Source organism: Xenopus laevis, chromosome 6L, assembly GCF_017654675.1.
Source record: "Xenopus laevis strain J_2021 chromosome 6L, Xenopus_laevis_v10.1, whole genome shotgun sequence".
Taxonomy (NCBI): Eukaryota; Metazoa; Chordata; class Amphibia; order Anura; family Pipidae; genus Xenopus; species Xenopus laevis.
In genome coordinates this window covers 151,409,577-151,474,558 of record NC_054381.1, presented here as the reverse complement: position 1 = coordinate 151,474,558, position 64,982 = coordinate 151,409,577, and the positions used below count along the sequence as shown (strand labels likewise).

Sequence of the window (64,982 nt, the reverse complement as noted above, 5' to 3'; positions counted from 1 at the left end):
TATATACACCTGGATATGTCCAAAATGTATTTTCCTTTAACTTCTGTTATAAATACATCTCTTTTCAGTTATAAAATAAGCACTTGTTAATCTGACGGCTGATTCTGTGATTATGTAACTTAAAAACACAATTGAAACAGAGACTTGGAGTTAGTATAGGTATGGGTATATAGAATTTAATTAAAAGTAGGGAGGGGTGTGTGTATGGGGCTGGGTTTTCATTTGGAAGGGGTTGAACTTGATGGACTTTGTCTTTTTTTTTTATGTCAACCCAATTTAACTATGTAACTATGTATGTAGAGGAAAATAAAGAATTTAAAGGGTTTATCTATTTTCAGGTACCTTTAAGAAAAGTCGTTTTTAGTAGCCAGATTAGGGTTAGTCCCGCTCCCCTCTCTAGACTTTGAATGGGCAGAAGGTGGCAGCCATACATGGGACCAAAGCAGCCCCCATGGACTTGACAAGCATTCAGGCCACCACTTTACAGGCATTAATAAGCAGGAATAACAGTAGCCCAGCATTGGATCTACACAGGGCTGATGTAACTGAAGGGCAATAAACAAGACCAGAGACGTTACATATAAAGGTAATTGGATTGTGCCACATCACTGCCCAACCATAGTGAAGGGGAGCCCCTAAATGACCTTCTTATGTACCCCCAATTCAGTAGGATCTGGAACAGAAAGCCTTCTTGAGACATGAGCTTTTTTGTGTAGGACTTTCTCCAAATCTTTCTGCATTTCTATAGAGAAGCTCTTCCCCATCTAACCCAAATACCCATCTATCGCAGAGTTATATGAAAATGCCGCCTGCCATGCACAATCTCTGTCTCTGATGTTGCCGCTGGCTGATCTTGCCCATCCCAACACCATGTCACATATTTGTATGTAATCTGTATTTTAAGTGTATACACCCCCCTATATATTGTACAGAGCTGCAAATATGTTGGTGCTTTATAAATATCTTTTAATCGGGGGTGTCGGGGCTGCTGACTCAGGGCCCCCACCCTTTTGTAGACACAGGCAGCCCCTCTGCTCCACTTGCTGCATTCAGGGGGTGGGGCTGGAGCAGCTAAGGGTCCAACTGGGGAGCTGAAGTGGGTCTGGGTCATCGGCCCACTGGGTTTTCTTCCTGCTGTCCCTTCGGCCCAGTCTGACCCTGGTGTTATATATATTATATATCAATTACAACTGAGCCCATTAGGACCCATGCACATACCTGCAACTGGGGCAGTGGTTCATACAGTCTGCACCTTTCTCTGGACTCTCTTGTACCTGTGCTCGGTGCAACTATTAATAACTATAACAAACAAGGGAAAGTTGTGCTCACAACTAATTTTTAAAACCAAGAGTCCTCTGCACGCAACCCATTATCAATATATTTAAGACAGAGACATTTTGTGCATACTGCTACTGAAAAATGCCTTACCCTTTAAACAAAACAGGGATTGTTTGTCCATATATTGCAATATATTTAAGCTGAACAACTACGTCACAGTCATCACATATCTGGCCAGTCCTACGCTTAATTTTATCTGATTCATTAAGAATTCTATTGCTTCATTATACATTTTACAAAGGGACTAAGTTTTACCTGCAACTTACTTGCTGCTATTTACCATGTTCATTTTACAAAATTTGGCAGGTTATGAAAGTTTGAACATATTTCTGTGTCTTTTTTCAGTTATTACAGTTTTGCTAATGAAGATGAATTGCCCTTAAAGCTGTGAGTCTAACTTCTCCCAAGGGACCTGTTATCTTATATTGTTACAATTACTCATTTGCTTATCTCAAAATTGTTACAAAAGTATCTAATCTGGTGCTGTGGCTGTTCTGAGCTCTCTGCCAAAAGCCAAGTCTGAAACTCTTTTTCTGGCTGTTCAGTGCCAGGATTCGACCTTTTTCAGCAGGATTCAGATTCAGCCGAATCCTTCTGCCTGGCAGAACCGAATCCTAATTTACATATGCAAATTAGGGGTGGGGAGGGAAATTGCGTGACTTTTTGTCACAAAACAAGGAAGTAAAAAATGTTTTCCACTTCCCACCCCTAATTTATATGCAAATGATTTGGTTCAGTATTCTGTGAATCTTTCTCAAAGGATTCAGGGGTTCGGCTGAATCAAAAATAGTGGATTTGGTGCATCCCTAATTTCCAGTATAGACTGGGACAAGTCAGACATTCGTTTTTGTTAAACAGTGACAGGGTCGGAGTGGACCAGAGGGACAACAGGAAAAAAAACCAGTGGGCCCAGACCCGCTTCCTGAGCCGCTCCCTGCACTCTCCTTGCCTCTCTCTCTGTCCCTGGTCGCTCTGAAGTGCAGGAAAAAGGTACGCGCAGTGGGGTGGGGGGGGGTTGTGGCCTTAGAGAGAACTTTGCAGCTTGGGGCGCCTGGGGGATGTTTAGGGGTCCCTGAGCCCCCCAGTCTGTCTCTGCACAGTGGCAGGGCAACAGCCCAATTGTACCAGTAGTCACTGAGCTCCTCTATGGCCAATAACCTGGCAAACTGGGCAGGCAATGCTGTTACCTGAGCCAGGACCAGTTGATTGACTCCTGTAACCCAGAAACTGTCTCAGTGGCTGATTGATTCCCTATGTGTCAGGAGTCGGATACTAAATGGGACAAGTCTGTGGTGTTTGTACATGACCCTACCCATTAGAGACCTATAATGACCCCTGATTAAGTAGTGGTCAGACAAGGCTCAGGTACAATGCAGCATATAACCCATGTGTTGTGATGCTCAAGGGCATAATTGTGGAAACCACTTTTGGCTTCATTGTCTTTAGAAGAAATGAGTGGCCTTACCTATAAACAGAGAACTCTATGGAGAACCTTTGTTTATGCATTCGTTGCTAGGGAGAAAAAAAGGAAAACATATACTGTATAATTTACACCGGTGGTTTCCACAGTCTGCTATTACTGCTTTACAGAATCTGATGGTTTGTCTTCTGTACCTTTGTAAAAATAAATAAACAAAAGGAGTCCTATGCTGAAAAATAGTGTTTTACCCACAATGCAGTGGGATTTATTACCCAGAATTCTGCGGTGTCACCCAGCAAGTAGCATGAGCTGTGGCTTGTGGGTAATTCACCAACAGAGGTGCAACTTTTCCTCTGCATCAGTACTTTGTGTTCCAGGGTAATTGTGCCCAACCAAAGCAGCTGCCTGGCTAAAGGTATAGCACAACATGGGCCCCTGTCTGTAAATCTTGCAAAAGTTGCAAACTCCAACACTCTTGGCATCACAAGAGGGACATGGGCATAAATTCTGGGCAGGACAGTGGCATACGGTTAGATTCTGGGCATCACGTGGGCAGGACAATTGTGTATACTTACATCCCCCACAATGGATTGTTTGTGTTTATTATTGTAATTATGCTTACAGGTGTGGTTCACCTTTAAGTGAATTAGTATCTAATAGAATGGCCAATTTTATAATTATTGAATTATTTGCCGCCTGCTTGCTCTTTCAAATGGGGGTCACTGACCCCATTAAAAATAAAGAATTCTGTAAGGCTACACATTACTGTCTTTGCTACTTTTTATACATTTTATATCTTTCTATTCAGGCCTCTTCTATTCATATTCCAGTTTCGTATTCCAATCAGTGCACGGTTGCTAGGGGAATTTGGACCCCAGCAACCAGATTGCTGAAATGGCAAACTGGTTGCTTGAGGAATAAAAAGCTAAATAACTCAAAAGCCAGCAATCATAGAAAAAATAAAGACCAATTGCAAAATGTCTCAGAATATCACTCTCTACAGTTTAAAGTTGAGCAACCCCTCTAAAGGGGATGTAAAAGTCACCCTAAAGTGTAGGGGCTCTAACACATGTGCACAGGGACAGTGATTTTAAGGTCATTGTGCAAATAGCCCTAAGGGAGGTGGAAAGGACAGGGCTCCCACATTTTTGATCCAGCATGCAGAGAGCAGCACGCCCTTAAGTCCAGTTAGAGGTGAGTGCAACTATAGGGTAGGAAAGGGGTAAACTCCTAAACACCGATGCCAGATTTTGCTGAAAGTGCCCAGGGATGGCTGGGAGAAATTATTTTAAAATAAAAATGTAAAAATTTATTTTTCAAGTAAGTAAATGTGTGTGTGGATGTATATAGTAATTAAAGTACCCCCTATTGGAAATTATAAGGATATTATAAGTCACAGAGGAGTTCCATGACCATATAAAAACACGAGGCCGAAGGCCGAGTGCTTTTAAACAGGTCATGGAACTCCGAGGTAACTTCTAATATTCTCATATTTTCCAACAGGGGGTACTTTATTTATTATAATACACAAGTTTCCGTGAGTCGTGTGACAGAAATGACATCACTACTCACCGTTTCTAACTGATGATGTCACCGTTTATATATATATATATATATATATATATATATATATATATATATACACACAAAATTATCCTTATATATCCTTATGTAAAAATTATATCCTTATAAACGGTGAGTACTGATGACATCGGCCTCGTGTTTTTATATGTTCATGAAACTCCTCGGTAACTTATAATATCCTTATAATTTACTTTATTCACTATATAATTTACAAGATAGTCATGGCTTTTGTATATTATATATATATATATATATATATACATACATACAGTATATACAAATATATACAGGTATTGCATCCGTTATCCGGAAACCCATTATCAAGAAAGCTCCGAATTACGGAAGGTCCGTCTCCCATAGACTCCATTATAATCAAATAATCCAAATTTTTTAAATGATTTCCTTTTTCTCTGTAATAATAAAACAGTAGCTTGTACTCAATCCCAACTCAAATATAATTAATCCTTATTGGAAGCAAAACCAGCCTATTGGGTTTATTTAATGTTTATATGACTTTCTAGTAGACTTAAGGTGTGAAGATCCAAATTACCGAAGGATCCATTATCCAGAAATCCCCAGGTTCCGAGCATTCTTGATAATGGGTCCCATACCTGTGTATATATATATATAAAGAGAGAGAGAGAGAACAATGGGAGGCAGGAGTGGCCCGTGTGTAAGTGAATGTAGTTGGGGAATGATGATGATGAATGCAGTCCTGCTGGAGTTTGGCCGCCCCTCATCCAGTTTAAATGCAGGGAAGCGACACTATATAATTAAGAGTCAGAAAACAATAGGACAGAGAATAACAGCAGCAGCAGTAAAGCTACTATGGATACGGGCGCCTTGGGAGCCAGATCATATCCACACACTGATTGAGATCCAGTGTCACGCATGCTGCCAGTTGTTTCTATCAGAGCAGTGAGTCACCTGGATGCCACCAGCAACTGCCAGGCGCAACTATACCTCCCTGGCACACGGAGAGTCAGCCCACGGTGAGTGCAGTTTGCCTGTGAACTATTGTTATTTGTGTTTGGAAATTGAGTGTCACTATGACTGTGGGACGCGAGGATCCAGCAAATAAATCTTTGCTACAATCTCATATATTAGTCGACTTTTTGGCAGCCCCTACTGAGTGCACCCATTTACTGGCACATTTCTAATTCACTTTAATAGGGCGGTTCACCTTTAAGTTAACTTTTACATTGTTATAGAAGGGCTAATTCTAAGCAACTTTTCAGTTGGTCTTCATTTTTTCTTTTGAATAGTATTTGAATTATTTGCCTTTTTCTTCTGACTCTTTCCCATCTAAAAACAAATGCTCTTATTGCTACTTTTAATTACTCATCTTTCTATTCAGGCCTCTCCTATTCATATTCCAGTCCAACCAATACATACTTAAGTGGGCTGTTTTCTGGCAGGTTTATAACTCACTCTATAGAGTGGTTCACCTTTAAATCCACTTTTAGTAGCCACTTCAATTGGCCCTCAGTTTTTATAGTTTTCTATTAAATTATTTGCTTTCTTCTTTTAACTCTTTTCAGTATTCAAACGGGGGTCACTGACCCCATCTAAAAAAACAAATGCTCTGTAATCCTACACATTAATTGTTATTGGTACTTTTTACTACAAATTTTTCTATTCCTCTCCTATTCATATTCCAGTCTCTTATTCAAATCAATGCATGGTTGCTAGGGTAATTTGGACCCTAGCAACTAGACTGCTGAAATTGCAAACTGGAGAGCTGCTGAATAAAAAGCTAAATAACTCAAAAACCACAAATAATAAAATATGAAAATCAAATCTAAATTGTCTCCGAATATCACTCTCTACATCATACAAAAAGTTATCTCAAACTCCTTTAACTACATTTCAGAAATCCACATTTTGGGTGACAATTGCCCAGCTTTTCTACCTATAATGCAACATTTCCCCCCTGCATCATAGTAGTGTCCATTACATCATTTGCCCCAATGCCCCAATTTGAACCCACTGTGTTCATTCTTCTCTCAAATTTGGTTTGCTCTTCCAATTACATCACTTCCAATCAATTGTTTTTTTTATGTTTTGAGTTATTTAGCTTTTTATTCAGCAGTTGGTAATTTCAGCAATCTGGCTGCTAGGGTACAAATTACCCTAGCAACCATGCCTTGATTTTTTCCGAATATGAACAGAAGAGGTTTCATCTTGAGGTGTGAAAAGGGTTTTTACAGCAATTGCTTTAACATTGTATGTTTTTAAGAAATGGTTGGATGCCTTTTTATTTAGCAAGTGAGAAAATCATAAAAAATACCCGAAACTAAAGGGATTGTATTCTGAGACAAGTTACAATTGGTTTCAATTTTTTATTATTTATGGTTTTTGAGTTATTAAGCTTTTTATTCAGCAGCTCTCCAGTTTACAATTTGTGCAATCTGGTTGCTAGGGTCTGAATTACCCTAACAACCATGCAGACCAGAAGAAGGCAAATAATTCAAAAACTATAAAAAAAAGGCCAAGTGAAAAGTTGCTTAGAATTACCCATTCTATAACATTTATTTAAAGGTGAACCCCCTCGTTTTGTTTCAGAGCGATTTATGTTTTATTTTGAATGAATTGTATAACGAGTGCCACCTGCTGGTCATTTAAAAAAGCCCCCTGAGAATTTTTTCATGTATTTTTCTTATAAGATTACTTATCCTTTACACACTATTTTTTATTGGCATAAGCCAAGGATATTTAGTGTCTTGCAAATTACATATAATAGACTACAGACTGGTGTTTTTAGGGAAAAAAGAGGTGCTGCAGTTGCCTCTGCATTAGTGCAACATACTGTATGTCTTTAAATCACCTCCCCAAATACAAAATTCAGCTTCCCCCTATGGATATGGGCCTCAGAGACATGGTACCATTGCCCCCCCATACCTAAACACTAGATACTGTAGCACCCACATAATTAAAACTGACTCCCACAGGATCTTTATCTAGTGAAAGTATGGGACCTGTTATCCAGAATGCTCAGGACCTTATTAGGGATCTTTTCGTAATTTGAATCTTCATACCCTAAGTCTACTAGAAAATCATATAAACATCAAATAAACCCATTTGGCTGGTTTTGCCTCCAATGAGGATTAATTATATCTTAGTTGGGATCAAGTACAAGCTACTGTTTTATTATTACTGAGAAAAAGGAAATAATTTAAAAAAAAATTGAATTATTTTATTATAATAAAGTCTATGGGAGAACGCCTTTCCGTATTTCGGAACTTTCTGGATAAAGGGTTTTCAGATAACAGATCCCATACCTTTTCCATAGTCTCTGGGGTTTCCTTGGTTTGGCCCACATGCCCAGGTGCAGATATTGCACTCACTGTTCCATGAGCTTTAAAGGGGAACGATCATGAAAAAAAAGACAAAAACTTCTCTTAAAAATAAATTCAAATCTAAATAAAATCAATTAAACTGATATATATGAAATGAGGTTCCTTGCTCTGCAATGGGCTGTTCCATCAGCTGATGTACATTGCCTAGGTAATGGCTGCAACAGCCACTAATGCATTGGACCCAACTGCCCTTTTTTAACAGCTGAGCCTCCTGGGTATGATCGGACCTCTAAAGTGAGGGGCAATGGTACCGAATTTTTGTTATTTTGGGTTTCATGAGATGAAGCGTATGGGGGCAGCTTGGCATGGCAGGGGCAGGACAACCACTACACAACTTACTTATGCCATTTAATTGCTGCTTGACAGTTACCCCCCAAACTATGAGGCTGAAAATTCAGGATCCATTATCTGTAAACCCATTATCCAGAAAGCTCAGAATAACGAAAAGGTCATCTCCCAAATTGATTAAAAATTATTTACTTTTTCTCTGTAGTCAGGCCCGGATTTGCGGCAAGGCCGCATAGGCCCGGGCCTAGGGCGGCAAAAAATAGGGGCGGCATGCCACCCAGCCGCATTATGGGGAGGTGCAGCACGTGCAACGGTTGTGGGGCCCCTTGCCTGGAGGTTCGGTATGAGACACAGCCACTTATGCTGATAACAGACGGAGCTGCCTTGGAGACGCCTACTGCACTCACATGGGAGCGTCTATTGGACTTTAATAGTCGGGAATCATGTCGCCACGCTGAGGCGGTCTATCATGGGGGTTGTGAGTATTTCACAGAGATATCCTTTTGGGCGACGGCATTTCCTCCCCTCCCGCTGATTCACATCGCATTTCGACTAACTCCACTTTACATGGGTGGGCCCCCCGTGCATTCTCTGGACTGTGTCGGGTGTATTCCCGTTTGTTCATCAACAGCCCTGTCACGACATCATATACCCTTGCAGTGAGTGGCCCTAAGGGCGTATGGCCCATACGGCAATCCGTCTGTTTATTCTGACCCCTGGATACATTTTCATTATTGTGCACTTGTAGCAATTTGTTTTGGATACCAATATCTGATACTTGAAGGCTACATATTCTACCTGAACATTGGCTCCTTCACTCTACCTTTGCACTGCGGTGTTCAGTGCATTGATGCACGTCCCATTGGGCAGCAATTCATTATACACATATTTACATATGTATCTTGCACTAGTGCATAAATCATATTTGTACTAAGGGGATCCCCTTCCATATGCAGCGCTGCTTATTATTTTAATTGGTTTTAGCTGAAGTGTTTTGGCTTAGTGTTTAAGAAATATTGCCTTTTATTATAATAACATGCCTTATCTTCATTGAGTGTATTTGAACCTTTTGGGCAGGGGGTTAAGTCCCATGGGGTTGTGTACATAGATTTACTTGGTTGTGGACACCCCGGCCCATTGGTCCTCATACATAATTGCATTTCTCGCTTATCAGCACTCCTCTCTCACTTTTATTCTATAGTTGTAATTATTATGCGTCCCCATTTAATTACACCAGCTGCGCCGGCGTTTTTTCACCGGTGCGCTGGGAAGTGGATGTGTAGGCGGGTGCTAGGAACGCGCGGCCGCCTGGTCGGACCGCGCGGCCTAGGGGCGGCCCACAAAGAAATCCGGCGCTGTCTGTAGTGATAAAACAGTAACTTGTATTTGATCCCAACTAAGATATAATTAATCCTTATTGGAAGCAAAACCAGCCTATTGGGTTTATTTAATGTTTATATGATTTTCTAGTAGATGAAAGTTATAAAGATCCAAATTATGGAAAGATCCGTTATCCGGAAAAGCTCAGGTCCCGAACATTCTGGATAACATGTCCCATACCTGTACACTACTAGCAAGTTTAATAGTCATTTCCCTACAGACTTTGGTATATTAATTTTCTACTGAAAATTCTGGCAGGCTGCTAACTCCATACATTAAAGAGTTTACCGGAAACTGTGTTTACTTGCAGCTCTCACACCAGGTAGAATTAATATCCCCCTCGAGACACCCGAGAGTCTGGCAAACACCTGCATCCGAGCACCCACTACTTGTTATACTAGTGCCCCCGGCAGTGTCAGATTGTTAATGACAAGAATTACACGTTTGACATATAGGCCACAATTACACTGGAGTTATGGGAATAAAAACTGCATTATGTGTAAAAAAACACAACTGTGTCTGAAATTGCACTTGTAAATGAGTAAGTAAGTACATTAACTACACAAACATATTTTCCTGCAAGCAATAGGGGATCAATGGGTATAGTTTGAGAAGCAAAGACATACACTGATTCACTTCTACTAATTTAACTTCTACTACTCCTTATGTCTCTCACTCACTGGTACTATAGGCACCATCTCTCCCTACTATACCTCCTATCCCACAGTCACACTCCCTTCCCAGAGACTATTATCCACTGTTACTATAGGCACCATCTCTCCCTACTATACCTGCTATCCCACAGTCACACTCCCTTCCCAGAGACTATTATCCACGTTACTATAGGCACCATCTCTCCCTACTATACCTGCTATCCCACAGTCACACTCCCTTCCCAGAGGCTATTATCCACTGTTACTATAGACACCATCTCTCCCTACTATACCTGCTATCCCACAGCCACACTCCCTTCCCAGAGACTATTATCCACTGTTACTATAGGCACCATCTCTCCCTACTATACCTGCTATCCCACAGTCACACTCCCTTCCCAGAGACTATTATCCCACTATTACTATAGGCACCATCTCTCCCTACTATACCTGCTATCCCACAGTCACACTCCCTTCCCAGAGACTATTATCCACTGTTACTATAGACACCATCTCTCCCTACTATACCTGCTATCCCACAGTCACACTCCCTTCCCAGAGACTATTATCCACTGTTACTATAGACACCATCTCTCCCTACTATACCTGCTATCCCACAGTCACACTCCCTTCCCAGAGACTATTATCCACTGTTACTATAGGCACCATCTCTCCCTACTATACCTGCTATCCCACAGTCACACTCCCTTCCCAGAGACTATTATCCACTGTTACTATAGACACCATCTCTCCCTACTATACCTGTTATCCCACAGTCACACTCCCTTCCCAGAGACTATTATCCACTGTTACTATAGACACCATCTCTCCCTACTATACCTGCTATCCCACAGTCACACTCCCTTCCCAGAGACTATTATCCACTGTTACTATAGACACCATCTCTCCCTACTATACCTGCTATCCCACAGTCACACTCCCTTCCCAGAGACTATTATCCACTGTTACTATAGGCACCATCTCTCCCTACTATACCTGCTATCCCACAGTCACACTCCCTTCCCAGAGACTATTATCCCACTGTTACTATAGACACCATCTCTCCCTACTATACCTGCTATCACACAGTCACACTCCCTTCCCAGAGACTATTATCCACTATTACTATAGGCACCATCTCTCCCTACTATACCTGCTATCCCACAGTCACACTCCCTTCCCAGAGACTATTACCCAATTGCTACTATTGGCACCTTTTTACTTCTACAAATTGATTAGTAGTATAATTAAACAATATTTAATTTTCTTTTGAATACCTTGCCCTGTGAGACCAAAGCAGAGGGCAGATATTCCTTTCTCTACAGTTATGTACAGACGAGGCTGAAAGGGGGAAACCTGGCCATTAGTACAAATACATGTTGTCAGCTGTCCTGGGCCTCCATTCGCTCAATTACTCAGCTGCCCTTGGCTATTGAACTGCAGAGAACTAGTCACGGGGGCCTATTTAATATCCCCCATGGAATTCCCTAGCTGTGCTTTCAAATATTTATGCATTAATGTTATTGATTGGACACATTTTCTAAACCTGCATTGTGATTGTTTATGAGGAAGGATTCTTGTAATCTTAAACCTTTACATTTCATTCAGTATTAATGGAAAGCAGTCTGCTGGTTGTTACGGGCTTCAGATAAATACGTTAGGGAATAAGTAAGAACGGTAAATTGTTTTCTGTGATGTTAGAAGACTGCATTATGTAAATTAATCTTACATTAATTACATTAGATCAATGTGTATAAATTATCTATATTTTCCTGCTGATTTGTGCTTAGTATGGGGGAATACCTATGCTGCCTTTGGGGCTGTACCCAGGGCAGCCATCAGGGGGGGGGACAGGGGGGAGAGTTGTAGGGGGCCCCGAGGGTAAGGGGGGCCCCGGCCACGCACGCTTCATTAGCCGGGCCCCCCATCTTTCTGAGAGCTGCTGACTTTAGGAAATGGACGTTTAAGGGGCCCTGGCCACCAATTTTCTTATAATGTGGGGGAGGGGCCTGGCCACCAATTTTTTTTTCTCATGTGGGGTCCTAGCCACCAATATTTTTTAATGGGGGGGGGGCCTGGCCACAAATGTTATATTTATGGGGGGCCCTGACCACCAATATCTTTTTATTTTTTATTAACATGTGGGAACCCTAGCCAGCAATATTTTTTTTGTTTTTTTACTGTGTGGTAGGGAGGGCGGACCTGTAGGTGGGGCTTGCGGTGGGTGCAGCCAAGGGGGCCCAGGAAATTTTGTCATATGGGGTCCTGCGATTTCTGATGGCGGTCCTTGCTGTACCTACTTAAAGGAGAATTAAACCCTAAAAATAAATGTGACTAAAAATACCATATTTTATATACTGAACTTATTGCATGAGGCTAAAGTTTCAGCTTGTCAATAGCAGCAATGATCCAGGACTTCAAACTTGTCACAGGGGGTCACTATCTTGGAAAGTGTCTGTGACACTCACATGCTCAGTGGGCTCTGATTGGCTGTTGAGAAGCTAAGCTTAGGGCTCGTCACTAATTATCCAGCAGAAAATGAGCTTCCCCTGTAATATAAGCTGATGCTACAGGTTTGCTGATTATTAAATTCTGAGGCTAATTGCACTGGTTTCTGTGCTGCCATGTAGTAATTATGTGTATTAATTACTAATCAGCCTTATATTGTGACATTTCTATTCTATGTGTACTGTATATTGTGAGTGGGTCCCTAAGCTCAGTAAGTGACAGCAGCACAGAGCGTGTGCAGTGAATCAGCAGAAAAGAAGACGGGGAGCTACTGGGGCATCTTTGGAGACACAGATCTTTACTGCTAAAGGGCTGTGGTTGCCTTGTGCTGATATAGAAGCCCAAAACATAATGTACAACATTTCTAGCTACTTCATTAGTTAAGGTTTAGTTCTCCTTTAAAGCATACTTGAAGTTGTAGTCTGCCTTTCATTAAACAGTATACTAACACTGTACAGGGCAAATTAACTGCTCATTGCAACTCTGCACACCCCTCAGTTGCAGTTAGCAAGAGGGAGCCATGATAATGGAAGATGAGTCCAGTAGGTATTGCTTTAGGCTTGTGAAGGTCACTGCTGTTGCTCTTTCAGCATAGTTGCACTTTGCCATTTTCTATTTTAAGTAGCAGTTTGCCCTGTATACCACAATATTGCGATTAGTGATGGGCAAGTCTGACCTGTTTCGCTTTGCTAAAAATTTGCCAAACAGCGAGAAATTTGGTTGTGGGTTGCCTTGGGCTGGTACAGAAGCACAAAACATAATGTACAACAGGCTTTAGTTCTCCTTTAAACCCTGAGCATATTTCCTCAAGTGCTATGCTTCTCAGTGCCAGCAGATGGCAGTATTTCTCTGATTAGCATTTATGCTGGTGGGTAACTACTCGGTTTCTACACAGGGTTTAATGGGGGACTGGAGACGCAGTGCAGTGTTTGCAGTTCCTTTATGCATTCCTGTTTCCTATGTATATTAGAAACATGCATTAAATGTCTCTAAAACCCATTTGCTGAATGTCCTGCAGCATCAGAAAGGTCCCGACACACTGGTTTGACTCTCCGCAGAAATGAAGGTTGATTTTCTATAGATTATCAATAAAGTCTCAGCCAATAAGGAGGCTTCTTCTGAAGGATCCCGGGGCATTTGTGGTCACCAGCCTTACAGGTCTGAATGTTAATTTCCCACTATAGTGTGTGTTCTTATTTGTGTCTGATAGGGGCTGTTTGAGGCCTGGTAAAAGATATTTTGAGGTTGGAATTCCTCTAATTCAAAACATAATATTTATTGTGGATTCATTAAAAAAGGAACAGTATCTCCATTGGTCTAAAGCATCTTGTGCCCCCCAGGGCACTTAGTCATGGGCACAATGACTAAGTCCCCCAGGGGCACGAAACGCATAGGGCCAATGGAGATACTGTTCCTTTTTTAATGAATCCACAATAAATATAATGTTTTTTAACCTAATTTTTGGCGAACCTTATGGAGTCTTTTCTGAGTGCCCGATCAGGGCCGTCATCAGGGGGGCACAGGGGGTACTCCTTTACCGGGCCCAGGCCTAAAGAGGATTGTGCTGAACTTTTCGAAATAGTCGGGCTCTCCTTGACAGCGCCGAAGTCGTGCCGTCTCTTCCAATGTCCCGAACCGTCAAAGTCCCAAACAGCCGAAAAGCCGAAGTCCAGAAGCCGCAAAAAGACCCAAAATTATGAAAAGAGCCGAACTTGAAGTCCTGAAGCCACGGGTTCAGTTCTACTGAACACCAATGTGTGTTTTTGTTTTTTAAACCCCTGGCCACCAATTTATTATTTTAACACTCTATAAGCCCCTGCCTGCGTCCAATGATTTTTTTTTATATATATTCTCTGGGGCCCCAATGTTTTTTTTTAGTTTGTAAGGGGGGCCCTGGTGCCAACGGTTTTTTTTTAAGTTATAGGGGGGCCATGACAATCAATGGCTTTTTATAACTTGTGTGTGTGTGGGGGTTTAGTGTTGATGTCTGTGTGGTCTTTTAACTGTGGTGTGGAGGGGATCTGCGGTGGGGGGCGGTGGGCGTGGCCCAGGGGGCCCTAAAAACTTGTTGTACAGCGTCCCATGATTTCTAATGGCGGCCCTGTGCTCTATACCCCTCTTTTTGTACTTTGCTGGTTTATCCACTCCCTAAACTGAGGGTCTGGGGCTGGACCACCTGTTCCAGTGGTGAGTGATCAACATATATTGAGTCCTGCACCCCCCTTTTTTCGGTGGTTTAAAATGATTCCCCTAGTTCAACCAACAGGGAGTGGGAGTGATTGGGGGGAGGGTCCTTGGAGACCTCTAATGGCTCACAGTTGGGTGATAGGCCTGACTCTGACCATGGCTCTCCCCAACCACCATGTTACTATACCCCAATCGCACCAAAATTAGTAATGACCAAGTCTGAGGTGCAGGTATATAAGTGATGGGAGCACATACAGGGCCACTGCCGTTTGTCGTCCCTGTCCCCTCCCCCAATATTTCTAACTTAATAGGCTTTTGGCAAAACCTAAATGTGCCCTGGAAAATCCTTCTCTGAACTGTATCAATATTTCTCAATTGGGAAAAAAAAAAATGCTAGAAAAAATGATTTCAGAAAAATACATTGAATTATTTAAAGCTACAATCCCTTGAACTTCATATTAACGTTTCACCCTTTGTACATTTTGTGTCTTACAGTAACATCCCGCAGCCATGGAGGACAAGGTTTCCTGGTTACAGAATCAGTGTGACAAGTATCTAGCCGCCCTAACCAGATCAAATTTTGACAAGGCGACGTCAGGTAAGGGGACGTGTCAGAAACACAGTGACTTGGGGCTCCTGACCTTTTCCTCAGCTTATTGAAAGGAAACAAATGCTGTTCATTTCGACTGGGCAAGCTGGTTGAAAATTATGTTTGTGAGATAAGGGAAGTTTTGTGATGTTGCTCCTCTTATAACAGACCAGGGAAAGATCAGGTGACTCTTCTCACTAACGTCATGTTCTGAGCAGAACATCACAAGACTTTCCCTTTCTCGATAACTTAATTTTAGGGATGCACCGAATTCAGGATTCGGTTCGGGATTTGGCCAGGATTCGGCCTTTTTCAGCAGGATTCGGATTCCTTCAGGAAAGATTCGGCCGAATATCGAACCAAATCCGAATCCTAATTTGCTTATGCAAATTAGGGGCGGAGAGGGAAATTGCATGACTTTTTGTCACAAAACGAGGAAGTAAAAAACATTTTCCTCTTCCATATGCATATTTGCATATGCAAATTAGGATTCGGATTCGGTTCCGTATTCGGACGAATCTTTCCTGAAGGATTCCGGGGTTCGGCCAAATCCAAAATAGTGGATTCGGTGCATCCCTAATTAATTTTCTGCCAACCATGCCCAAAATGGTTTCTGCTGTTGTTTTATATTTATTATTAGCCATGTAAAAGCTGCTAATATCTTTAAAAGCAGAAACAATTATCAATGAGCCATTTTACATTCTTTGATTTTAAGGGTTTACATTTCCTTTAAAGCAGAGTTGCCCAACTGGAGGCTTATGGGAAAGATATGGTGGAATTTTATGGCCCACCAGGAGGCTGCTCCATTGACTTCTTTGGAACGCTATTTTAGTAGAACATACAGTACAATGAATAACTAGCCTACTATATGGATACAGTTGAACACCACCGAATTAAAGGCAAACTAAAGTACCTCACTAGTGATAACCCATGATGTTTCTATCTTTTTGTAGTCTTTGCTGTACAGTTTCCCATTTACACGTTAGCATAGTTTGGTAGCAAGTGAGGCAAAAGCAGTTAATCCAATTGACCTCAGTGCTGCAGAGAATAATCAATATGAATGAGACAGTTTCTGTAACCCCTAAAACCACATGGTTGGATTTTCCATTCCATTCCCTATACTGTGAAGTAGTAGAGAGTAAATGAATGGAGATTGAGCTCATGTAATCAGGCCCGGATTTGTGGAAAGGCCACCTAGGCCCGGGCCTAGGGCGGCAGGATTTTAGGGGGGCGGCATGATGCCCAACCACACCCACATTGGTTCAAAAACACTGGGGATGCGCTGGAGAAACAATAGTTTTTTTTAATTTCCCCATTGATGATGAACATTTGCACGAATAAAGGGAAGGGGACAGGGGCGACAAACAGCAGTGGGCCTAGGGTCGCCCTCTATGTAAATCCGGCCCTGCATGTAATGCAGATTTCAGGTGCCAACCAAGTTGGGGGTGTCAAAATCCAAGGGTCAAGCATTGAACCCCTACTACCTCCTTGTCCCTCTTATCATCAAGTCTATTGTTTGTGATTCACCTAATATTTCATGCTCTCGTGTATAATAATAGTGAGGGTCAGCGACTCACTGGATGGTACCATATATATTATATTTCTTTTAACTTAATTAAGGTCGCAGTTCTTCCGAAATCTACATTGGCCTGAGCATTAAGCAGGAGGAGGATGACCCAAACAAGGTTCAACTTCCGGAGGAAGTATCGTCTCCTGGGCCTCCGACATCCATCCTAAAATATTTCATTCATCTCACAAAGAATGTTGATGAGCAGGTAATCATGGTGCCCTTATGGGTTTAGAACATAGAGGCCGTGTGCCACCCTCAGAGCTGTTGTAATTCCCATTTATGGCCTTCACATGTCCAATATTTGTTAAAACGAAGGGCTAAATTGGGTTGGTTGTCCACCTTTAAATGCACTTTTAGTATGATGTAGAGAGTGATATTCTGAGACAATTTGCAATTGGTTTTCATTTTTTATTATTTGTGGTTTTTGAGTTATTTAGCTTTTTATTCAGCAGCTCTACAGTTTGCAATTTCAGCCATCTGGTTGCTAGAGTCCAAATTCCCCTAGCAACCATGCATTGATTTGAATAAGAGACTGGAATATGAATAGGAGAAGCCTGGCTAGAAAGAAGAGCAATAAAAAGTAGCAATAACAATAAATTTGTAGCCTTACAGAGCATTTGTTTTTAGATGGGGTCAGTGATCCCCATTTGAACGCTGGAAAGAGTCAGAAGAAAATCATTTTTTTTTAAAAAACCTTTAAAATGGTCTTGTAAGACTCTAGTAGGTCATGGCCAAATGGGTTGGGGTAAGGTGGTATAGCCAGAAGAATTAGACTTTATTGAGATCTTCTGCAGCTGAAACCATATTATTAATGCAATAAAAAATCTATATTCTATGTTATTTTTTTTATAGCAGAACATAATGGAAATGTGCCTTTGTTGCATTACAGATTGACCTACGTTTAATTGATCAGATGATCAGCAAAGGTGCAGATATCAATGAAACTGACAGATACGGGCAAATAGTATTGCACCAGGTATGTTATGTCTCCCTGTCGTCCCTATTCTGGAAATGATCAACTTTTTACTTCTAGTAACCCCTAGCAACCAATCAGCAATTAGCAGTTTATTTGAAAGCAAGTACCTGATTGGTTGCTAGAGTTTTCTAGGCAAGGGGCAAACATTTCGGTATCACGTAATCCAGATGCAGAACATCATTGACTCCCTTTTTTTCCACATGTAGGTGGCTAAAAGCTGGCAGATAGACGTGGCACAGTTTTTGATCGAGAGAAAGGCCGATGTGAACAAGGCCGATGATTTCGGGAAAACGCCCCTGCACGTGGCCGCTGCCGTGGATTACGCAGAGATGGTGACTTTCTTAATAAAAGAAGGAGGAGGTGAGTGCATATATATATAATACAGGTATGGGGCTGTTATCCAGAATGTTCAGGCCCTGGGGGTTTCTGTATAACGGATCTTTCCATAATTTGGATCTTCATACCTTAAGTCTACTAGAAAATCATGTATCATTAACCCAATAGGCTGGTTTTGCTTCCAATAAGGATTAATTATATTTTAGTTGGGATCAAGTACAGGTATATAATCCATTATCTGGAAACCTGTTATCCAAAAAGCTCTGAATTATGGATAGACCAACTCCCATAGACTCCATTTTATCCAAATTATCAAAAATGATTTCCTTTTCCTCTGTAATAATAAAACAGTAGCTTGTACTTTATCCGAACTAAGATATAATTAATCCTTAATGGAAGCAAAACCAATTTATTGGGTTTATTAAATGTTTATATGATTTTCTAGTAGACTTAGGGGGTTATTTATTAAACTTCAAATTTTGAAGAAAGGAAGTTACTATTACTATTGTTATAATATTTGAGTTTTTTTTACTATAAAATTAACATTTTTAGTGCAATAAAAATATTTCAATTTTTCGAGATTTATTATACCCAGAGGCTGCAAAAAGTCCAAAACCAAACATGCTCCATCTTTAACCTGTCGAGGTCCTATTTGCAATTTGAAGATATTATTGTCTGCGTTATTCGGTAATCCGCACATTTCAGGCTATTCTGTTGAATTTACAAAAAATTCTGACTTTTCGGGCATCAAATATGAAAAATTCAGATTTTTCATGCGAAAAATAAAAAAAATCAATATTTTTGTGCGACAATCCGATAAAGGCGCGGTTTTTGTCGATCAGATTTTTTAGTGCTTTCTGACTTTTCGGGCATCAAATCTGAAAAATTCAGATTTTTCATGTGAAAAATAAAAAAAAAGTCAATATTTTTGTGCGACAATACGATAAAGGTGTGTTTTTTGTCGATCAGATTTTTTAGTGTTTTTTTTAATGATAAATAAGGGTAAGTTGTGGATTCTAGTTTGGTGAGAAATTTTTTTATTAATTAATCAGAAAAAAACGGATTTTATTAAATAACCCCCTTAATGTATGAAGATACAAATTATGGAAAGATCTGTTATTTGGAAAACCCCAGGTTCCGAGCATTCTGGATAACAGATCCTATACCTGTACAAGGTACTGTTTTATTTTTACAGAGAAAAACTAAATAATTGAAAAAAAATTTGGATTATTTGGATATAAAATAGTCTATGGGAGATGGCCTATTTGCAATTTGAAGATATTATTGTCTGCGTTGTGTTTGTACGATAATCTGAACATTTCAGACTTTTCTGTCGAATTCACAAAAAATTTCATTTTTTCACGCAAAAAATCAAAAAAAGTTTTCTATGCAACAATCCGAAAAAGGAGCAGTTTTTGACGATCCGATTTTCCGTGGTTTTTTAAATGATAAATAAGGGCAAATCGTGGATTATAGTTTGGATGCACCGAATCCAAGATTCGATTCGGGATTTGGCCAGGATTCTGCCATTTTCAGCAGGATTCAGCCAAATCCTTGTGTCTGGCCGAACCGAATCTGAATCCTAATTTGTATATGTAAATTATGGACAGGGAGCGAAAAAAAGGAAGTGAAAAAAATGTTCACGCGTTTTAGTTTCCTGCACCTAATTTGCATATGCAAATTAGGATTCGGTTCGGTATTCGACCAAATCTTTCACAAAGGATTCAGGGATTCAGCCAAATCCCAAATAGTGGATTCAGTGCATCCCTAGTTTGGTGAGATTTTTTTTTATTAATTAATCAGAAAAAATCGGATTTTATTAAATAACCCCCTTAATGTATGAAGATCCAAATTATGGAAAGATCTGTTGTTCGGTAAAGCTCAGGTCCCGAGCATTCTGGATAACAGGTCCCATACCTGTAAAAGGTACTGTTTTATTTTTACAGTGAAAAACAAAATCATTTTGTCTTTTACATTCTGCAGCCAATATCAACGCCGTCACAAAGGGGAAGCAAACCCCATTACATTACGCAGCTAAACATGACGCGGTGAATTCGGTGAAGGTCCTTATTGCGCACAACGCCGAGGCTTATAGTCGGGATCACAAGCAGCGGACCCCCCTGCAACTCGCCGCTGAGCTAGGTAACACACAGCCGCCTGGGAATATAGAAAGTAAAGGTGCCGGAGAAACATATTTACTGTAACCTCCATTTATTTCTCAGGAGAAGTTGCTCCTGGCTCAGTATTGTAAGGCTGCTGTTCAGGATTCTCAAGTTTTATAAAATAATCAGGACAGAGACCATTGTTCCCTATTGCCTTCCTCTTCTTCTCCCAAACCCTTCCTACCATTTCTAATGATTTCTAATAATCCCTTTCCCATAGAATGCATTGGGGGTGTGGTTTATAGAGTGGGTGTGGTCTGGTATAATTGTTTATTCCCTGAATTGACCAATGCATCCGAGATGACCAGGAGCTGGTTATTTTCATCAAGAGCTAAATGAAAAACATACATTTTTTGAGTAATGCTTTAAATTAACTTTAGGGGGCACATTTACTAAGGGTCGAATATCGAGGGTTAATAAACCCTCGAATTCGACCCTCGAAGTAAAATCCTACGAATCTGAATATCGAATTCGAAGGATTTTAATCGATCGATCGAAGGATTTTCCGTTGATCAAAAAAACCTTAGAAAAGTGATGGGGAATAGGCTAACATTGTACCTCGGTAGGTTTAAATACCGAAGTATGTATTCAAAGTTTTTTTTAAAGAGACTTCGACATCGAATGGTCAAATAGTCGAACCATTTTTAGTTTGAATCGTTCGAATCGAAGGCGAAGTCGTAGTCGAAGGTCGTAGTAGCCTATTCGATGGTCGAAGTACCCAAAAAAATACTTCGAAATTCGAAGTTTTTTTACTTCGAAACCTTCACTCCAGCTTAGTAAATGTGCCCCATAGGTATGATGTAGATATTCCGAGACAATTTGCAATTGGTTTTCATTTTTTATTATTTGTGGTTTTTGAGTTATTTAGCTTTTTATTCAGCAGCTCTTCGGTTTGCAATTTTAGCAATCTGGTTGCTAGGGTCCAAATAATTAGCAACCATGCACTGATTGGAATAAGAGACTGGAATATGAATAGGAGAGGCCTGAATAGAAAGATGAGGAATAAAAAGTAGCAATAACAATACAGTTGTAGCCTTACAGAGCATTTGTTTTAGATGGGGTCAGTGAAAGCTGGAAAACATAATTCAAAAACTATAGAAGATGAATCATGAAAACAAATTGAAAAGTTGCTTAGAATTAGTCATTTTATAACATGCTAAAAGTTAACCTAAAAGTGAACCACCCTTTAATTAAGAAATATCAATGTTTTTTGTTATTTCTGACACTAAAAAGAACAGTGAATTGTTTCAGTGTAGCACTGGTTCAGCTGAGACACAGTTTACATTGGGGCAGTTAGTAGAACAAGTTATTCATGTTACCAGCCCTTTAGTTTTAAAGCCTAAAAAAGGCTGCAGTTTAGGGTTTGTTTATACAGAGCTCACAGTCTCCCTTTGAACGAATTACTGACGCAGATATTTATGTTTTATTTACATACATGAAATAAAACAATGAGTGCAGGGTATCTTTGTGTATTGCTATTTATTTTTAATAACTCCTGCTATTTTTTATTTCCTACAAATCAGATCGCAGCGAGGCTGCCCGGCTTCTGATTAACCTTAAAAGTGATGCGGGTGTTCTGGACAATACGGGACAATCTTGCATGACCCTTCTGGTAATGAATATGCCTCCTGTGGTAAGTGTCACATACTCATAGTAATAATGTTATGACTTTAGGGTAACTCCCCTGTAGGGTTCCACAATTCCCTTTGGCATTGCAATTGCTGCAAACTCTAGCACCACTGAGACCCTGACATACACTCATGTGTTCTGCTATTAAAAGGGTTGTTCACCTTTAAATGAGCTTTTAGTATGATTTAGAGAGTGATATTCTGAGACAATTTGCAATTGGTTTTTATTTTTTACTATTTGTGGTTATTTTGTTTTTTATTCAGCAGCTCTCCAGTTTGCAATTTCAGCCATCTGGTTGCTAGGGTCCAAGTTACCCTAGCAACCATACACTGATTTGAATCAGAGACTGGAAAAGTGGCATAACTAAAGTGCGCCAACCCCCCCCCGCAAGAAAATCTTCAGAGGGTCCCAGTTCACTCCAATCCCCATCCTCCCGCCCACTTCCTTTTCTGTCCATGTCCCTCCCATGTCCCATCTATGCCCCACCCATGTCACGCCCACACCCCACCCCAACTCTTCCCATACCCACCCTACTTGCTTTCCCCTTCCTCGCCAGTAAAGGTGGCCATACACGGCCAAATAATCGGATCTCTCCCCGATATGCCCACCTTGAGGTGGGCAATGTCGGGCTGATCCGATCGTGGGCCCTAAGGCCTAACGATCGGATCCTAACGGTGGCTTTACGGGCGGTCGGATCGCGGGACCGCATCAATGAACAGATGCGGCCGCGATCCGACGGGATTTTTAGTCCCATCCGATCGAGATCTGGCCGACTTTCGGCCAGATCTTGATCGGGGAAGCCCATTAGGGGGCCCCATACACGGGCCAATAAGCTGCCGACTCAGTCTGTCGGCAGCTTTTATCGGCCCGTGTATGGCCACCTTAAAAAAGAGAGGTTGAGGGTTTTTTTTTGAGTTATAAAGGAAGCAGATCCCAGCCCCCCCTGCGACTGTGGGGTCTACTTCCTCTATAGTTACACCACTGGACTGGAATATGAATAGGAGAGGCCCGAATATAAGATGAGTAATAAAAAGTAGCAATAACAATACATTCGTAGCCTTACAGGGCATTTGTTTTATAGATGGGGTCAGCGACCCCATTTGAAAGCTGGAAAGAGTCAGAAAAAGGCAAATCATTCAAAAACTATAAATAAGAAGAAATGAAGACCAATTGAAAAGTTGCTTGCAATTAGCCATTCTATAACATACTAAAAGTGAATTTAAAGGTGAACTTTTAATTTAGGGGTTTGAGTGGGTAACAGGTGGATAAATATGGATCTGGGCAGGGAAGCAACAAGTACAAGGGATCTTTCATCCCTGAAATCATATGTTTAGATATAGTCAGTCTTGTTCTGACCTCAGGCACTTCCTGCTAATAATGATCATACTGCTGATTCTATACATTATGTACGTATTCCCTCCTGCATCATTTATTAATCAGATTAATCCTAATCTGTTTGTGTTTGTTGCGTGATTATAGTTGTTCCCTTTATCTATTTTAAACTGCATGTGAGCACATCATTTATCTGCCCACATTTCCAGGATTTAACGCTAATCTAAATCTAAATATGATTAAGCAAAAACTTCCTCTTCTAATGGGCATCCTTGTTCCACTTAGTAACGTCCATAGATACATTGTATATCTACTGTATATGCTTAACCTTTATATGGTCACAGAACCCCTCAGTGACTTCTAATATCCTTATCATTTACAGTAGGGGGTACATTATCCCTTATTATACATGAGTGATACTTGGTTCCCTGTATAACTCAGCCTGCAGCCTTGTGCCTTTATATGGTCATAGAACCCCTCAGTGACTTCTAATATCCTTATAATTTACAGTAGGGGGTACATTATCCCTTATAATACATGAGTGATACTCAGAGTTCCCGGTATAACTTAGCCTGCAGCCTTGTGCCTTTATATGGTCACAGAACAACCCCTCAGTGACTTCTTATATCCTTATCATTTACAGTAGGGGGTACATTATCCCTTATAATACATGAGTGATACTCAGAGTTCCCGGTATAACTTAGCCTGCAGCCTTGTGCCTTTATATGGTCACAGAACAACCCCTCAGTGACTTCTTATATCCTTATCATTTACAGTAGGGGGTACATTATCCCTTATAATACATGAGTGATACTCAGAGTTCCCGGTATAACTTAGCCTGCAGCCTTGTGCCTTTATATGGTCACAGAACAACCCCTCAGTGACTTCTTATATCCTTATCATTTACAGTAGGGGGAACATTATCCCTTATAATACATGAGTGATACTCAGAGTTCCCTGTATAACCCAGCTGGTGTGTATTTGCTTTGACTCTAGGCCCTTCTTGCTCTGGACCAGTTCTTCATTAAAGATCGAGCCAACAGGAGGCAGCATTTTTACCTGAATTTGGTACAACCACGAACTACAGGTGATGATTCAGAAGGGGAGCAATATTAGCAGGACATTTTCTGTTAGATTGTGTGGCCTGTGAGAAACTCGGGTGGCGTGGGACCAGGAGGATGGAATGGGCAAGGCAAATATTATATCATAGAAACATGGCATGTACCAGTGACACTGAACAGATAGCAGCAATTTCTGGGAGATTTTCTTTTTTTTTTTTTTTGAAGGGGTGGTTCACCTTCAAGTTAACTTTTAACATGTTAAAGAATAAGCAATTCTAAGCAACTTTTCAATTGGTCGTCATTATTTATTTTTTTGTAGTTTTTGAATTATCTGCCTTTTTCTTTTGACTCTTTCCAGCTTTCAAATGGGGGTCACTGACCCCATCTAAAAAATGTTCTGTAAGGCTACGCGTTTATTGCTATTGCTAATTTTTATTAGTCATCTTTCTATTCAGGCCTCTCCTATTCACATTCCAGTCTCTTATTCAAATCAGTGCATGGTTGCTATGGGAATTTGGACACTAGCAACCAGATGGCTGAAACTGCAAACTGAAGAGCTGCTGAATAAAAAAGAATAATAACTTAAGAAACCTCAACTAATAAAAAATGAAAACCAATTGCAAGTTGTCTCAGGATATCACTGTCTACATCATAATGAACATTCATTTAAAGGGGTGGTTCACCTTTAAGTTAACTTTTATTATATTATAGAATGGACAATTCTAAGCAACTTTTCAAATGGCCTTCATTATTTATGTATTATAGTGTTTTTAATTATTTTCCTTCTTCTTCTGGCTGTTTCCAGCTCTGCAAGGCTACAAATGTATTGTTATTACTACTTTTTATTAATCATCTTTCTATTCAGGCCTCTCCTATTCATATCCCAGGCTCTTATTCAAATTAGTGCATGGTTGCTAGGGGAATTTGGACCCTAGTAACCAGATGAATAAAAATTGCAAACTGGAGAGCCGCTGAATAAAAAGCTAAATAGCTAAAAAAACACAAATAATAAAATATGAAAACTAATTGCAAATTATCTCAGAATATCACTCTCTACATCATACTAACAGTTAATTTAAAGGTGAACAACCCCTTTAAATGTAAAGAACCCCTTAAAACAGAAGATAGACATAATCCAGTAGGTCCAGGAGAAGGCTTTGTGTGCAGTTTCCAGGTAATTCCCCAGAGATTAAAAAAATTGCATTCCAAGGAGGCTGAGCTGGAAACAGGAGCAACTGCTGCAGTTTCTGGGAAGTTGAAATCTGTAATGTAAACAGACACATAGCGATGCATGCAACAAATCATTTACTGCCCAGGCAGTGCCAGGAAGCAACGCCAGCTCTTATACTAATGTTTGTACAGAAGGGAAGCAACACACTATCTGTCATCTGCCCCCAGTGTTCCAAGTGTCACAAGCCAATGATAGAAAATCCTATTTTAACTCTTTAAAGACATGCAAGCCTTAAAATTAAAGGGGAAGTGAACCCATAAATAAGCATTCATAATGCCTATGTATAATATGTATGCAGCATAAGTAGGGAATTGGTTTGCAGAATGGGTGGGATTCGTGGGATTATAGGGAGCAGGGATGTTGTTGGTGTTTCATTCCCAGTGTTACAAATCCAAGGCTCATCCAGTGCCAATGATGCATGAAATTATTCCCTAAACTTGGGTAAAATGGCTTTTAGAGGCAGATTTATCAAAGGTCGAGGTGAATTTTCAATTGAAAAAAATTAGAATTTCAAGCAATTTTTTGTGTATTTCGATTAGGGTATAGTCCAAATTCGATTCAATTTGAAAAAAATTTAAAAATTAGAAATTTATCATGTATAAATTCAACTTCGATCATTCGCCGTCTAAAACCTGACGAATTGCTGTTTTATCCTATGGGGGGCCTCCTACAACCTATTTGGAGTCAATTGGTGGACTTTGAAAAATCTAAGTTTTTTGGGGGAAAAACTTCAAATCTAATTCGATCAAATGCGCTATTCCTTCTATTCATATTACGAACCTATTCGACAAAAAAAACTTTGACTTAATTTCGGTTGGCCTTTTTGAATTCGAATTTCGAAGTTTTTTCAATTCTAAATTCGACCCTAGATAAATATGCCCCTTAGAGATCGGCATAATGAGACATGTTTGGGGTATTAAACAGTTACATAGTTAACATAATGAGACTTAAAGTGGTTGTTCAACTTTGAGTTAACTTTTAGTAGGATGTAGAGAGTGATATTTTGAGACAATTTGCAATTGGTTTTCATTTTTTATTAGTTGAGGTTTCTTAAGTTATTTTGCTTTTTTATTCAGCAGCTCTCCAGTTTGCAATTTCACCAATCTGGTTGCTAGTGTCCAGATTCCCTTAGCAACCATGCATTGATTTGTATAAGATCCTGGGACATGAATAGGAGAGACCTGAATAGAAAGATGAGCCCTACAGAGCATTTGTATTTTTTTTTTTAGATTGGGCCATTGACCCCCATTGGAACTGGTAAGTGTCAGAAAAAGAAGGCAAATAATTCAAAAACTATTAAAAAAGAAAAAATTAAGGCCAACTGAAGAGTTACTTAGAATTAGCCATTTTATAACATAGTAAAAGTTAACTTAAATATGAACTGCTACTTTGACTATATGCCGCCTACCTTGAATAGTCCTTTGTGTGGTGATACTGTACAGTATATCCCTTTGGAGATGTACTACAGCCTTACAACAGTACATAACATGTTAGTAGGGAATGCACGAGCAACCAAGGGCATGTGGAAAATTGCAGTTGGGCTACAGTTGAAAAGCGCAAGAAGCCACCTCCAAATAATATTATTTTGCTGAAAATACTCCTATACCAGAAATGGATGGGAGCTGTAGGATTGTGGTTTATGTTGGTTTTCAGCCATACAAAATGTGCCGGGTTGGGGGGCACCAGCAATGCCATCAAATCCTCTCCAAGGTACTGAAGTTTATCTACAGGGGTGGCTTTTGAATTTGTTTTAAGCCCCCAACTTTCATCAGAACAGTTCATGCTCCTAGAGATTTAGTCTGAAGTAGGAAAGAACATAATAATTACTTCTTATTCATTCTGATCAGTGCCTTTTTTCTTCAATCTAGATTTCAGCGGATCACAAGCCAAGTCTCCAGTAAGTGCCGGTGAAAGATTAATATCAGTGTTTATGCCAACGTTCTCTCTAATTCTGTGTAGGCTGCAAACTCTTTAAACTCTGCTGAACTCATTTTGCAGTGGGTCGGCTGGTTCTGAGCAAGCGGTTTGTGCAGAGACGAGGTGCCCAAACTCACGTCTGTATATTATCTGACTCTGAAGCCAAGGATTTTGGACTTTTTCAGCTCCAAACTTCCCCCATTAGCTCATAATGTGATCACAGATCCAAAGATTCAGGGTTATCTGAAGCAGTTAGTATTCAACCATGGCTTTCAGGGTGTCTCTCCATAATCACTCCATTTGGGAATTCACGGGAGTAATAATGCAGAGAAGGAGCTTCTGTTATTTCAGTCCCTTATAGATATGGCCAAAGTGCCCTTTCTTTGTTTAGTCAAGTAGTTCAGCTCTCCAATTAATGATTGCTCAGATACTCTACCTTGGATTCTCAGCCCTTGCTTTACTCACATAGCAGATATTGCATACCTCCCAACTGTCCCGTTTTTCTCGGGACAGTCTCGATTTTGACAGCTCCCACAGTCCCGGATTGTGGTCCCGAATTTGATCTCCTGCACTCAACAGCCAGAAAAAGATACAAAGTTTCTAAAACTTAATTGGCTTTTTGACAAAGAGGCCAGAATAAGTGGCAGGTGCACTTAGATACTTTTGTAAAAATGTAAGATAAGCAAAGAAACAATTGTAACAATTTAAGACAAGCAGGTCTCTTGGGGGAAACAGTGACTTGCAACTTAAAGGGCAATTCACCTACATTAGCAAAACTGTAACACATTGAAATCACAGAAATGTGTTCCAAACCTGTCAAATTTTGTAAAATGAAAATGGTAATTAGGGGGTGTGGCCAGAAAAATGGGCGTGGTCAAAATTTTTGCTGTGCTCCCTGCAGAAAATCTTTTTGTCCATCTTTCTATTTGCAAAATGTTGGGAGGTGTGATATTGTACAGGTTTCGTATTGGCGGAGGTCAATGATGGACTTGGCCTACTAGGACCCACCAGAAAACCTGACTATCAGGCCCACTTTCACAAAATTATTCAAAACATTAGGGTCATGGTCCACTGGGAGTTCCTCAGGCTCTTCTGGTCGTGGAGATCAGTTAGAGCCCGGCTGATTTATATATATATATATATATATACACAACTAGAATTTGTGGCCTTTCATGCCAAGGTCCTTTGCAGATGCAGCTACTACCACTTTAATGCAATTCTTATCTCTATATTAAGTAACACAGAAAGAATGGGCCCTACCGCTGCCAACGCTGGATGTGAAACCTTTTCCATTACTAACTCTGTTTTTCCTTTTATAGCTGGAAATGATCGTTCAGAACCGTCAGCTGGACATCATCATGCACCCTGTTATCCAGAAACTCATTGAAGTCAAATGGAAGTTATTTGGCAGGTACAGTTGGATGTCTCATTCATCTTCCTGATAAAGTTCATTTTTCAAATACATCAGGTTCTAACGTCTCATTCCTTTTGCAGAACGAGTGTAGCATTCATGCTGACGTTAAACCTTGTTTTGATCCTCTCTTGGACGGCCCTGGGAATTGCCTCCTCCCTGCCAAGAACAGAGGAAGCCCCATACAAGTTTCCAGAGGTGGGTGCAGCTCGTTGTGATAGGATTTGTGCAACAGGATCTGATCCGATTGGGAGACACTTCTACATTGCTGAACACCTTTGGAAAGTCCAGAAAAAATATCTTCTTTTATAATGGTTTCCTATTGCTCAAGGGGATCTTGCTTTTTGCAAATAAGATGTCCTATTCTGATTCCAAATATAATATACGTGAATGTGAATGTCTTTGCCAAGCAAACAACTGAACCAGTCAATAAGTTTGCAGGTCACAGTGGTATTAACCTTTTGAATCCATTCCCTAAACCAGTGGCTTGTGAGTAACATATTGCTCCTCAAACCTTTGGATGTTGCTCCCAGTGGCCTCAAAGCAGGTGATTATTTTTGAATTCCAGGCTTGGAGGCAAGTTTTGGTTGTATAAAAACCACATGTACTGTAGAGTCTCCTGTAGGCTGCCAGTCCATATAGGGGTTACACACAAGAACATTTTTACCCTTGTATTGCTCCTCAACTCTTTTTACATCTGAATGTAGCTCACAGTAAAAAAAAAAAAAAAAAAGGTTGGGGACCCCTGACCTAAACTATCACCTATTTATCCACTTCTACTACCCTTCAGTGTTATCCAAGCTCAGTGCATTAGAACTTGCTCTTCATGGTAGTCAGATATATTGATGATATTTCTAAATACCCTATCATATTTGGAGACTCTCCTCTTTGATCAGTCATCAGTCTCTATGCCACAGTTTGGATTTTTTTTCCATGGAAAATACTTGGACTCTTTATCAACTATAACAATGACTGTGTAGCAGTCGCCTTGTACACTATGGATCGTAGTTACAATCCGGTTTGTTTCCCTGGAACAATTTAGTACCACACACAAGGATTTGGAACACTATATTGATTGAAATCATTAATACTTTATAAAAACACCATAGACTGAAACTGGAGAATATTCATCAATTTCTGAAAAGACATTATGGTATCACAAAGGCCAGAAGACAATCTTGGCTCCTTTATCAGTAGTTGAGGCCCAAGAGCCAAGAGCCGCCATGCTGCTTAGGGTGGACTATCATGAACACCATTAATAAGTAACGTTTTCTGCTAAAATTCTGCTGCCAGATGTGACAAAAGCCACATGTTGGCCCACAACCCAGGGACCACTCTCTTCCCATCTTTCCTCTGTGCAGGGTGTTAGTGGTTTGGGCGATCTAGATGGGACTTTATAGGGTTCTCCCAAGATAACAAGTTATGTTTGCATTTTAAGGGGTGGTTCACCTTTAAGTTAACTTTTAGAATGTTATAGAATGGCCAGTTCCAAGAAACTATTTCAAATGGTCTTCATTATTTTTTAATTATTTCGTTTTTGCCTTCTTCTTCTGATTCTTTCCAGCTTTCAAAAGTGGGTCACTGACCCCATCTAAAACACAAATGCTCTGTAAGGCTACAAATGTATTGTTATTGCTAATTTTTATCCCTCTTCCTTCAATTCAGACCTCTCCTAATCATATTCCAGTCTCTTATTCAAATCAATGCATCGTTGCTAGGGTAATTTGGACCCTAGCAAATAGATGGCTGAAATTAAAAACTGGAGAGTTGCTGAATTAAAAGCTAAAAACAAACTCAAAATTACATATCAAAGTAAAATTTAACTCAAAAGTGAACAAAAGTTTGGATAAGAATGGGAAGACTCCTGTACAGTAACAAGACTAATTACAGGAATTTTAATATTAAAAAAAAACAACCAAACTCCCATACTCGATTTTACCTTATTTATTATTAAAAAAAAACTCGATTTAATCAGTTTGGGTAAAAACCTGATAAAATTGATCAAAAACCCGAATCGCACGGTTATTTTTCCCGAATCACTTTATTTTTTCAGCTTTTTTCCAAAAAGCCAGATTTTTTCAGATTATTGCCCGAAAAGCCTGAAATGGTTGGATTTTCAGGCTAATTCCAGCACAGACCACAGACACTTCCAAATAGGATAGAGACCGTTGCCACTGTCTTATACACAACCTCGGCAGGTCTGAGATTGCAGATTTTTGGATTCTGGCTTTCAGCATCAGGTTTAAAAAAAACCAGACAATTTAAGTTTTAATTCAGAGTTTAGTAAATAGCCCCCTAAATCTTGGCCCTATTTAAAAATAAAAATATAAGAGACCCTGGTTTATGTGGAAAATATATACCTTCATTAAATACATGTTTATGGAACAAGTCTTCTTTATAATATCATAGCACTTCTCCTGCCTCTTCATTATAGGACTGTTGGAGAATTATCCTGATTGTGATAGCGCTGGGACTCACTCTCTATCAGATTTTAGAAGAATTTAAGGAAATCTATCAAGCCAAGAAAAGAATGAAACGCTGGAAAGAATGGCGGAAGAAAGAGCTTGAAAAAGACCTGAAATATTGCCATCCAATGTGGCCTGAGGTATTGATTTATTTTTAACAAGATAAATAGGATGGAATTTTCAAAAGTCAGATATACTTATTCTTCCTAAAGCCTAGGATTCCTAATCTGTGGGGTTGGTTCACTAGTGGAGGAGGCAGCGAGTGGATGGGGGGAGCAGCTTGAAGATCAGATAGATTGGGGGGGTGTTAACTTGCTGGGAATTGCTGGAAGCCCTCCATAAGGCAGGGATCCTTTTTGATAGAAATAATTTAAATAATCATACAATCATAATCTTACAAGCTATTAGCAAACGCTTGATTCATTAAGAACGAACATTTTTCTTTTAGGAAAAGGAATACCTGCAGAAAGGAATAGAAGACCTCAATAAAGTGCATTCGGGTTATTTCAGAGATTTCTGGTAAGTCAGCCTCGCTGTATGAATGTTAAATACAAAGCCCGGCACAGAATGAAGTTGCAGCAGCATTTCCCTGGAGGCAACGCACAAACAGGGGCTTTATAGCACTCATGCGCCAGACATACACATTCTCTTGTGAATCATATGAAATATCTGCAGCAAAAGATCCTCACTGTATTCCTGTCTGAGTGATTTAGTGCTTCAAGGCACCAGCTTCCTCTGCCATTGACTCTGCCCAGCATTTCCTTTATTCTGTATCACAATGGAGGCAAATGACCCCTATCCCCTACTTTGTGCAATGAATATATTACAAGTCACATAGTCCTGCCATGGCGCATATACAGTATATATATATATATATATATATATATATATATCTATATATATATATATATATATATATATATATATACACAATTACAATAGTCCTCAGCACTCAACCCATTATCAATATATTTAAGACAAGAGACATTTTGTGCTACTGCTACTGAAAAATGCCTTACCCTTTAAACAAAACAGGGATTGTTTGTTTGTTTGTCCATATATTGCAATATATATAATTTTGAGGTTTATATATATATGTATATATATATATATATATATATATATATATATATATATACAGCTACATGCCGGTGCACTCAAAAATCCTCATTTTGTAACTGCTTTGGTGCTGGTTAAATAAATAATGCAGAAATTCAAAAAAGAACCGCACTCTCAGGACTTGCTCCAAATGTAGACAATAGTGTAAGTTTATTTCAACATTTCGGCTCAAAACTTAAGCCGTCATCAGGAAGTCTATATATATATATATATATTGTACAAGGTGGAGGGGATGTTTTGTAGATGACCGGTATATATCCCCATTCTTTTGGTTTTAAAATCACCTCATTAAGAGACACCATGGGGTTAACCAGCCAGAGGTGGGCTGGACATCCAAGGGGTGTTTAATGAAGGTGAGCAGCAGGTGGGGGGAGGGAGTTTTTTCTCAAGTGTGGAAGTTTTTTTACGTGTGGTAACTCACTGCTGGGTTGAACAGAAAAGTCTGTCTCTCTAAAAGACTAGAGAGTTCATCCCCTAAAGACTGGATGTTATATGTTTGGCAAGTAAGCTATTCTTATTCAGGGCCGGGCCAAGCCGGCTTGGCACCCCAGGCAACTCGGCCAGCACCATCCTCCACCTCTCCATCAGCGAGTACAGGAGCGTGCACAAGAGTGCATGTACGTCAACGGACCGGACAGGGGGTAGGCAGCAGTGCAAGGTACGTGCCTGGTGCCCCCTAATTTTTGCACCCTAGGCATGTGCCTACTCTGCCTACCCCTAGTTCCTTGCTGCTGAAAGCTTAACCTGAATTGGAAAAAATAAACAGAATGTTTTACCTTCAATCTGGAGTGGCCTGCATGTCTGGTGGAGAAAACCCCGCTGTGATCCCCCAAACTTCACAATATATATATATATATATATATATATATATATATTATACTGTATATATGCCATAGTACCTCTTTAATAGGGTACACGCTGGCCAGTTATAGAGTTGGAATGGCCAAGCACAGCCAATGCAGCCAATGGCACCACATACTTCAGGTATTATTGGTTTGTACCAACTTATTCAGAAGGACCTGACAGTTTTCCATTCAACTCCTCAGTTGAAATGCTTTGTTACTGGGTCCCACAGCAAATTCATTTTAGGGTCCCCAGCATATCCAGAGGTCGTCCTGTTTTACCAATAAATATTGAAATTGCTGATTAATTAGGGCCTCATGGGACCCCCTGTACCTCCTGGGCCCCCTGTAGCCACAGAGTCTGCTCCCTCTGTAGTTATTCCCCGGCCTGTATGACACCCTATAGCTGCTATTTGTTGCACTACAAGTGAGTAAAGAGCTCATATATATATCTATCTGCTTTTCTACAGCTGTTGCTGAGCTACAACTCCCAGCATTCAGCTCAATGCAGAAGAATATCAGATAGTTCTGTTAAGACTGTTCATGTCTTTCCTCTTCTTCTGTCTGGCCTTGGTGCTGATACCTGATTATTCCCATTCTACTCAATGTCCCGAGACTCTGATAGTTCCCTGATTTTTTTGAATAAATGTTCATCTTCCTCTCGTCTCCTTGTTTGACTTTTAGAGCTAGCGCTGATCATGCTGACAGAGCTTATCAATGTCCCTATTAGTCTTCTCATTAGTTTTGCTTTATTCTGTCCCTTCTCATTTCGTCACATTAACCTTCCGTGGCTTTGCTTGGATTTTCTACAGCGTTTCACAATTTTCTGAAATAATATTTGCCATTAACAGTATTGTTTGTTATATGTATATTTCTTTTGATTTGTTAGTATCTGCTACAGATATGGAACCTGTTATCTAGAAGGCCTGTGACCTGGGAGTTTCCAGATAAGGGATCTTTAAATAATTTGGTTCTCCATACCTTAAGGGGGTGATTCACCTTACTTTTTGTATATTATAGAATGGTTCTAAGCAACTTTTCAATTGGTGTTAATTTTTTATAGTTTTTGAATGATTTGCCTTCTTCTTCTGACTCTTTCCAGCTTTCAAATGGGGTCACTGACCCCATCTAAAACAAAAATGCTCTCTAAGGCTACAAATGTATTGTTATTGCTACTTTGTGTAGCACCTATTTGGCTGTATTTAGACACTAGCAGGGTAGAGCATTGTCTACATGTGACTTACACAACAGGGTCAGGGCCTTCGCCAAGTGGAAGCTATCCCTTTAAGATGTAGTATAACTACATAACACAGGCTATTGCATATAAAAATAGATTGATTGGACGCCAGGTGGTTCTTAGTGAAACAAAAGAGTTGTATTTATTGTAGACAGTTTACTCACGCAGGAGTTATAGCAGGTATAATATATCACAGAGGAGAAAGGATAGCAGGATGATGATGCAGCATGATAGAGACTGTCACTCCCATAGTCAAATAGTCAAGGAGAATACCTCTGTCCCAAAGACCGATATACCAGTGAGGGGATCGGGATCAATCAGGTAGGGTACGAGCAGTCCTCTGCTAAACTAGATTCCCTTTCACTGAGTTCTCTGCTCTAAAGGCAAACAAGAAGCCTTTGGGAAGCTACTCTCTGCTCTGCTATTATCCTTGATGGAGCACACAGCTGCTCATGCTACATAAAGCTGACTATCTCTCTCTCCTAGAGAGACTATTACAGGTCTGCCCTAATGATAGCTAACCTCGTTCACCGGATTGCCTTGTTCCCGACTTCAGCACCAAAGGTACAGGTCCCTTTGTGGTAAATGGCTTTTCTGGGGCCTTGGTGATCCCAGGCTCAATGGGAAACACCTAGCCTTGAAGACGCAGGAGCCAATGAGGAAGAGGCCACTCCATGCACAACACTATATAGCAGTGTGGCATGAAATGGTATTGCACCCTTTGGCCTATAGCTATAGCTGTTACACTTACATGCAATAAAGGCTTTTGCCCAATAAACAACAGCTATAGGGAATGATACAAGAAAGGTAGGGGATTAACTCTATAGGAGCCTAATAGATCCTATAGGTCCCTACATTTGTATTACTCATCTTTCTATTCCGGCTTCTCCGATTCATATTGATTTGTGCCGGAATCACCAGTTGGCACAAAGCGATTAAATGAGTTACAGACAACCAATCATAATGATCCTGATCCCAGCCAAAAAATGTATCCGTTATTGTTTCTGATAAGAATCATAGATGTTGTTGCTTATATATATAATCGATATATAAAGCTCAGTTCTGCTCTTCAAACTGTAAATAAAGATGGCAGAGCAGGGTACCGGCACTCACTGCAGATCCATAAACCCACAGGAACAATATTCTACATCTTAGTAAATTAATCCACAACCCAGTTCTCAATTATAAACCATTGAAAAATAGAGGGAGAAGAATGGCCACTGGGCCCATTAAAGTCTTCTCATTGAATAATACATGTCCCTCAGGTCTCGATGTAATTAGGTTTAGATGAGCAATTATGCCTTTGCCTTTACTCACTGGGCCGAGATAGACAATCGCTGGCTTTAAGATATGTTTCTTTTGTGTCTGTTTTGAATTTACTTCCTCTGGATGTATTATCTGTATTTGTGCCATCATGACTCACTCTCTATTTCACATATTGCCTTAACCTGGTCATTAGTGAATAGGGGATTTGCTACAGAATGGGGGGCGTCTTGTTTAAAATCTGCTGTCAGGACATTTTAAAGGAGACAATTTATGTAAAAAATAAGAACGTACCAGTGCATTATACTCATTCAGATATAGAAGAATTTTGCTTTAAAAAATAGTGTTTCAGGCTGATTTATTGAATATTTCTGCAAAAACCCCAATAATCCCTCCATTCTCTCCCACTTCCTGCTCCCTGAATTTCCAGCCTGTGACGGTGGCTCTCAGCTCACTGCACTGTAGGACAGGAACCAATCAGCAGCTAGCAGGACCTGATAGGGAACTGAAGCCTGTTTGTGCTGGTGTGACTGCAGGGCTGCGATTGGCTGTCCCACTCCTACTGTGCTTCTGGCAGGGACTGTTAGGACACACCCACCCCTCATTTGAAACACAGACAGGGACCAGAGAACATAAAGGGGCTATTTTTAAAGATATTATTTTTTAGCACCATGTAAAAGCAACATCATATATTACTTATAATTGCCTAGGAAATTAGAGTTTTTTCATTTATCCTATATGTTTCTTTTAATCTTCTGCCCTCTCTCTTACAGAATGAACTCAATTTTCCTCCCAATTTTATCTCAGGGAGCATATTACCCTGTGCTCATTCTCAAACAAATTCATGGGATAGATAGATTGTTCACCTTTAAGTTAACTTTTAAGTAACTTTTTAATTTTTAGAGTTTAGAGTGCATTATTTGCCTTCTTCTTCTGACTCTTTCCAGCTTTCAAACAGGGGGTCACTGACCCCCATCTAAAAATGCTCTGTAAGGCTACAAATGTATTGTTATTGCTACTTTTTATTACTCTTCTTTCTATTCAGGCCTCTCCTATTCATATTCCAGTCTCCTATTCAAATCAATGCATGGTTGCTGGGGGAATTTGGACCCCTCGATGCAGAGTCAGTGCAGCGGAGCTCACGGGCGTCATCTTTACCGCTTCAGATATCTTCAGTAAGTAAGCGGCGTATCAGCACATGGACAGTTGTAGCAATATTACGGTCCCGAACAACTGCACATGTGCCAAAGCCACGGAAATTGCCGAAAGGAACCCAAATATTCCTGAAGCAACAAAAGATAGTGCCCGTGATCTCTGCTGCGCTGACTCTGCATCGAGGGGTAATTGGCATTTACAGGTATTAACACCTGTGTGGGGGGGGCAGGGAAGTCATTAGTTGGGTGGTTTGGTTCTCCTTCAAGCAATCTGGTTGCTAGGGCCCAATTTGCCATAGTAACCTTGGTTTAAACTAGAGACTGGAATATGAATAGGATAAAATCAGTAATAAATAATTCAAAAACTATAAAAAAAGAAAAAATGAAGACCAATTGAAAAGTTGCTTACAATCAGCCATTCTATAACATACTTAAAGATAACTTAAAGGTACACTGCTTCTTTAATAAACAGAAGGAGTGCATGGTTTTGAAAAGTACCCCATGGTATTTTGGGACATGTTTTCACAGCCCTTTTTACACAATGGAGGAGATCCCATGATGAAGTATCGAGAGGGCACCCATCCCCAACACCCAGTCTGTACATGTGATATGCTCCAAATCACAGTTTTTCCAAATGATAATTGTAGTCATATATTTTTGACGTCAAGAGCGTTTTGTTTTTTTGTTGCTCAAATTATAAATGCAATGCAATGGTCGTTGTTATGATTGTTCTATAATGTAACCTGTATGTTTATTTGTCCCTAGGAATATATTTGATTGGATAGTGTATTTTCTGCTGCTGGCCGTGATCGTGACGCATATTGCTGACATCACAGTGCAGAGCAATACCGACATGCACACGCATCACGTGCGGATATTTTCTGTGACCATCATTTTCCTCTGGCTCCGCCTCATGAAACACGCCAGAGCCATCCGGTAAGATTAAATAAAGGCACCGACGCTTACAGTGTTGGATTGGGAAGCCAGGGGCCCACCAGAAAACCTTAGATTGTGGGTCCACTTTCCAAACTATTATTCCTCCTCTCCTCACTCAACCTCTTTATTCTACTAGTCTTTTATATCTACATTTTTTTCCATAAAGAAATAGGGAATGACCATGAAATAGACCAAATGTTTAGAAGCAAGAGGCCCACTGGGAGTTTTCCTGGTATCCCGGTGGGCCAGTCCGAAACTGGACACTTACAAACATTATTTCTTGTTTCTGTTTTCAGGAAAAACTGGTTACTGCTTTTTTTGGGGGGTGCCTATTGGTTGAGCCTCATAGGCAATTGCCAGATCAGTAAATGGCAGGGGAATGGGAGCATGTTTTCCTTTGCCCATGAAGCTACAGTTAAAGTTATACACACACTTTCCTATGGAAATAAACTGAAACATATTATTATTAGAAATGAATGGCTAAGTTGAAGGTGCTGAGTACCACTGGGGTGCCAGTTTGGGACAAGTTTTGTCAGCCTGGGCTGGTGCATTGAGAGTGCTTTTGGAAAATAAAACCATTAATTTCCTTAATTCTTAAAAGGGAACTATTGCAAAAATATAAGATTCATCCCACTGACATTTTCAAAAATTCTGTACAGTTTCTGAAATATGTTGCTGTTCACTCTTTCCCTCTCAGCAGGCGTGTAACTATAGAGGAAGCAGCACCAAAAATTTTACTTGATGGAGAGGGGTAGGAGCAGGGGACTGTTTCTATGCATGCCGGGCCCCTTCAAAGATTTTCGGTGGGGGGGGGGCCCGGGAAGCGCCACTGCCTTTCAGCATCTGTCTCTCTTCATTCAGGAGTTGGGAGTCTGATTTTAAATGACAGTTAGATCCAATATATCTTATAGGGGATTCCTTTTGCCTAGAAGATTTATCAGGGCTCACTCTATTAAAATCACCGGACATCATGTCTCTCTACATGCAGGACGTGTGCCAAAGTCAGTTATTGTATTAGATTTTGTTTGTACTGGAATCAGTTATTTGAGTGAGCTCTAATTCATCTGCTAGGAGATGGAGTCCCCCCTAAAAGATACAGTACATTGGATCTAACTGTCAATCAAAAGCTGACACCCAACTGCATGCAGACAAACTGAATAGAAACAGATGCTGAGAGGGGGACAGTGAACATAAACTTGATTATTTCAAAATTGGCACAGAATTTTTAATATTTAGAAAGCTTATATTAAATTTTACTTTTCCCGATAGTTCCCCTTTAAATGTTCTTACAGGTGTGGGACCTGTTATCCAGAATGCTCGGGATCTGGGGTTTTCTGGATAAGGGGTCTTTATGTAATTGTAATCACCATACCTTAAGTCTACTAAAAAATCATTCAAACAATAATTAAACCCAATATGATTGTTTTGCTTCCAATAAGGATTAATTATATCTTAGTTGGGATCAAGTACAAGCTACTGTTTTATTATTACAGAGCAAAACAGTTTTAAAAAATGTAATTACTTGATTCAAATAGTGCCTATGATAGGAGGCCTTCCCGTAATTCAGAACTTGCTGGACAACGGGTATTCAGATAACAGATCCCATACCTGTATTAGAAAACAGGACAGATTTGCTCATCACTAGCTGTCAGTTATACGAATTACTGGAACTAATATTTCGACGGCTACCAAAGAACTGGGTCTGGGCTTTTAGTACCCACCTCTTGAATTGCCACAGTGACCAATCACCAGCTCCGTAGCATAAGCGAAGACAAATGCAGCGCAGTCTGAAGCAGGAACCGACCAATAAAAAATACTTTGGAATGCTATGGACACAAGGCTAAACCTTTGACCTTAGCATTTAAATTGGAAATGATCCCATAAATCAATATTTCATCTTCTATGTATGAGGCATTATCGATTGTGCAAATCGAATGCTTACGTTTATTTAATGTAATGGGCCACATAGAAAAGACACTGATAATATCCCATAGATGACTAAATAAAATAAAATACAGCAATGTATCACATTCTGATGAGTCACATTATACCAAGCTCATTTCTGCCCATAAATTGAGGTTTTTATTCAAGCAAGTGATACATTTGTATGTGGGTTATACATAATAGAGTGAGAGTTATCACTCCCAGGGGTTAGACTGAGCTAGTAGAGTGTTGCTGTTCTGCTGTGGACGGCACCAGGCACTGCAAAGCAACTTAATTCACTTTATGAAACCATTTAACTGCTCTTGCTATTAAGTAGGAAAGTCTAGATTTTGCTGATTTGTTTGTTTGTATGGGCCGGCCCCTCTAGACCAAGTTGGCAAGCGTTGGTCCGTGTATGAGGCCTTCCCAATGGGTCTCTTTACACCCCCATTATCATCTAATGGTTGAGTTTAGGAATAACCATCCTGATTTGGCACAGCATGTTGGTGGCCAATAGGGTAAAGACCTCTCCAAATAAGCCAATCTTATAGCGTGTGCCCAACTTTAGTCTGCGGGGCTGTCTTCAAGGTGTGCAGGTGAATAAACTAGGGATGTACTGAACCCAGGATTCAGTTCGGGATTCGGCCAGCATTTGGCCTTTTTCAGCAGGATTCGGATTTGGCCGAACCGAATCCTAATTTGCATATGCAAATTAGGGGAGGGGATTTCAAGGAAGGAAAAAATGTTTTTCCCTTTACACCCCTAATTTGCATATGCAAATTAGGATTTGGATTCGGTTCTGTACTCGGTCGAATACGAAATAGTGGATTCGGTGCATCTTTAGTATAAACCAGAAAATCTACAGAGGCTGCTTGCACTGCAAATATTTCAATTCAACCACATCCAGGAAAATTGTGTTAAGCCCCCCAATTTTTACTAAAGCAGATTGAAACCCAAGTTTAAAAAATGAATTTAAAACTTGCTCCCCTGAGTATTTTTTTGCAATTTACAATCATATTCCAATTTTACTGGTTACTGAGATATTAGCAGTTTTAGACTGCTAATACCAAGCTTTTCAGCTCAGAACATCTTATACTCTTTTATTTCCCCTTAATAGGCCTTTTAATTTGTACGAATTAAAGGACAAACTGACTTCCCATTGTATTCCACATTCAAAAACAGATATACTGTGTATATATATATATATATATAGAGCGAGAGAGAGAGAGAGATCTGCAATGCTAATCGGTGTATGTTAATTTGCCCTTCGGTTTCATGCTGCCAGTACAACATTTACTCAGAATAAATATTTCTCTAGCAATTATCCAATATTTATGACAAGGGTACAGGTTGGTTTCCCAGGCAACGCGATCAGTACAGTTTGAGGTTGACCTTTTATTTGACTGTAAAACAAAGCGACATGCCCAGTACGACGGAATGTTCCTCTGTGCAGTAAATTCTGCTTCATCGCCACAAAATTCCGGCCGGAAATAAAATCCAACCCCAAGTGGGTCATTGAATGGAAGAGCTCAATTATTTAATGATTTTTATTTCCTCCTTAAAGGCTCCTTGGTCCTTTCATCGTGATGCTGGAAAAAATTATGGTAGACGTCGTCAAATTCCTCTTTCTTTATGGAGAATTTTATATCCCTTATGCCTGTGCATTCTGGATTATATTCGGAGGTACGGATGTACATAATGATGTCTGGTCACTGTTTTTGTCACTAGTGATAATGCTGCACATGTATTAAAGGAGAACTAAAGCTTAATTAAAGAAGTAGCAAGAAATGTTGGACATTATGTTTTGTGCTTCTGTACCAGCCCAAGGCAACCACAGCCCTTTAGCAGTAAAGATCTGTGTCTCCAAAGATGCCCCAGTAGCTCCCCATCTTCTTTTCTGCTGATTCACTGCACATGCTCTGTGCTGCTGTCACTTACTGAGCTTAGGGAGCCACTCACAATATACAGTACACATAGAATAGAAATGTCACAATATAAGGCTGATTAGTAATTAATACACATAATTACTACATGGCAGCACAGAAACCAGTGCAATTAGCATCAGAATTTAATAATCAGCAAACCTGTAGCATCAGCTTATATTACAGCCAGGGAAGCTCATTTTCTGCTGGATAATTAGTGACGAGCCCTAAGCTTAGCTTCTCAACAGCCAATCAGAGCCCACTGAGCATGTGAGTGTCACAGACACTTTCCAAGATGGTGACCCCCTGTGACAAGTTTGAAGTCCTGGATCATTGCTGCTATTGACAAGCTCAAACTTTAGCCTCGTGCAATAAGTTCTCTATATGAAATATGGCATAAAGGAGAAGGAAAGGCTTTGTGGACTTGGGGGGGCCAAGTGAATGTATTGACTTATCTGAAACCCTGGGCCGATGCTCCTATCAGCAGAAAACTGCTCTGGCCCAGGGTTATACCAGCGAGCACCATGGAGCGAACCTCTTCCGGCTTTTTCTTCAAATTTCCCGGGGCAGTCGCATGAGCAGTAGAACGAAATAGTCGACTTTTTAGTTAAAGTTCGGCTTTTCATTCTACTGCACATGCGCAGCCGTGCACAGAAAGTAGAAGACGGAAGATTATCACTCTGTGGTGCTCACTGGTATAACCGTCCTTCTCTGCTTTAAAAAACCAACACAGATGTAAAAAGAAATCTTGGTTTCAAATGGGTTTAATTTGGGACAGTTCACCTTTAAATAAACATTTAGTTTGCAATAGCTGGAGACAGTCTAAGCAAATGTTTAACTGTATATATGTATTTCATGTTCCTATACAGGGAAAGTACCCAACATGGCGAGCGTTGACCAGATGCTGTTTGCCATATTTCGGATCACGCTAGTCGATGACTACGGTTTTAGTGATATGTATAATACGGACGCAGTCATGGCTTATATACTGTGTGGGACGTTCCTGGGCATTTCCTCCATCCTGTGCATTAACTTGCTCATAGCGCTGCTCGCCGACACGTTTCAGAGGTACCGCCCCTTTAATTACATGACGGATGTGGATGATCAGAGATAATGAGGAGAAGATAAGATTGGCTGAAACATTGTCTAGGGGTGGTGGGTTCTTTAGCTCCTGTCAACCATGTAGATCGGGGGTCCCCAACCTTTTTTTACCCATGAGCCACAGTTAGATGCAGTGGTGTAACTGGATGTTACTGGACCCCACAGCAAATACATTTTAGGACCCCCAACATATCCAGAGGGTGTCCTGTTTTACCAATATATACTGAAATTGCTCATTGGTTGTGGCCTCATGGGGCCCCTATATCTCCTGTTCAGATGTAAAAACAGTTGGGGAGCAACACTATATGGAAAATATTCCTGGATGAGCAAAATAAGGATTGTGATTGGCTATTGGTAACCCTTATGTGGACTGACAGCCTACAGGAGACTCTGTTTGGCAATACATCTGGTTTTTATTCAACCAAAACTTGTCTCCAAGTCTGGAATTCAAAAATAAGCTCCTGCCTTGAGGCCACCGGGAGCAACAACCAAAGGGTTAGTGAGAAACACAAACCACTGGTTGGGGATCACTGGTATAGAACATAACTACATAATTAGTGCCCTTAGCTCCAACATTCAGGCATTTATATATTTTCAAATGTCAATGTTTTTTTCTCTTTATATCTGCCGACCTTTCTCATCCCATCTGGTCTTCTAGTTAAAGGAACAGTAACACCAAAAAATTCATGTGTTTTAAAGGAATGACTATCATGTAGTGTTGCCCTGCACTGATAAAACTGGTGTGTTTGCTTCAGAAACTCTACTATAGTTTATATCAGTGCTGTCCAACTTCTGTGGTACCGAGGGCCAAAATTTTACTGGCCTATGTGGTGGAGGGCCGATAATGGAAGTCAGTGTTGGCCACTCCCCCTTTTAAACCACACCCACTGTAAACCACACCCATGTTACCACAACAACTTTTAAGATCATATCCACATTAACGGTGGTAGCACACCAAAAAACCAAATGATTGGTGCTCACTGCAGGGAAATCCCTCATCACTCATATGTGAAAAATTTAACTCATCCTCCCCTGTGGACAATACAACAACCCCCAACACATGATTAAACACCTTAGGGGCCCTTAACAACAATTTCCAAATGCTAACAAACTCCAAGAACAAACCTCTAACAGGCTTACATTCACAGCGTAGTGTAGGGCAAGCAGAGAATGGCACACACAAGCAGCACTGGGCAAGCAGAGAATGGCACACACAAGCATTTTTTATATGCGTGATTTTTTTGTCCACAAAATTTTCAGCACAGTTTCGCAAAAACATTCACGGGCATCAAAACTTGGAAATTCGCTGCAAATCCATGCCTGGCGAAGTTATTGTCCTGAGCCAAGGGACCCGCACAGATAGAGAATAACGATTGTTCCATTTCTCGCCTCCTAGGGTGTATGATAACGCCACTGCCAATGCAGCCATGCAACAGGCAAGCACCTTGCTGCAAATAGAGGAGGGTCTCAGCAAAAAGCGGAGATCCAAGTACGATAAATATTTCCAGGACGACTGTAGTCCGCTGACGCTCTTCTACGACGACGATCTCACGGTCAATCAAGAAGACGATCTGAAAAAAGTGACCATACAAATTAAGGTAACCCTAGCAACCAATTAGATCTTTGTGTTGGTGACCAATATCTATGCTACCTGGTGTTACCATGATTACCATGTTGACTGGGCACCCTTTTAAGTGGACACTGAGGCCTCCGCCCCCCCCACAAGATGTGCATCTCAGGGTCCTCACTCAACAACACACTGGGGGTCATTTATCAACGTTCGGCAAATTTGCCCAGGGCAGTAATCCATGGCAACTAATCAAATTATTGCATTCATTGTTCTGCCTGCAGCTGGCTGAAAAAAAGCCAATTACTGATTAGTTGCTATGGGTTACTGCCCATGGGCAAATTTGCAAAGTGTTGATAAATGAGCCCCACTGATTTCTACCAGCACTGCAGCAAGTAAACACTAACCCATCATCATCCTCATCATCACACCTTGCAGTTTTGTTTAAAGAACACAGGATGGGAAGGTTTTCTTGGAGCTGTAGTTCTTAAAAAGGGAAAATAGATGCCAAAACCACCTTATAAACCCAGTTAGTTGTTGATTGAAGACGCAACAATAGTGTTGACGTAACAATGTCCAGCAAGTGAATCTCACTAAGGGAGAGAGATCTCAGGGCAGATGTTGGTAGAGTGAGCGCACGGGCCAGTCTGACAAGGCTAATGACAAGCTCTGTGATCCACTTTATCTAAATGTCATACAGACATTTTTTGTATTCCTCTGGCAGCCAAGCTAAGGGTCAGGCTTAATGAATATTCCAAGAGGCAGTGTCGGACTGGGCCACCGGGATACCAGGAAAACTCCCGGCGGGCCCAGGTGTCAGTGGGCCCTAATGCTGATAAACTTTTTGCCTATTTCATGGTCATTCCCTATTCTATGAGAACTAAGAGGCTAAATAGATGGAATAATAGATTATAGTATGTAAAGAAAAGAGACTAGGAGAATAGAGGTTGATTAAGGAGAGGAAGAATATTAGTATTGAGTGTGGGCCCCTGGTCTAAGGTTTTATGGTGGGCCCCTGGGCTAAGGTTTTTGGGTGGGCCAGTCCACATAGGGGCTACCAAATAGCCAATCTCAGCACTCCTTTTGCACCGCCCAGCAAGATTTTTCATGTTTGTGTTGCTCCAGCATCTGAATGTGGCTCATGGGTAAAAAAGGTTGAGGACTCCCAGATTAAATTGTTGTTGGGAGCCTATATACTGTTTGTTGCTATAGCTCGAAGTGTAATAGATTATTGGGGGGGCTGGTGGGTACCCACAATCATGATACCTGTTGCCATCAATGCCAAATTTAGACAAATGTTATAGGGTTGTTGAATTCAGGACTCTATTGAAATTCAATGAATAAAAGGAAGAGAAGCTAAAGTTACTACTTAAAATAGAGTGATCTTTAATTATGTAGTTTAGCCTAAAAGGTACCATCTGAATTTGACAGCAGCCAGGACATGACGTATATGAATAAAGCACATTACACATGTATTTCAACTGAATGAAGCTGCAGTTCCCACTATTTTATTTCTTATCTCACCAACTCTCACGCTGATTAAGCCTCTATTCCTGACTAAGTGTTGCAGCGAGGTAGGCGTGCGAGGGACGTGCGAGGGAGGTGTCTTGTCAGTGCATTTGTTTCATTAGTTCACTAACAAACTGCCATTTTCATGAATGAATGTAAAACACTTACCCTTTAGAGCTGGCCACAAAGTTAGGGCAGCAAGTTTTTAGGTGCGACATGCCCACCAGCCTCAACCTAAAGAAAACCAGGGACATGTACTCCTGTATGTGTAATCCCCAGTGCTCCAGCGCATGCACATAATGGGGGGGTGCACTTGCGAGGGTACCAGGCGCTAGGGCATAGCGGCCATATGGGCACACAAGCCTGAAATCTGGGCATGAGGGCTGGTCTATACTACCCAGTGTGCATGCAGTTCATTTAAAGGAATGGTGTCCTCAGGATAAAAGTCAAAAAATGCCATCTTTATACCATTTAGGGTGGCTTTAAAGGTGTTGCTCACCTTTGAGTAAACTTTTAGTAGGATGTAGAGAGGGATATTCTGAGACAATTTGCAATTGGTTTTCGTTTTTTATTATTTGTGGTTTTTTGAGTTATTTAGCTTTTTATTCATCAGCTCTCCATTTAGCAATTTCAGCCATCTGGTTGCCAGGGTCCAAATTACCCCAGCAACCAGATTGCTGAAATTGCTCAGCTGGATAGGGGGTGGAGCTGGGGCAGTTTGGGGTGGCTGTCTTGGTGTACTCAGCTGCATAGCTACTGTCTTTACTATATGAACTTTCTTGGCTTGTGTCAAATATATTTTCTGAAAATATCCAAATTGCCTTCTCCAAACAAGGAGTTGCAGTTTAAGGGTAGGGACACACTGGGCGATTTGGGGAGATTTAGTCGCCTGGCGACTAAACGCAGCGACTTTTCACCCCGAATGCTTCCCCTCGCTCTGCGCCTGGCTAAAATGAAAAATCGCCTGCGCTAATCACACGCGGCGATTCGTTTTCCGAAGTCGCCCGAAGTTGCCTCACGAGGAAACTTCGGGCGACTTCGGAAAATGAATCGCCGCGTGTGATTAGCGCAGGCGATTTTTCATTTTAGCCAGGCGCAGAGCGAGGGGAAGCATTCGGGGAAGATTGGTCGTGGAAAGTCGCGGCAATTAGTCGCCAGGTGACTAAATCTCCCCAAATCGCCCAGTGTGTCCCAGCCCTAAGGGTTTAATCCCTTTTTAGAGATTCCTGCTTAATTGAGATAAAAATATTGCAAGATCCTTATTACATCAGTTCTGCTTTAGTATAATAGAGATGTAGGGTTACTAAATTGCTATTGATCTCTTTACCTTTAATTGCTTCATTTAAAATTCAGAGCCACAAGTGATATTCCTCGTCGTTATCGATTGTGAATCAGACTTCCACTGGTGCATAACCAGTTGTAACATGAAATAACGCTTAGTAAAAACACTTTCCTGCAATTCACAGACAATCTGCATATACGGGGTCACTTTTCCACATTGTTTACCAAAGACAGGTTACCTTTTCACAGCCAGTAGTTTTCAAGAAACTCTGAGTATCACTCATGTATTATAAGGGATAATGTACCCCCTACTGTAAATGATAAGGATATGAGAAGTCACTGAGGGGTTCTGTGACCATAGAAAGGCACAAGGCTGCAGGCTGAGTTATACAGGGAACTCTGAGTATCACTCATGTATTATAAGGGATAATGTACCCCCTACTGTAAATGATAAGGATATTAGAAATCACTGAGGGGTTATGTGACCATATAAAGGCACAAGGCTGCAGGATGAGTTATACAGGGAACTCTGAGTATCACTCATGTATTATAAGGGATAATGTACCCCCTACTGTAAATGATAAGGATATTAGAAGTCACTGAGGGGTTGTTCTGTGACCATATAAAGACACAAGGCTGCAGGCCGAGTTATACAGGGAACTCTGAGTATCACTCATGTATTATAAGGGATAATGTACCCCCTACTGTAAATGATAAGGATATTAGAAGTCACTGAGGGGTTGTTCTGTGACCATATAAAGGCACAAGGCTGCAGGCCGAGTTATACAGGTCATATTTAAATGTTATATAACTCCAAAATAATTTATAATCGATTTCATGGGTCATGCAACACAAGTGACATCAGTGAGTTCCATTTATTTACAGGCAAGGACATCACCGAGCACTGTTTATAAGGACATATTTTACAGGATATTCATGGCTCTTGTTTATTATAAGGAATATTTTACAGGATATTCATGACTTATGTGTATTATTGACAGTTATTTGCCCAGTCACAGCAACACTCTTCTTTACTTACAGGATGAGTTAGATAAATTAATGGAAATGCTGAAAAAGAATAATGTTCAGCAGCTGCTGAACGACATGCCAAGCAAGATACCTAAGACTGAAACCCCAAAACCAAGTCCAAAGAAGACTAACCGCAATGCTGTGGCAAGGTAAGGGAGATCACAGTGTTGAGCAATAGTTCGCTCTTGAACTTGAGGTATTTGGACAATATTACTTTAGTTGTTTCCTGGCCCAGAAGCCATATTGTTCAGCCCTAAAATGGCAAAGAAATTGTCAAGGTACCTGCTCCCTTCTAGATAATGCTGCTCTACTAATAAAAGCAAGCGACTGGCCTTAATAATTTCCTATAAAGATGTAAAACATAGAATTTTGGGAATGACTGCTGAAGTGCATTTACATTTCATTTACATAAGGCCACAGTGGGATCTATTAAGTGTGTGAAGTCTGCAGATAGGAGAACCATACCTGGGGGATTCATTAGGAGAAAGTGGGTTACATCTAATTAGATATGAACTAAAAGAGTAGCAGATTAAAGAAGAGAAGTATCTAGTCCTACATGCTCCTCTCTCATTGGCTGCCTGTGTCATGGGCCTATTAGTCACCATCTGAAGATGCATCATATGAGGCACCCTCAACTAACCAATCAAAAGAGCTCTGCGCTATTTAGAGGTCATAGGCTTATTGTAAGTTAGCTTAAAACTGAACCTACATGTCCAGATCCCTGTACAATCTTATCAGGTGCAATTGACAATGCCCTTGGATAACCAGTTTGCACAAGTACTGACTGTCATTTCTAGAGATGGATTAAGACAAAAGATGACACCAGGTTTTAGCATTAATTTGCAGCCCCATCCTTTCCCTGTCAGTATAGTGTCCCACCAAAAGACTCAAACAGTTTTTGTTATAGGTAGTTAGGACAATAGGTAGAATAACGGGGCAAAATATAATATTTTCCACATGCAACTCCTAACATCTGCTGACAGCTGAAGGCTGTTTGGGGTTGCTGGAAATTGGAGTTGGAGGCCAATAGACTAAGTATGACTAAGCACAGTCTTCTTCTTTTGTCCCAGTGCCTGGTTCTCCTAGTATAGTAGGCCATGCTTAGAGCTAATGGGACAGGAACATAAGACATTTATCCTTGACTTTTTCTCTGCTTTTGCTCACAAGAAGTTCTTCTAATTCCCATAGGTATATTAAGGGTATAGTTTAGGATGTTGGAGTTTAAAGCTACCTCTAAGTCATTTTTGTGTTAAACCGTTTCTATGAAGTTAAAGGTGTTCTACTTTAATTTTTTTATATTTTTGATACACAAAAAATGGCCAGTTAAGAGTAATGATTATGACCAAAATTTCATCTGTTGGTCGGTTAATGGTGTATTGGTATGTGGTAGGAGCCGCAGCTCCTCTTTATGTCTTGATGTTCCATGTATGGCCAATTTTATGGTATCCATCTATTTGCCTGTGGGTTGATCATTAGGGTACTATATGGGACTGGTTCGTGTATGGTCACCTTGTCATAACCATGTGTGCAAGTGAACATGACAGTTTGAGGCAGTATTCCACACCTGTTGGTTCCTAGTGTTTGTATATAAATATATATGATGGCACACAGCATGGTAAATTAGCTATATTTTGTTCTGAGTCAGACTGACCTTTCCAAATACCAGAGGTCTCCCTGGGAGCCCAGTAGGCCCTAGTTGGAGAAATCCCATTAGCCAGTCCTTATTTCATCCATGAGCCATGAACCATTTGGCACCGTGTAGGAGTGTGACCAGGACTTCAAGTTTTTTGGCAGGCCCTAGGAGACCCAGTCCAACACTGGGTCTGTTTGTGAACACAGAACTTGATGTTACAGCATTGAACATTGGAAAAATAAATCACTGCTTTTTACTAAATGAGTCTTTAATGCTTTCCGCATGTTGGTTACCTTGCAGGACTGAGGCTCAGCAGCAGGAGATCCTTAAAATCTTACCACAGCTTTTTGCAAGCCAGCAGGAACAGCGAGAGACTCTTCTACAGATGAACCAGAAGCTACTGACTCTTGAGACCTTGATCTTGGAGTTTGAAAGATCCCCAGGTATCAAGGTTAAGGCTATAAAATGTTAACAAGGTTTGAGATGCTAACACACAGTATCCATGTTCCAAGCTTGGGCATGACAATATCAACCTTTGCCCATACATTAACTGCCAGTTTGGCTTCTGTGTAATGCGTGTAGGTAAGGGGACAAACTGATGGCCTGCTCAAACATATCTAACAAAGGATCTGTCAGATATCTAATGGACAGGTTTATAAATCCCCCTATTGAGGAATAGAGACCATATCTGGTCCTCCACCAAGGGGCTTGCATAGGCCTCTGTTATGACGCAGTCTTTGACCTGGGGGCCAGTCAGTCGGATCAGTTTAATTTTACCCACTTTATTGGTAAACAAAGTTGACAAAGAGCTGCTTGTCGATCACCTTGTGTATAAAGTAACCACTCAAGGAAAAAGATGGTTGGCTGATTTCATTATCCATCCCTGATGCCCTTTAGGCTCCCATACATGGGCCGATAAAAGTTGCTGACAGACCGAGTCGGCATCTTATTGGCCCGTGTGTAGGGCCATCCGACGGGCTTCCCCGATCAATATCTAGCCGAAAGCTGTCCAGATCTCAATCGAGCAGGTTAAAAAATCCTGTTGGATCGCGGCCGCATCCGATGCAGCCTTGTGATCCGTCCGCCCATTTCGGATGCATTATGATCAGATCTTTGGGCCCTAGGGCCCACGATCAGACCAGCCCGATATCGCCACTTTAATGTGGGCATATCGGGGAGAGATCTGCTCATTTGTCGACATCGCCATCTACGTCAATGGTCACCTTTAAGGTGCAGTTCCATCAGCTTGAGGTCCTACGTTAGTCCTGTGATGAGAATGAAGATACAAAGCCACAACCCAGGGATTAATACAAATCATATCACAGCAAGCACTGACATTTACCTTTCAAAATAATGTATTTAATTTGTCCCTATCTGTAACTAACTGATAAACAGTAAAATGGCAAATGGTGGATGAAGATGTTCTACATTGAAAATAATGGGATTCCATCAAGACTGAGCTGATGAACACATTTTTTTGATATTTTGACTAAAGAGTATGCTGAAGTTCTTTATAAGCTGAACTGGGATAATAAAGGGATGGTTTACCTTTACATTAACTTTTAGTATGTTGCAGAATGCTAATTCTTAGCAACTTTTCAATTGGACTTCATTTTTTTCTATTTTACTTATTTGCCTTCTTCTTCTGGCTATTTTCACTGACCCCATCTAAAAAAAACAAATGCTCTGCTCACTGAACATGGTTTATGGCTTATTCGGTGGAGGAGCAAGGCACAATATGCTGGGCTGGCATTCAGGTGGCTGGAGGGTCTTTATGGGATTCATTTAAAAATAGCATTAGTTATTATGATCGTGTCGCTTATAAATATGCCACTTTTGGGAAAATGAAGTTGAAAAATTATAGTTAAGCCCAAAATGAGAACAAGATGAAAGTCTCCGAGACGGACGCTCTGATCAAATGTCGCCTGCCTAAGCCTAGGGGGCATTAAAGGCTTGTGAGTCAGGAAGCAATCCATTCTGACACAATAGCATGAAATCAAAGATGATTTAAAAGAGATCAAACGCCACTGAGATCTAAGAGAACAGCATAATAATATTGAATATTACCCGATCTCTCTGTCATATTAATGAGTAGATACGGGTCAGATCTGAACAACAGACCTCGGTGCATGTGAGAAACGACAAGTGAAGATACAGTTAATGGAGCCTACAAATGAATTCATCCTTGTAGATGTATATAAATATATTTATGTGTGTGTGGATTTAAGTTACTTATTGACTTTCACGGTGGAGGGTCAGAACCAACTGTGCAGAGAATAGCAATAACATTTACAAATTACTTTAAAACCAGTGAAAATGTGTAATGAAAGTGTAAAGGTATGGGATCCGTTATCCGGAAACCCGTTATTCAGAGTGTTTTGAATTACAGAAAGGCCATCTCCTATAGACTCCATTATAATGAAATTATCCAAATTTTAAAAAATGATTTCCTTTTTCTCTGTAATAATAAAAGAGTAGCTTGTACTTGATCCCAACTAAGATATAATTTATGGGTTTATATAAGGGCATATTTATCAAGGGTCGAATTTCGAATTCAAAAACTTTGAAATTCAAAAAGACCAACCGAAATTACGTCATTTTTTTTTTTTTTGGTCTAGTAGGTCAGTTTTCAATCTAATAGGTCCATATTTCGCCAAATTCGAATCGTACGAATCGAAGGAATAGCACATTCGATCGAATTCGATTCAAAGTTTTTCCCAAAAAAAACTTTGATTTTTCAGTCAACCAATTGACTCCATATAGGTTCTAGGAGGTTTTAGAAGGCGAATGGTCGAAGTAGAATTTTTAAAGAGACAGTACATAAATTTCAAATTTTTTTATAAAATTCAAATCGAATTTGGACTATTCCCTAGTCGAAGTACCCAAAAAATAGCTCGAAATTCGTTTTTTTTACTTCAAAAATTCACCTCGACCTTTGATAAATCTGCCCCGTAATGTGTAAATTATGTGCTAGTAGACTTAAGGTATGGAGATTCAAGTTACGGAAAGACCCGTTATCTGGAAAGCCCCATGTCCCGAGAATTCTGGATAACAAGTCCCATATCTGGATTGAACGTTGCTTATAATTACATTTTCTTTAGGCAACATTTTATTTTTGGGTTTACTTCCCCTTTTAAAAGTGAAAGTAATTGTTTCTACACTCATGAGTCTTCTTACACTTGTTTTGCTCTTGTGGATTAGTTTCAGTGCCCGAGGTGGACTTGGAGAAAATATCTGTACAATCTATTGAACAGGTCCAAGAAATGTGAGTACTTTTATCTTTTCCAGCTATTTCCCCCCCCCCCCCGTTCCTGTGGACTTGGACAGCCCCCTATACTCAAGGCCACTGTTAGAAAACTATAACATTTGTGTGCAACACAGAAAAACATTAAGTGGGTTATTTACTAAACATCAAATGTATCTGGTTGGGCTTTTTGGGGCAAAAACTGGAATTTTTCATGGAAAAATAAAAACTTGAATTTTTCAAGATTTTTTATACCTTTGCTGCAAAAATAAATGCTGCGAAAAGCCAGAAACCGAAAATCTGCCATCTCTGACCTGTCGAGGTCCTGTACAAGTCAATGGGAGAGACACCAATCTCAATTTGAAGATATCCCAAAAAATCCCAAAAATTCTGGGTTTTCAGGCAAAAATCCGAAAAAAAATTGAGTCATTCAGGAAAAAAGTTTAAAAAAATTGGGTGATTTGGGTTTTTGCTCGATTTTATCGGATTTATTCCTGAACTGATTCATTTGTTTTTTTTATTAATAAATAAGGTCAAATCGGGCATGGGAATATGGTTGAGGTTTTTTTTTTTTTTATAATATATGAGATAAATTCAGAGTTTAGTAAATAACCCCCTAAAGATTTGTTTGTGGGGTCCAGCGTTGGCAGGTCACATCATTGTACCCCATGATTGCCTGGGGCAAAGTGCCAATATCAGCTGACAGGGGGAAATGACAGCTGCACCTCCATTTATTTCTCCTTTATAATCCACACATATCTGTAAAAATACACAAAATCAGCTCTAGTAACCTATAGAAGATTTTTATATAACCTATAACCTATATAGCAGATCAGATGTTTGTTTATAACCTATAGCAGATCAGATGTTTGTTTTCAGATAGCTGACCAGAAAATGCTATCTGCTGGTTGCTATGGGTTACAAGACCAGTAGCAAACTATGAACCTTTATTAAATTACTATGCACAAACTGTATGATTGGGACCTATCGTCCCTATTTGGTCTCAATGCAAACATTTCTCCATTCATTCTGTAGGGATCAGTCTGCAGTGAGCGCTCATGGACATTTGTCTGCAGATTTCCAATCTCATGTGACAGTGGATATTATTGGCCGGACCAGGCACCTCAATTGTGAGTTTATTCTGCATCGTATCACTGGCAAGAGAAGCCAATACTTTATACACATTGCTATCAGGCGGGCATGTAGCAGAAATGCCAAGATTTAGCCACCCTGTGCCACCTTGCTGATTGTATGAAATGTCTGGGTTTAGTGAGGGGTGCTGGTTTATACCTCTAGTATGTTATATATAATAATTATATGACATTAAAGGGGCCATGCAAAATAAAATCACAGGAGCAGAAATTGCCCTTATAGAATTCTCTGCTTTGTAACAATACACTAGACACTGGCATTGCTGGTATACTGGGCCCTCTGTGCTTTGGAAATTATATATATATATATATCAAATATATTAATATTCAAAGGCAGCATATATGATCCACAAAGTCAGATTACAGGGGATATTACAGTAGGTACCTTACTGTAAGTGAAATTGATATCACATATATCAGATCTACAACAGAGCATTGAATGAGGAGCAAGGAGGCACATACAGGTATGGGATCTGTTATCCAGAAACCCATTATCCAGAAAGCTCTGATATGCAGAATGGTAGTCTCCCATAGGCTTAATTTTATCCAAATAATCCAAAATTTTAATAATAATTTTCTATTTCTGTGTAATAATAAAACAGTACTTTGTACTTGATCCCAACTAAGATATAATTAATCCTTATTGGAAGCAAAACCAGCCTATTCGGTTTATTTAATTTTGACATGATTTTCTAGTAAACTTGATGAAGATCCAAATTACAGAAAGTTAGATTATCTGGGAAAACTCATGTCCCGAGCATTCTGGATAACAGGTTCCGTACCCAACAACAATGCCATTTCCCATATTCAGTTACTGACTGATTTGTTCTTTCTCTGTAATAATAACACATTGGGTATCATTTATAAAAACTAGGCAAATCTGCACCTGGGCAGTAACCCATATCAACCAATCAAAGGGTTGCTTTCATTGTTCAACCTGCAATCAGCCAGTCACTGATTAGTTGCTGTGGGTTACTGCCCAGATGCAAATTTGCCCAGTGTTAATAAATAAGCCCTATTGTCTTTTACATGAACCTCCTATGGAAACTCCCCCTTATTTGCAAAACGCCTGGTCCCTAGCATTCCCAAAATGTCACCCCATCCCTGTAGTAATAATGTCTTTTGAACAAAATTATTAAGGTGCTGGAATCCAAACCTGCTCCTGCCCATCCACATTGAAACCATCCTGCATCCTCTGATAAATGAACGTATTGGCATGGGGAAACCCTGGAGCTATTGCCATGCTGATTGGTTAGTCTGAGGTACCCACTTGGGGAAATACTATTATATACACACAGTCCAGAAATGATGCAACGCCCCCACTCTAAATATGTTAGGCCCCAGATTTAAAGGGGTGGTTCACCTTCAAGTTAACTTTTAGTATGTTATAGAATGGCTAATTCTAAGCAACTTTTCATTTGGTCTTCATTATTTATTTCCTATCGTTTTTTTTAATTATTTGCTTTCTTCTTCTTACTCTTTCCAGCTTTCTAAAAACAAATGCTCTGTAAGGCTACACATTTATTGTTATTGCTACTTTGTATTACTCATCTTTCTATTCAGACCTCTCCTATTCATATTCCTGTCTCTTATTCAAATCAATGCACAGTTGCTAGGGGAATTTGGACCCTAGCAACCAGAAATTGCAAACGGGAGAGCTGCAGAATAAAAAGCTAAATAACTCAAAAACCCCAAATAATAAAAAATAAAAATTGGCCATTCCAGAACATATTAAGGGGCATATTTATAAAGGGTTGAATTTCGAATTAAAAAAACTTTGAGATTCAAAAAGACCAATCTTAATTAAGTCTTTTTTTTTTTTGGTGGAATATGTCTGTTTTCCATTGGATAGGTCTGTATTCGTACGAATCGAAGGAATATCGCATTCAATAGAATTCGATTCAAAGTTTTTCCCCCCAAAAAGTCCACCAACTGACTCCAAGGAGGTCTCCCATAGGCTAAAACTGCAATTCGGCAGATTTTAGATGGTGAATGCTCAAAGTCGTAATTTTAAAGAGACAGTACATGATAAATTTTGATATTCTAATTTTTTTATTTTTTTTCAAATTCAAATCGAATTTAGACTATTCCCTAATCGAAGTACACAAAAAATAGCTTGAAATTCGAATTTTATTTCATTCGAAAATTCATCTCGACCGTAACTGCCCCTAAAAGTTAACCACCCCTTTAACTAACTGTGGCCGTGATTGCAGGTGAGAGCGAAACACAGGAGTGGGCCTGGCTTGGTTTGTCCCACAAGCGCTGAGGCCCACCAAGTTTTTTACCCAGTGTCCCGCAGGCCAAGGCGAACTCTGTTTAAGTCAAAACAAACACAAATGTGCCTTTTTTGATGCATCTGATGCAATAATGGCAAATAAAACCCAAGAACTTGGCGACAATTACTCAAGTTGCATCCAAAATTGCACTTTGCATGCTGCACTCCTACTAATAATTACAATATTGATGAATGCAATAAATACAGATTTAATCGGTGTCCAGAAAATTAACTCTTTAATTTCTTACTTTCAGTTTGATGCAACGTCTGCCCCATGCAAAGCAATGAATACAGACATAAAGGTGCCTTATCCGGAAGAGCAGTCACACAATGCAATAGAGACTGGAAGCTCCAGACTTGGCCTCTGAGTTCTAAACAGTTACAATAAATAAATATTTTGTTTTCTATATTGTTTTTCTGTCTTTGTGCAGTTCTGTTCTCCTTGTATATACAGTATTTCATTACTCAGTTTTATTGTGTGTTTTATTACCGAGCTCTAAGGAGAAAGTGCGTCATTTTCTCAGAGATGGGCATTTTCCCACCATTCCCAGGTTATACGGACTTGCTTGTGTGAAGACATACAGCATTGTAAGTGGTTATACATATAGAAATGTGATTATCTGGGAAGAGGCAGATAAAGAGTAAATTCTCTCTTGCAACAAACATTTCTCTCAACATAATTATTTCTCCATAGGTGGAGAATAATGAAGATTTAGAGGGGCTGAGTCACCCCATAAAAAGACCAAATATCTATATTCATACGTATAACCTGCCTGTATGGTTTTAAATTGTGGGAGGAAACCCACACAGACACAGGGATTGTGTTCACCCCATAAACTAAAAAAATAAAGATCTGCCGAGCTGGTCTAAGGACTGATATCGGCAGCTTTATTCTGCCCGTGTCTGGACCACCTTTAGGGTCAGGGCACACAGGCAGATTCAGGGAGATTAGTCGCCCGTCTACAAATCTCCTCTTCTTCAGGGGAACTAATCTCCCCAAACTGCCTTCCCGCCAGCTAAAATGTAAATCGCCAGCGGGATGGCACTCAAAGCGATTTGTTTCCCAAAATTGCCCAAATCTACCTGTGTCCCCTGACCCTTATGTCCTTAGAAGTGCATGAAAGGTAAGAATGTAGATTAACCTGTGCCATACAGACGTCTCCTGTAAAAAAACAGAATTGCTGATTGGTTGCTATTTGTAGGGATGTAGCGAACTGTTCTGCTGCGAACTAGTTCGCACGAACTTCGACCGTTCGCGTCCGCCGAATGTTCGCGAACGTTTGGGAACGTTCGCATTTTGAGTTCGCGTTCGATTCGAATACAAGTCGTTCGACCATTCGACCATTCGAATTCCTTCGACCGCTAAAATCGAACGATTTCCATTCGTTCGAACGATTGTAAGCATTCGATCGAACGAAAAGCATTCGATCGAATGGCTTCGATCGTTCGATTCGAATGAAAATCCTGCGATCGAATCATTAAAATCCTTCGATCGTTCGAATCGAACGATTTTAGCGGGTGTTCGAAGTTCGCAAACTGTTCGCGAACGTTCGCATTTTTTGCCGGTGTTCGCGAACGGCGTTCGCGAACACCAAATCGGCAGTTCGCTACATCCCTAGCTATTTGCAGTCACACTTGTGCTAATTAGCTCCTATGTTAATAAATGAAGTGTTTTTAATTAGTACACCGCATATAATGCCTTTTTTGGTTGCCTTATTTATGTTAACTAAAATGTTAGTTGCCAGGTCTCTGATATATCTGTCACAATTTGATAAATGAATTTATATAATTCCCAGAAGCATCATAGAAATGCCAGCAATTAATGTATGAAATTGTATCAGTTGCTCTATGACAGATGTTAGTACAGCTCTGGGTTAGAGGCTTCCTGGGGTTCTAACTGGATGCTTGAGAGAAGAATTAGTCTAGAAATTCTGTGGTTTAGTACAAGCCCAAGGAGGACACAGTCCTTTAGCAGTAAAGATCTGTGTCTCCAAAGATGCCCCAGTAGCTCCTCATCTTCTTTTCTGCTGCTGTCACTTGCTGAGCTTAGGGACCCACTCACAATATACTGAATATATATATATATATATATACATACAATATAAGGGGGTTATTAACTAAAATCTGAATATCTCATAATTTAAATTAAAAAAGCTCTACCAAACTTCCATCCCCAATTTTGGCTTATTTATTAATGAAGTAAAAAAAAAAAAAAAGACCCAATAAAATCATGAGAAAACCCAAACTTTATCCCCGAATCACTGTTTTTTTTTTGTTTTTGCCGAAATATCGGATTAATATAGGATTAATATTGTATTTATATCGGATTATTGGGCTAAACGCAGCACAAACCACGATAATTTCCAATTGGGATATGGGCATCTCCCATTTGAACAGGTCTGAGATGGTGGATTTTTGGATTCTGGCTTTTTGCAGCATTGGGTTATAATAAATCTTGAAAAATTTGAGGTTTTTTTCCAAGAGAAATTGGAGTTTTTGCCCCAAAAAGCCCGACCAGATTAATTCATGGTTTAGTAAATAACCCCCTTAAAGGAGAACTAAAGCCTAACTAAAGAAGTAGCTAGAAATGTTGTACATTATGTTTTGTGCTTCTGTACCAGCCCAAGGCAACCACAGCCCTTTAGCAGTAAAGATCTGTGTCTCCAAAGATGCCCCAGTAGCTCCCCATCTTCTTTTCTGCTGATTCACTGCACATGCTCTGTGCTGCTGTCACTTACTGAGCTTAGGGACCCACTCACAATGTACAGTACACATAGAATAGAAATGTCACAATATAAGGCTGATTAGTAATTAATACAGATAATTACTACATGGCAGCACAGAAACCAGTGCAATTAGCACCAGAATTTAATAATCAGCCCTGTAGCATCAGCTTATATTACAGCCACGGAAGCTCATTTTCTGCTGGATAATTAGTGACGAGCCCTAAGCTTAGCTTCTCAACAGCCAATCAGAGCCCACTGAGCATGTGAGTGTCACAGACACTTTCCAAGATGGTGACCCCCTGTGACAAGTTTGAAGTCCTGGATCATTGCTGCTATTGACAAGCTGAAACTTTAGCCTCGTGCAATAAGTTCATTATATAAAATATGATCTTTTTAGCCATATTAATGTTTAGGTTTTAGTTCTCCTTTAATGTCACAATAAAAGGTTGATTAGTAATCAATCCAGATTCCCATCATACGGCAGCTGAGAAACCAGTGCAAATCTGCCCCTAAGTCTTGGCTAAACTTCCACCATCGTTCTCCAGAAAGACATTTATCCTCGTCACAGTTTGTGTTCACACATTTCATCTTAGTGTGGAACAAATTCATTTTTTGGACTACAAAATGTTTTGCTGATTACAATTTGTGTGGGCAAAATAAATCCCTCGGGGCCCCCATAGAACCTGCCCCAAGGACACACTGTTAACTGTTGCACATTTTACATCCTACAAAAGCCTGAAAACACTTAAATAAATATGTGTGAATGTTACAGATAATCACTGAGGCTACAGAAATGAGTAACACAACCCACCGTTCTGCAGCGTCCATGTTCCTGAGAATCAGTGTATTTCTAGGGAACAGTTAACACTTGTGGGATGAAACCTGCCAGGGAAGATAAAGGCATATCGATCAGAGTCACAAGTCCTCAGGATGTGACTTTATGAACAATGTTTTCTTTATGTGGATCTGGGTTGGAGCCCTCACAATGCCTCGGTTATGTTTGTGCCGCAGGGACGTTTCACTGTGTTCCCGTACTGTATGTGAAACAACATCTATTTGTTCTAGAAAATCGGAAAAGGGAGAACTTTAGAAACTCCTAAGAAAATATTTGCCTGCAACTTTATATATGTGCAATATTTCATTTAATGTAGGGCTTCAAAAGGTGCCCATGCCAGAGCAGAGGTTGGCCGCCAACGAGTCAGCACTCCATTTGCCATAAATGGGCCAAAAATGAAACCTATGCTGCCCCTTAATCAATAGCTGATCTGTTCTCATATAGATATTAATGGGGCGGTGGATGTGATCCATGACTGACTCTGGCTCAGCACTGGCCCCCATGTGTATCCTGAACACTGGGACTAATTGTAGCAGCTTAATTTGGCCCAAATGTCTGCAACAATGAAGCCTGTTATTTATGGTTTATAATAAAGGTGTAACATTAGGCTGAACAATTATATTAGACCAAGTTTCTCCATAACAACTTGTCTCACTTTTATACAGGCACACCCCATTCTAATGTGTTTATAGGCGTCAACCAATATCATTTCCTATAAATCCAGGACAATCTCACCAACATTACCAAGACTCACAGACCCTTCGCTGATGCCCGGCAAACACTGCTGGTTACTATACTGCACAAAAAGTGCTCTAAAGGACCAGTAACATCAAAAGCAATTTTTAAAATATTAAAAATATAGTATATGTTGAAAAAAAACACCAAGACAAATTAAACGTTAAAATTGCAAAGTCTTTATTAAGAAATAACTAGGGATGCACCGAATCCACTATTTTGGATTCGGCCGAAACCCCCGAATCCTTTGTGAAAGATTCGGCCGAATACCAAACCGAATCGGGCGGGAAGGGGAAAACATTTTATACTTCCTTGTTATGTGACAAAAAGTCACGTGATTTCCATTCCTGCCCCTAATTTGCATATGCAAATTCGGGTTCGGTTCGGCTGGGCAGAAGGATTCAGCTGAATCCGAATCCTGGTGAAAAAGGCTGAATCCTGGCCGAATCCCAAACCGAATCCTGGATTTGGTGCATCCCTAGAAATAACTTACCGAAACTCTGCTTGCGCTCCTCTTCAGAATGCGATAGGGTGATCCATCGCGCGTCGCTCAATTTCTCCTCCCTGCCTTCCTTATAGAAGATAGCCAGGGAGGAGAAATCGAGTGCCGCACAATGGATCGTCGCCCTGACGCCTTTTCTGAAGAGGAGAAGAACCGAAGTTTCGGTAAGTTATTTCTTAATAAAGGCTTTTAAAGTTTAATTTGTCTTTTGCTTTTTTTTTCTATGTATACTATTGATGTTACTGGTCCTTTAAAGGGGTGGTTCACTTTCAAGTTAAGTTTTAGTATGTTATAGAATGGCCAGTTCTAAGCAGCTTTTCAATCGGTCTTCATTATTTGCTTTTACCTTTTTTAATTATTTGCTTTGTGACTGCAACTTTCAAATGGGGGTCACTCACTCCATCTAAAAACAAATGCTCTGTAAAGCTACAAATGTATTGTCATTGCTACTTTTTATTACTCATCTTTCTATTCAGGCCTCTCCTATTTATATTCCAGTCTCTTATTCAAATAAGTGCATGGTTGCTAGGGGAATTTGGACCCTAGCAACCAGATTGTTGATATTGTAAATTGAAGAGCTACTGATTAAAAAGCTACATTTAAAATCACAAGTAATAAAAAATTAAAACCAATTGCAAATTGTCTCCGAACGTCCTTCTCTACATCATACTAAAAGGTGAACAGTCCCTTTGATCCATGCTCATTGTCCTGCAGTGTAGAATATACACACTCCCAGCTTCTTCCTCAGGCCTCACCATCTCCAATTTCTCTGCCTTCATCCTCACTCATTTTTTCCACTCAAAATTCAGATTTAAAAATAAGAATTGAAACTGCTTTCTGGTTAAAGGGGATGTTCATTTTTAAATTAACTTTTAGTATAACTTTTAGAGATAATTTGCAATTGGTTTTCGTTTTTTATTATTTGTGGTTTTTGAGTTATTCAGCTTTTTATTCAGCAGCTCTCCAGTTTGCAGTTTCAGCAATCTGGTTGCTAGGGTCCAAATTCCCCTAGTAACCATGCAGTGATTTGAATAAGAAACGGGAATATGAATAGGAGAGGCCTGAATAGAAAGATGAGTAATGAAAAGTAGCAATAACAATAAATAATGTAGTCTTACAGAGCATTTGTTGTTTAGATGGGGTCAGTGACCCCCATTTGAAAGCTGGAAAGATCAGAAGAAGAAGGCAAATAATTCAAAAATGATGAAAACAAAAATGAAGGCCAACTGAACGTTGCTTAGAATTAGCCATTCTCTAACATGCTAAAATTTAACTGAAAGGTGAACCACTCTTTTAAAAGAACATAATTTCTCTAGCAACCAGGGCACAGGTTTATAATCAAAATAGAAGACAAACAGAAGAGGGTTTTTAACAACAAAAAATAAGAAACACAAAAATAAAACATGAGTAAACTGTTATCTGATTTTGCATTTAGTTTTGGGGGTGGGTTACCCCGAGCAGCAAGATACAGTAGCATTTATTGGAATAGATAGAGTAATAATTAGAAACAAAACATAAAAAGTAAAAAAAGGAAGACCAAATGAAAAATATATTTACAGTTGAACTTCCTTTTTAAGTAACACATACAAATTCCGTCTTCCCTCTTTTTATGTCTTCTTACAAATCAACAACACAAACATATTTAATTCAGTTACAGTTGGAGTTAGCTACAGGTATGGGATCCGTTATCCGGTGAGATATGTTATTGTTGAGACTCCCATTTGAGTGAATTCTCACATATAGGGGCACATTTACTAAGCTCGAGTGAAGGATCCGAAGTAAAAAAACTTCGAATTTCAAAGTATTTTTTTGGGTACTTCGAACATCGAATAGGCTACTACGACCTTTGACTACGACTTTGATTCGAATGGTTCGAACTAAAAATCGTTCGACTATTCGACCATTCGATAGTCGAAGTACTGTCTCTTTAAAAAAAACTTTGACTGCATACTTCAGCAGTTTAAACCTACCGAGGTCCAATGTTAGCCTATGGGGACCTTCCCCATCAGCGTTCTAAGGGTTTTTTGATCAAAGGAAAATCCTTCGATCGATCGATTTACATCATTCGAATCGTTCGATTCGAAGGATTTCATCGAACGATTTTTCCTTCGATCGTTTGATCGTAGGATTTGCGGTAAATCCTTCGAATTCGATATTTGAATTCGTAGGATTTGAATTCGAGGCTCAAATTCAAAGGTTTATTAACATTCGACCCTTAGTAAATGTGCCCCATAGTGTGTCGAATGTGGGAATGTTCTGATTAATAAGCACAACTTGTAAGTTTCTGTTAAATTCTGTTACAAGTTATTATTCTTTGGAAACCTCCATTGTGAAATAAACATACGGAATTCTGTTGAAATTGCCTGGAAGTCCTTGCCTTTCTACGTTGTCAAGTTATTGTCGAGACTCCCATTTGAGTGAATTGCCACATATGGTGTGTCGAATGTGGGCACGGCCTTAAGGAAACAGACACCTGTATAAGCAGTGCCCATTCATGACAGTAGTAATTGAGGAATTAATAAAGCAGCTGGTTCAGGCTAATATGATGCAACAGAAAAGACACAAGGAGGCTATTGCTATGCAGCAGAACACTACATAAGAAACTAACGAAACATGGTGGCTGTTAATGGTACATTCTCTGCTTGGAGTAAGGTTCTCAGTGGGGTCCCTGAGGCTCTGTATTGGTCTCACTTTTATTTAACTTGTTCATTAATGAATTAGGAGAGGGTATTGTAAGTAATGTATCAGTGTTTGCAGATGACACAAAATTATCCAGCCCAATTAATTCCATCCAGGATGTGGCACTTGCAACATGATCTTGACAAACTGGCAATCTGGGCAGCTAAGTGGCAAATGAGATTCAATGTTGATATAAATGTAAATTCATGCACTTGGGATGTAAAAATATCCACTTATACCCTTAATGGGACTGCACTAGGCAAATCCATTATGGAAAAGGACCTTGGAGTCCTTGTAGATGATAAACTTGTCTGTAGCAAGCAATGCCAGTCAGCAGCATCAAGGGCAAATAAGGTCTTGAGCTGTATTAAAAGGGACATAGAGTCAAGGGAGGGGGGGGGGTCATTCTTCCACTGTATAGAGCACTTGTAAGGCCCCATCTAGAATATGCCGTACAGTTTTGGTCTCCATCACTCAAACAGGACATTATTGTATTAGAGAGGGTACAGAGAAGGGCAACTAAGCTGGTAAAAGGTATTGAAAATCTTAGCTATGAGGAAAGACTGGCCAAACTGGGGATATTCACGCTGGAGAAGAGGCGCTTAAGGGGAGATATTATAACTATGTATAAATATATAAGGGGATCATATAATAATTTCTCTTTTATTTACCAGTAGGTCTTTCCAGCTGACACAAGGTCACCCATTCCAATTAGAAGAAAAGAGGTTCCGGCTTAATATTCGGAAGAGGTTTGTTACAATGAGAGCTGTGAAGATCTCACTGAATCAGTGGTACAGGCAGGCCTGGATTTGTGGTAATGCCACCTAGGCCCGGGCCTAGGGCGGCAGGATTGGGCCTAGGGGTGCCCACTATGTAAATGCGGCACTGGGTACAGGCTGATCCATTAGATAGCTTTAAGAAGG

General features: G+C 40.1%; 1 protein-coding gene across 1 annotated transcript; it reads left to right on the top strand.

Moving 5' to 3' along the window:
- The first annotated feature begins 15,212 nt into the window (after positions 1 to 15,212).
- On the top strand, positions 15,213 to 56,989 carry cat2.L (calcium transporter 2 L homeolog). Its single transcript, XM_041566638.1, has 21 exons — positions 15,213 to 15,315; positions 16,927 to 17,081; positions 17,766 to 17,852; positions 18,059 to 18,212; positions 20,172 to 20,330; positions 21,874 to 21,983; positions 24,308 to 24,398; positions 27,472 to 27,500; positions 28,840 to 28,931; positions 29,015 to 29,129; positions 31,366 to 31,536; positions 31,845 to 31,915; positions 37,777 to 37,947; positions 41,435 to 41,553; positions 42,662 to 42,860; positions 44,290 to 44,491; positions 48,292 to 48,428; positions 50,213 to 50,355; positions 53,114 to 53,177; positions 54,192 to 54,286; positions 56,837 to 56,989. The coding sequence occupies exons 1-21, from the start codon at positions 15,228 to 15,230 to the stop codon at positions 56,839 to 56,841; spliced, it is 2,457 nt and encodes an 818-aa protein (XP_041422572.1). The 5' UTR covers positions 15,213 to 15,227; the 3' UTR covers positions 56,842 to 56,989.
- Positions 56,990 to 64,982: the final 7,993 nt, after the last annotated feature.

Bases quoted from the DNA above. Each gene is read 5' to 3' on its own strand.
- cat2.L (XM_041566638.1), top strand. From the start codon at position 15,228: ATGGAGGACAAGGTTTCCTGGTTACAGAATCAGTGTGACAAGTATCTA. The intron at 27,501-28,839 runs GTAAGTGCCGGT...TTCCTTTTATAG, and splicing joins GATCACAAGCCAAGTCTCCA to CTGGAAATGATCGTTCAGAA. The intron at 28,932-29,014 runs GTACAGTTGGAT...TTCCTTTTGCAG, and splicing joins AAATGGAAGTTATTTGGCAG to AACGAGTGTAGCATTCATGC.